The 63,189-nt window shown below is 47.0% G+C and overlaps 17 protein-coding genes across 17 annotated transcripts; 8 read left to right on the top strand and 9 right to left on the bottom strand.

Moving 5' to 3' along the window:
* Positions 1 to 10,617: 10,617 nt before the first annotated feature.
* Positions 10,618 to 10,931, bottom strand: MYCFIDRAFT_210799 (uncharacterized protein). Its single transcript, XM_007926594.1, has one exon. The coding sequence runs from the start codon at positions 10,838 to 10,840 to the stop codon at positions 10,679 to 10,681; it is 162 nt and encodes a 53-aa protein (XP_007924785.1). The 5' UTR covers positions 10,841 to 10,931; the 3' UTR covers positions 10,618 to 10,678.
* On the top strand, positions 10,903 to 12,139 carry MYCFIDRAFT_163004 (uncharacterized protein). The gene has a single exon (XM_007926593.1). It carries the CDS (start codon positions 10,975 to 10,977, stop codon positions 11,923 to 11,925), a length of 951 nt encoding a protein of 316 aa, XP_007924784.1. The 5' UTR covers positions 10,903 to 10,974; the 3' UTR covers positions 11,926 to 12,139.
* Positions 12,140 to 13,736: 1,597 nt separating this feature from the next.
* On the bottom strand, positions 13,737 to 14,323 carry MYCFIDRAFT_122652 (uncharacterized protein; the record flags this gene model as incomplete). The annotated part of the gene is made up of 2 exons (XM_007926592.1): positions 13,737 to 14,186; positions 14,237 to 14,323. Coding segments are annotated over 2 exons (537 nt in total), but the record flags the coding sequence as incomplete, so codon positions are not given.
* A 5,550-nt stretch (positions 14,324 to 19,873) lies between these two features.
* Positions 19,874 to 21,493, bottom strand: MYCFIDRAFT_135089 (uncharacterized protein; the record flags this gene model as incomplete). The annotated part of the gene is made up of 1 exon (XM_007926591.1): positions 19,874 to 21,493. The coding sequence occupies one exon, from the start codon at positions 21,491 to 21,493 to the stop codon at positions 19,874 to 19,876; it is 1,620 nt and encodes a 539-aa protein (XP_007924782.1).
* Positions 21,494 to 23,325: 1,832 nt separating this feature from the next.
* MYCFIDRAFT_187282 (carbohydrate-binding module family 21 protein) lies at positions 23,326 to 25,209 on the bottom strand (the record flags this gene model as incomplete). Its single annotated transcript, XM_007926590.1, has 1 exon — positions 23,326 to 25,209. One exon carries the CDS (start codon positions 25,207 to 25,209, stop codon positions 23,326 to 23,328), a length of 1,884 nt encoding a protein of 627 aa, XP_007924781.1.
* Positions 25,210 to 25,517: 308 nt separating this feature from the next.
* On the top strand, positions 25,518 to 26,384 carry MYCFIDRAFT_195288 (uncharacterized protein; the record flags this gene model as incomplete). The annotated part of the gene is made up of 2 exons (XM_007926589.1): positions 25,518 to 25,769; positions 26,043 to 26,384. The coding sequence occupies 2 exons, from the start codon at positions 25,518 to 25,520 to the stop codon at positions 26,382 to 26,384; spliced, it is 594 nt and encodes a 197-aa protein (XP_007924780.1).
* A 1,976-nt stretch (positions 26,385 to 28,360) lies between these two features.
* On the top strand, positions 28,361 to 31,464 carry MYCFIDRAFT_173197 (uncharacterized protein; the record flags this gene model as incomplete). The annotated part of the gene is made up of 21 exons (XM_007926588.1): positions 28,361 to 28,531; positions 28,563 to 28,791; positions 28,817 to 28,879; positions 28,981 to 29,165; positions 29,191 to 29,280; positions 29,332 to 29,628; positions 29,662 to 29,831; positions 29,885 to 29,985; positions 30,015 to 30,170; positions 30,200 to 30,223; positions 30,251 to 30,265; positions 30,294 to 30,371; positions 30,397 to 30,619; positions 30,649 to 30,715; positions 30,746 to 30,803; positions 30,853 to 30,894; positions 30,921 to 30,931; positions 30,972 to 31,176; positions 31,204 to 31,220; positions 31,246 to 31,375; positions 31,412 to 31,464. The coding sequence occupies 21 exons, from the start codon at positions 28,361 to 28,363 to the stop codon at positions 31,462 to 31,464; spliced, it is 2,385 nt and encodes a 794-aa protein (XP_007924779.1).
* Positions 31,465 to 31,571: 107 nt separating this feature from the next.
* MYCFIDRAFT_210798 (uncharacterized protein) lies at positions 31,572 to 32,552 on the top strand. The gene has a single exon (XM_007926587.1). The coding sequence runs from the start codon at positions 31,663 to 31,665 to the stop codon at positions 32,062 to 32,064; it is 402 nt and encodes a 133-aa protein (XP_007924778.1). The 5' UTR covers positions 31,572 to 31,662; the 3' UTR covers positions 32,065 to 32,552.
* Positions 32,553 to 32,678: 126 nt separating this feature from the next.
* Positions 32,679 to 34,690, bottom strand: MYCFIDRAFT_133543 (uncharacterized protein; the record flags this gene model as incomplete). The annotated part of the gene is made up of 3 exons (XM_007926586.1): positions 32,679 to 32,774; positions 32,823 to 34,537; positions 34,606 to 34,690. The coding sequence occupies 3 exons, from the start codon at positions 34,688 to 34,690 to the stop codon at positions 32,679 to 32,681; spliced, it is 1,896 nt and encodes a 631-aa protein (XP_007924777.1).
* A 670-nt stretch (positions 34,691 to 35,360) lies between these two features.
* On the top strand, positions 35,361 to 36,008 carry MYCFIDRAFT_195285 (uncharacterized protein; the record flags this gene model as incomplete). Its single annotated transcript, XM_007926585.1, has 2 exons — positions 35,361 to 35,767; positions 35,822 to 36,008. The coding sequence occupies 2 exons, from the start codon at positions 35,361 to 35,363 to the stop codon at positions 36,006 to 36,008; spliced, it is 594 nt and encodes a 197-aa protein (XP_007924776.1).
* A 428-nt stretch (positions 36,009 to 36,436) lies between these two features.
* On the bottom strand, positions 36,437 to 37,912 carry MYCFIDRAFT_135024 (uncharacterized protein; the record flags this gene model as incomplete). The annotated part of the gene is made up of 1 exon (XM_007926584.1): positions 36,437 to 37,912. The coding sequence occupies one exon, from the start codon at positions 37,910 to 37,912 to the stop codon at positions 36,437 to 36,439; it is 1,476 nt and encodes a 491-aa protein (XP_007924775.1).
* Positions 37,913 to 38,703: 791 nt separating this feature from the next.
* Positions 38,704 to 41,553, bottom strand: MYCFIDRAFT_214631 (uncharacterized protein; the record flags this gene model as incomplete). Its single annotated transcript, XM_007926583.1, has 1 exon — positions 38,704 to 41,553. One exon carries the CDS (start codon positions 41,551 to 41,553, stop codon positions 38,899 to 38,901), a length of 2,655 nt encoding a protein of 884 aa, XP_007924774.1. The 3' UTR covers positions 38,704 to 38,898.
* A 3,227-nt stretch (positions 41,554 to 44,780) lies between these two features.
* Positions 44,781 to 52,661, top strand: MYCFIDRAFT_173192 (uncharacterized protein; the record flags this gene model as incomplete). Its single annotated transcript, XM_007926582.1, has 2 exons — positions 44,781 to 44,805; positions 52,459 to 52,661. The coding sequence occupies 2 exons, from the start codon at positions 44,781 to 44,783 to the stop codon at positions 52,659 to 52,661; spliced, it is 228 nt and encodes a 75-aa protein (XP_007924773.1).
* A 361-nt stretch (positions 52,662 to 53,022) lies between these two features.
* MYCFIDRAFT_214630 (uncharacterized protein) lies at positions 53,023 to 55,185 on the bottom strand. The gene is made up of 2 exons (XM_007926581.1): positions 54,676 to 55,185; positions 53,023 to 54,408 (listed from the first exon to the last, which is right to left on the bottom strand). Exons 1-2 carry the CDS (start codon positions 55,168 to 55,170, stop codon positions 53,077 to 53,079), a joined length of 1,827 nt encoding a protein of 608 aa, XP_007924772.1. The 5' UTR covers positions 55,171 to 55,185; the 3' UTR covers positions 53,023 to 53,076.
* A 2,635-nt stretch (positions 55,186 to 57,820) lies between these two features.
* MYCFIDRAFT_173190 (uncharacterized protein) lies at positions 57,821 to 59,502 on the top strand (the record flags this gene model as incomplete). Its single annotated transcript, XM_007926580.1, has 16 exons — positions 57,821 to 57,874; positions 57,901 to 57,969; positions 57,999 to 58,104; positions 58,142 to 58,301; positions 58,329 to 58,421; positions 58,452 to 58,527; positions 58,559 to 58,646; positions 58,681 to 58,700; positions 58,738 to 58,756; positions 58,795 to 58,860; positions 58,888 to 58,978; positions 59,012 to 59,045; positions 59,075 to 59,085; positions 59,121 to 59,191; positions 59,228 to 59,448; positions 59,482 to 59,502. 16 exons carry the CDS (start codon positions 57,821 to 57,823, stop codon positions 59,500 to 59,502), a joined length of 1,200 nt encoding a protein of 399 aa, XP_007924771.1.
* Positions 59,503 to 59,873: 371 nt separating this feature from the next.
* Positions 59,874 to 61,217, bottom strand: MYCFIDRAFT_96657 (uncharacterized protein; the record flags this gene model as incomplete). Its single annotated transcript, XM_007926579.1, has 2 exons — positions 59,874 to 60,871; positions 60,908 to 61,217. Coding segments are annotated over 2 exons (1,308 nt in total), but the record flags the coding sequence as incomplete, so codon positions are not given.
* Positions 61,218 to 61,275: 58 nt separating this feature from the next.
* Positions 61,276 to 61,608, top strand: MYCFIDRAFT_173188 (uncharacterized protein; the record flags this gene model as incomplete). The annotated part of the gene is made up of 3 exons (XM_007926578.1): positions 61,276 to 61,330; positions 61,369 to 61,517; positions 61,558 to 61,608. 3 exons carry the CDS (start codon positions 61,276 to 61,278, stop codon positions 61,606 to 61,608), a joined length of 255 nt encoding a protein of 84 aa, XP_007924769.1.
* Positions 61,609 to 63,189: the final 1,581 nt, after the last annotated feature.

The following is a 63,189-nucleotide window of genomic DNA, read 5'->3' as shown; positions in this document are numbered from 1 at the left end:
AGGAGGAAGTTAGTGCCTCTATAGACCCTCTACCGTCCTTAGATGCCTATCGGGAGGAGGATCCTACCGCTATTATAGATCCTGTTCTGCCTAAGAACTATGCCTATCCCTAGGTTCGTCTTAGTAAGCTATTAGGAATAACTTAAGAACAGAGGGAGGGTTATATACGGATTAACTATATATAGAGCGTTTCCGATATTAATTCCGATTCTAATAGTAAACTAGACTTTTAGCTATCTAACTCTAACTCCGAGGAACCTAACTAGTCTAGCGACGAAGACCGCCTAGAATTATAGCTAGATCCCGAGACTAAATAATTGCTTGCTCTTCCGTACCTCTGCCTACCTCTACTACGTTGCTTCCTTACTCTTATCGATCGTTCTCCGCGCTATTAATATAGTGCCGCCCTATACCTTTAGTCCTTACCTATTGTCTGTTCCTACTAATGTTTATACTCTCGTTTATTGCTTTTGGTTTATCCTATTATTGTCTTTTGCTTTGCCTTTACTTTCGATTAATGTTGCTATAACTTTATTCCTTTACTCTTGTTTCCTTAGATAGAACTATACGAGGCGTGTTTTCCTAATAATACCCCGGAGGTAGTATTAGGAAAATAGCCGAACCTAACCCTCTACCCTTCTAGGACCACTTCCCTCTAGGTTCCTAGACTCTAGCAACTACCCTTAAGTAGCAACGACAACAAGGTACTCTACTAGAGATTGTTCCTGCCCTAATTAGCATTAGTTACGTAGGACACTAAGAAAGGGAGGATTCCTCTCCCTTCCTAGCTCTTAGATAGACGCAGCAACCTAGGCCTATAGCCTCTAAGAATAGGGACCTTAGGCCGCTAAGCTTAGTGTCTAGAAGAAAGAAGAACGTACGGGCTACGTTTACATGCCTGCTACTATAAAAGGTAATGCTGCATCTATAACGACAGTGCTATAGGCTAATACAAGCTGCGCTAGGCCTAGGCGATTTGCTCCTAGTTGCCGAGCATCTCTAGAGAAAAGCTAATACTACCCCGGGGGTGTTATTAGTCCCGCTAGCCTTACTACTATAGATTGCTACTAGGTACTCGAACTAACTAGTTACATTTCGAGTGCGCGGGAATCTACGAAAGCTAGAGGTTAACAAAGGCGCGTAGTCGCTACTAGCAATTAGCTAGATCGATTGTTAAACTTTAGCCGCTCTACTAATAAAAGAGTCTCGTATATAGCTTTACTTTTTAGGGTCTATATGTAATCGTTATCTGTTTGCTTTACCGGAACATACGGACTACGCTACCTTCGTACCCTATTTAAGGCGAGCCTTCTAAGCTCTTTCTTCTACTCGAGCACTAACTAACTTACTACCGCCTACCCCCCCTCCCTTTTCTATCTAAACCCTTTAATTATTATTAACAAGCTACGAACGTTTTTACAAGCTTGTTACTAACTCCTTTCCGCTCCGGTCGACTAAGATGTCTTCCGGCGCCCTAAATCCGCTAGGCGCTAGTAGTAGTAGCAACCTACTAGCCCTAAACCTAGGCGTACTAGTCCCGATCGAAGCCCCCTCCGATAGCGCCTTAGCTGCTGCAACTAGCCTCGAGCACTGCTTCTAGATCGTTACCGCCCTTAAAGACCCTTAAGAGAAGATCTAGAACGCTCGCACCCTACTACGCGTTATTAATAGGAACATTAAGAAGGCTACTATCTTAGTTACGTACGGTATAAACAACTTGCGTTAGTCTATCGGTAAGCGTGTCTTTAAGCGTAAGGTCCTTAACGATATAGATATCGAACAAGCCTTTCCTATCGTCTATAGCCTCGAGACGGCCGGCACCTAGATTCGCTTGCGCTTTAAGACCCTCGACTAGGCCTTCGAATATTAGGGAGGACTAAGTAGTCTTCCTAAGAGCCTTGTTAACTTCGCCTACGGTAGATAAGAGCGTATAAAGCAGGTCTCTTCGTTCGTTAATAAGTATAAGGTCCGTCGTTAAGGCGCTAAGCACCTTTCCCGCACTATAATCTATCGTATGTCTACCGCTAGTAAGAAGGTAGGCAAGCAGTTACTTAACTTGTCCTTTACGCTTAACGACTTTACGATATCCTACTAGAAGTAGTACTACGATGCAATTGTCTAGATCGATCTTAATATATAGACAACTAAGGATCTACTAAAAGAGAAGGGCTGTCGTATTAATAGTATAGGTTTTATTATTAAAGGTTAAGAGGCTCCTATCGTTAATGTCCTTAAACGTAAGGCTCTTCGCCTAGAAACAGAGGCCGATACGGCTGCTAGTCTCGCGCTCGCTACAGAGATATAGGCTTAAGACCGTCGCTCGACCCGTAACCGTAAAGTCCCTTAGGAAGTTAAGGACGAGCGCGCTAAGGCCGAAGCAGCGCGTAAGAAGGCATTGCATGCTCGCTAGGCCCTCCGTAAGGCTACTAAGAAGTATAGCGCCCCTTCTAGGACTAACTATAGTACTAACTATAGTAACTCGGATATTAATATACTAGATGCACTATTAGAAGATGTCTCCTCCGAAGGCTCCTTTAGCGAGCGTAGAGATAGAGGGCTCTCGCCGATCCTATTAACTAAGAATATCTGTAGTTCTTATAAGGGCGACTCTATTGCGCACCTTATTACTAAGATCGATATAGTTCCTAAAGCCGATATAGGCAAAGCTCCTACTGCCCTATCTATCTATTAACAGCTCGACGACCTTAGCAAGCTAGGAGAAGAGCCGTTCTCTATATATACTAACTATATTAAGAAGGCCGCTAAGGTCTGTAGTCTCTATGCTAGTACTAAGGCAATTGTCCTCGTCGGCCGCCTATTAAAGATTAGTCGCAAGGTTCCTAATTAAGACGCCTTCGCTGCCCTTAAGGCTAATTAGGCCTATACTAACTGGTTTCCTAGACGCCCTGTTACCGCCCCGACATCTCTAGAACTCTATACGTTCAACCCTACTAGTACTATTACTCGCGCCCTTACGCTAACGGATCGCTAGAGCAAGTTCGTTACTAGCATCCTTAGCTAAGGCACTTCCTTCGACCGCTTTCGCTAGACTAGCAATGCTATCTTCCCTTAAGTCTTTAGCTAGTTATAAGAGCCTCGTAGAGCATATCTTCCTTTCCTTATCGACCTAATATAGGAGGAGTTTAAAATGTACCTTTAGTATATACGTACGATGCCTAAGTCTAAGTAGGAAGGCCGTAATGCCTTTTAAACTTATAGTGTAAGCAACTAAATCGTCCGCTAGCACCCTGCCCTATAGCTCTTAGCTATCGCCCTTCGACCTAATTACGTATACGAGCTTATCTCTATCCCTAAGCCTACTAAGTTCTTTAAGGTTGGCGGTACTTATAAAAACTATCCTTCTAAGGAGTCTGCTCGTCTCGGACAAGATATAGTTAAGCTCGCAGCTAGCGAGGGTGCTAGTTACCTACGCATTAAGGTCTATCTTATATCTAAGGATAAGACTAGCTACTCTACTATTGTCGAAGGCATGCATTAGCCCGAGGTCTTTGCGAACTAGGTTAAGAAGCTTAAGGCTCGTAGCCTAGTCCCGCTAAGCAAGATCGGTAAGCTTACTAATAAGTACCTTACCGACGACGACCTCGACTATATATTCGATAGTTAGCCTAATAGTAAGGGGCGTAAGGCAGAGTAGATCCTCAACCCTCTAAAGGAGTACAAAGTCTCTATTTAGATGCTATACCTACTATATAGTAATCTAAAGACTAAGAGCAACCGTATGTTAATTAACCTAGGCTACTCTCGCGTTATCGACGGCACTAAGATTAAGGGTTACGATAACTTGACCGTCGCCGAGGTTGCTAAGGGCGGCGCACCGCAATCTAACCGCCCTTCTAGGTTCGAACACCTTCGTACCGTTCCCCTTCCCTACCGCTATCTTAGTCGAAGGCCTTAGTTGCATCTCCGACGCCCTAGTTAGTAGGATTCCTTAGTTAAGTTACGTTATTTAGAACGAAGTTAAACAGATCCTCTAGCTTAATAACGAGGGACTTAAGGAATATCTATACGATTAGGAGAATGCTACAAAGGAAAAGGCTACTAACCTCCTCGTTAATCAAGCTTTCTACGAGGGACAGTACTTCGGTACTAATAGCTTTAACGCATACGGAGGAGATTTCGAGAACCGACTAGTAGATAAGGTTATTGCTAGTAAGGATTACGGCGCGTTAAAGCAATAGTAGGTCTATATAGTATTGCTTAGGAAGTTGTTTTTACATAATTATAGTATCTAGGATTAATGCTACCCCGGGGGTGTTATTACGGAGTTCTAAAAATAGCCTTAGCTAAGAACGCTAAGGATGCATATATGTTTGTTTTAAGCGCGCAATATAAAGCGTATCTAGTTAGATACGAAGAAAGGGAGGGATATTGGCTAGTAACCGGCCCTATACCTATAGGCTAGTTTTAAGCCTATATAAGAGGCCTCCTTCTGCAAAGTAGACAGATTATTAACCTCGTATAGCACATTGTTTATATTACACTTCTACAATGCCTATGTTGCAGGGCTCTAGTTATTAGCCTAAGCGACAGTCTCGTTATCCTATCTTACTAAACATAGCTGCCTATATTGCTATAGGTTATGTTACCCTCGGTAGCCTATACTATTGCTACAAGTAGTAGTAGTAGTATTAGTTTCCGTCCTTTACTAAATAGGACTTATAGGAGGCTAAAGACTCGTTTAAGGATATAACTAAGTTATTAGATAAATATTAGACTAGCGTAAAGAACACGAAGAAGGCTAAGAGCTTATAATGCCTATAATATTACTACTAAGCCTAGGATTAATGCTACCCCCGGGGTGCTATTAGCTAACTAATTAGAGGCAAGCAATTGTCGGCAATAAAGGACAATAAGACTATACTACTATAGTAGATGCGTACCGAGCGTTAATAAACGCGCTATAACTATTAACTAATCGCCTACTCTTTTAAGAAACCTACCTCTTTACTAGCGTACCCTATAAGACCCTCCTTTTAACGCCCCCTCTTGTTCCTTCCTTCTATCGAGGCCTCGAGGCCTAGGCGATCGGCGAGGGCGGTACGTGTGCGCGTGGAATAGTAATAATAATAATAACGACAGCGTCTCGCCTATACTAAAGGGCGGTACGGCCGGCGCGGCTATATTAGTAACAGTATTACGGAGTGTGTTATTAGTAGAAGGAGGAGATTAGAAGCGAGGTAAAGTTAGCGCTAAGACGACTAGCGCCGCTATTGTTAACATTACTTGCTATTGTCGCTACGCCTATAGACATAACCTTACCTATACTACGAGCCTAAGGTACCTTTAATTAAAACTTTAATTAAAGCTTTAAGCCTGTTAAAGGTTTAATCAAAACTTTAAGGCCGAGTTAAAACTTTAAGCCGCTTAAAAGATTGAGTAGACTAATAGACTAACTAACTAAGGGCAAAACTATAGAGCTAAGCTAGCTAGGGTCGATCTTGCGGACAATAGGTTACTCCTCGATCTATCTAACCCTTCAAGCGAGGCGAACCTCTACTACTGCACTTATAATAGCCTTTACCTATAGAAACTAGACGAGCTATGTTTTTTGAAAAGATAAGATAAGATTAACACTTAAAGGCTGCTAAACCTAGCTAATTAGGGCTAGCGAAACTATAAATAATAAGAACAATAACCCTCGGAAACGGACAAACCCTCGGAAGCGGATATTGCTAGGTTTTTTAAGAGTAGACGCAAAGAACTCGATACGATATTACTTAGAACGGAGGCAGTACTACAATACCTCGTACGTCTACCTATTACAATAGGGAAGACGCGCTCGTATTATAATTAGTCGAAGGCCTTCAATTCTTATAGATATATATTACTTTATAGTTTATTATATATAGAGATAGCGCAGTTAGAGTTGTATATTGTATTATTAGAGGTGAGGTTTAACATAGTTACATAATTAGGTAGTTAAGTATTTAATTTAGCGCGGGCTAAGTAGCTTATTAGACCTACTAAGTTAGCAGCAATAGAGGTTAAGACTAAGATAAAGACCGGCTACGAGGGCGCGGCCTTTAGAAGGGAAGCGTGTGTTAGGGCTAAAGAGGCTATACGTAATTAGTATATAACTAGGCCGAGTAAAGCTAGGGTCTTAATGCCTTAGGTAGGGCTTAGCGCTTAGCGTTAGGCTAACTCTCCTGCCTTCCTCCCTCTCCTCCTAGCTCCTTATCGAATACTACTTGTACCTACTACTACCCTATCTACCTGCTAACATACCCTTCTTACTTCCTCTCTCTCCTCCTAGCTCCTTATCGAATACTACTTGTACCTACTACTACCCTATCTACCTGCTAATATACCCTTAGCTAATTAGGGCTAGCGAAACTATAAATAACAAGAACAATAACCCTCGGAAACGGACAAACCCTCGGAAGCGGATATTGCTAGGTTTTTTAAAAGTAGACGCAAAGAACTCGATACGATATTACTTAGAACGGAGGCAGTACTGCAATACCTCGTACGTCTACCTATTATAGTAGGGAAGACGCGCTCGTATTATAATTAGTCGAAGGCCTTCAATTCTTGTAGATATATATTACTTTATAGTTTATTATATATAGAGATAGCGCAGTTAGAGTTGTATATTGTATTGTTAGAGGTGAGGTTTAACATAGTTATATAAAAATGTACTCCTAGGCGGCTAGCGCGTGCCTAGAGGAGTGCGAGCGAAGCTTTCGCCTTATATATACTAAGCTAATTCGGTTCTTTAGACCTCGAAGCTAGACCTTGAAGCTATTACTATTATTATACGATTTAGTTCTATTAGAATAGTTTATTAGGAATAAGTATTTTTATATTTTTATATTACTATTTTTCTTTTCTAGTATTTTAGATACTACTTTATTATTTTTAACTTTATATATATTACTTACTTTTATTCTAGTTTTCTCTAATTTTTTATATCTATTACTACTTTTTATATTATTAAAAAAACTATTTTTAATTTTTTTCTTTAATGTTTTACAGTTTTTCTATTTAGTATCTTACTTGTTTTACTTACCTATTTTATATTTTCTTATTTATTTTTATTATATGTTTTCTTTTTTCTAATACGTCTAAGTCCTCTTATTTATATCCTTATTTATTACTTGTTTTCTATCTTACTACTTAGTTTAGTACTAGCTTATTATTTAGTCTATTAATTAGCTTATTATTTAGTTTATTATTTACTTTGTTCTCTAGTTTTTTATTTAATCTATTATTTGCTTTATTATTTAGTTTCTTCTCTAGTTTATTATTTACCTTCTTTTTAACTTTATTATAAGTTATTTATTTACTAGAACATAATTTATTTTATTAATTGTTTAACTAATTGTTTAACTAATTGCTTTACTAATTGTTTAATTAATTATTTAATTAATTGCCTTACTAATTGTTCTACTATTGTTTTATTCTGAATTCATTGTTTTATTAATTGTTTTGTTAATTGTTTTGTTAATTGTTCTGTTAATTGTTTTATTTATCGTTTTATTAATTGGTTTATTAATTGTTTTGTTAATTGTTTTATTAATTGTTTTGTTAATTATTCTATTAATTGTTTTATTAGTTGTTTTATTAGTTGTTTTATTAGTTGTTTTATTAGTTGTTTTGTTTGTTGTTTTGTTAAATGTTTTACTAACCAGGATAGTACCCGTACGTAAGTACTTCTACTCCTTCTACTTACGTAGTAATAGCGGTAGCGCCCGCGAGTTTTTAAATTTTATATATACCTAGTATAGCGGAGCCGCGAATTTTAGGGTTCCTCGCTCTTATTCTCGCTCTTGTTCCTTTAATATTTTTCGGTAATTTTATAAATTTAAATCGTATGTTTTCTATAATTAAAATTAATTTTTCTATAGGTTCTTTTATTAAAAGTTGTTTTATAAATTCTTTTATTAATGTTTTAGTTAATTTTCTTATTAATTTTCTTATTAATTGTTTGTATATTTTACTATATATTTTACTATATATTTGAAGTATTAGAAGGAAGGCAAAAGGCTTTACTAGCGGTTGTTCGGGAAGTCGGCGCTTGTTCGGGAAGTCGGCGCTTATTCGGGAAGTCGGCGCTTGTTCGGGAAGTCGGCGCTTGTTCGGAGATACCGGCGCTAGCTCCGAAAGTCTCTACTTGTAGAAATTAACCAATTAGGTATATAGGATTCTGAAATCCGGGGTCGGCTTGGCGTCACGTGTAGCTAAGTGCGCATTCTAGCAACTAGATTAGTACCTACGTTGCTATTGTAAGGCGAGCTTCGCTCGCAATAATAGGGCTATTGCTATCGGCGTATAGTACTGTTAGCGCATTGTTATAAAGTCGAAAGTAACGTAATCTTCGGAAGGCGAGTTCTGCCATTCTACCGTCCTAGCAGTTCTTATAGAATTCAGCCAATTAGAGCTTTAGCTTCTAGAATCCGGGGAATTGCGTAGTAGCTAAAGAGGGGATTTGACACCCTTAGAGCCCTTATTATTATAAGGCGAGCTTCGCTTACAATTAGGTAGTTAAGTATTTAATTTAGCGCGGGCTAAGTAGCTTATTAGACCTACTAAGTTAGCAGCAATAGAGGTTAAGACTAAGATAAAGACCGGCTACGAGGGCGCGGCCTTTAGAAGGGAAGCGTATATTAGGACTAAAGAGGTTATACGTAATTAGTATATAACTAGGCTCGAGTAAAGCTAGGGTCTTAATGCCTTAGGCAGGGCTTAGCGCTTAGTAGTAGGCTAACTAGCCTACCTTCCTCCTTCTCCTCCTAGTTCTCTATCGAATACTATACTAATTTACTACTACCCTATCTACCTGCTAATATAACCCTTCTTACAAAGTTCTCGGGGTTAAACTTACTTATTTACGCTTATACCTACGCCTACAACTCCTGCCTCTGCTTCTATACTATCTATCCTATTATTATAGTAAGATCTCCTTATATCTTTTGTATTCCTTTATTTAACTTAGTAATAGCTATCGTAGTTGCTATATCCTACTATACGCTACTATCCGTACGAGAAGCTATATAACTTATTAACTTCTTTAAATCCGGCCGCAAGTTAGTCGACTCGTCGTTAACTAGCTTCTTACGCTTCTTCTGTCTATACGCTAACTATATACTCGTAGACCTATCTCTTCTACCTAATAGAGTTAGAGTCGGAGTTACACTTAATAAAGACCTACGATTAAAGTTTAGTCGTACTAGCGGCGGCATTGTTAAGCGAGAGTCGTCTTCGTCGGTAGCGTTATTAAAGTCGCTTATATCTTCGTCCGGATAATCTATAGTTAGGTCTTAATCTTCTACAACCTCGTTATTATCTAATAGCGTATCTACTGTCTTCTTATCTCCTTATCTAACTATTATCTTCGTACGCTTAATCTGCGACTTTGCTACTTCTATAGTTGCTACCTATACTATCTTCTTATAGTCGACTTCTTCCTATTTCTTCCTATCCTTAAACGCTATCTAATCCTTTATTGCTATACTTATATTAGTCTCGTTCTTAGTACTAGTCTCGGACAGATTAGCGAAGTAGGTACGCTACTATGTCTTATAGGTCTTTATTACATAGTCGAGACTATTATAAATAGGTCTGCTATTCGACTAGAAAAGAGCTATTATAACGTTCTAGAAGCCGTCTCTAAATTAATGCTAATTATCGTTATAGGTACGTACTAATAGTAATAACGCCTCGTCGTCTAATCTGCCTCTTCTACTAGTATATAGTATTAGTACTAGAAGTCTACTATTCGCTATATTACGGCTGTCTCTACCTATATCTCTAGTTACTATTCTACTCTCTTCTTTAAGCGTAGCGATAGTAGTCTTCCGCCGCTAAGAAGCGCTTTTCTTTTTTAATCGACCGGCCGCTTAACTCGCTATATCGCTAGGCGTAGGTGTCTTACTCGGTACTAGTATACGCGGTTGCGGAGTATCCGAAGGTACTAATAGACGCTCGATCGACGGCTTCGCTACTATCTCTTCTTATACCTTAAACTAAGCCGCTCTCGCTATAGCGGCTCTTTAGGCGGCGGCAATATTATTAGTATAGTTAATAGCTACTCGTTATACCTTAACTTTAGTACGAGATAAGGTATTAATAGCTAGTAAGTCGTTACGATAGAAGTCGCTCGGTACTATAGAGGGCTCTCGAGAGGCCGTTACTAGAGCCGGAGTTATACTAGCGCGAATAGTAGAATCTAAACGGAACGTTATCTAAGATATTATGCTTTAATTTGTTAAGGAATGCTAATAAAGTAGAGCAGTTCTAGTAGTACGCGATTCTATACGAGTTCTACGCGTTGCAGGTACGAGATATAGTCTCTACTAAGCGGCCTCTTCCGCCCTATCTAACTATTCTCGATACTTAGTATCTAAATAAGGGTATAAGACCTACCTATAGAGGCCGCTTTATAACTAGAGCGGCCTCTATAGGTCCGCTTTAACTATTGCCTAATAGAGCCGCTAAGAGTGTCCGGATCCAGTATGTCCGAAGGTGTTAGTGTAGGCGTAACAAGTGGCTAAAACGCTCTAATGCCAAGCGAGCCAAGGCATATTCTACAGACTAGGACTGGCATTGCCTCGGTCCCGGATGACCTAATGATTGTGTGGTTAACGTTGTCTTTTTGAAGCCGCGACCACACGAGAGAAGTATGTGGAATACTGTTCAAAGGGTCTTGACGCCCATCTCATCTCATTCCAGGCCTGTGAAGAGAGACGCTCGCGCAGCGGGCATCGATACCATACGTGTTGAAGCCCTCGGTGGCCGGATTAGTAGGACTCGGATGTTGTTCCATTACCGAGTTGACTAGCAGGAGTGCAGTCAGGTACGGCCGTAGAAGACGAGACATCTTTAGATTGACCTCAGCTCCCACCTTCGTTGAGCAGACCTTAATCAAGCACTCTGTAGTACCTCACGCGGACAAAGCGACCGACCTCGAACCTAATTGCACATCTCCTCACATCTCGTCGAAGCAACGACAATATGCCTGTTCCCCGGGAAGAATATCTATCAGATGTTTGGCGGGATGGCATCTTTAACAACAAAGTACTCTTCTGCACCGGCGGCGCAGGCACAATCTGCTCGATACAAGTCCGCGCCTTCGTAGCGCTCGGCGGCAACGCGTACATCATCGGACGAAACGTGGAGAAGACGGAGAGCATGGCCAAAGATCTCATGACTGCGCGACGGGGCTCCAGAGTCATCGGCCAAGGCAATGTAGATGTGCGGAATGCTGTCGCGCTGAAGGAAGCTGCAGACCGCTGCGCGAAAGAGCTAGGAGGGATAGACTATGCGATTGCAGGAGCCGCAGGAAACTTTCTGGCGCCCATGAGCCAATTGAGCCCGAATGCGTTCCGCACAGTCATTGAGATCGATACTCTGGGATCTTATCACACGGCGAAGGCTGTGTTGCCGTATCTGATCGAGTCGGCCAAGAAGTACCCCAATACCGGAAAGAGCACGAACGGGCGTGGCACTGGCGGCCGTTTGGTCTTCATATCAGCCACTTTCCACTTCAAAGGATTCCCTTTGCAAGCACACGCTATGGCTGCAAAAGCTGCGGTAGACCAAATCAGCAATAGTGTGGCCATCGAATACGGACCTTACGGCATTACGAGCAATGTCATCACACCTGGACCAATTGCTAACACTGAAGGCATGACACGACTATCAAGACTCGACGAGGCATCAGCCAAGGCATCCGCAAAGGCCATTCCAGTGGGAAGATGGGGAGAAGTCAAGGAGATTGCTGATGCTACGGTCTACCTGTTCTCCGAGGCTGGAAGCTATGTGAACGGAAATATTTTGGTTGTGGACGGTGGGCAGTGGAGAACTTCGGGAGTAGGAGAAGGCAAGTCATGGCAGTATCCAGACTTTCTGCTTTCTGGAAACAATGTGGAAGGCGTAAAGAGTGGAAGGAGAGCAAAGCTGTAGATGCCAAATTGATCTCTCGGCCTTGAGGATGAGGGATGCAATATACCATGTGCACGAACAAGGCACTCAGACTTGCCGGAAGATGTTCAGCAAGCTTCCGCGCGATCCAGTCCGGAGCATTGAGCTCAAAGTCTCATCCATGCTGTTGTTTACCATCCCAGAATCTTCATTGTATTTGAGTGATTTCCAAAGCGTAAAAAAAAACCGCTTGTTGCGCACCTTTCCCATTTTCAGCATCAGGACTGCGAATTCGCTTACCATGCATAACGAGTCCACAAATTGTTCATGAGCGCACCAAAAAAGAATCTGCCGCTTCTCCCTATCTCAAACCATCACAATGAAATCTCCCCAGCATCACTGCAGACACCCATCTTCCCACTTCTGCCTACTAATTACCACCCAAAAGCACTGTCTCAAAGTGATCGGCGCTCATATGTCTTCACTATATCTCATCACCCCAAACACGGTCTTTTTCATCTTCACTCTGCCAAGACAATCACATGTCAATTCCTTTCCTTTCCTTTCCACATACATATACGTATTATGCATAACCCGTGTTCTGAAACTTGCATATGCTTGGGACATAGTTGCGGCCGGCCTTTCGGTCCCCGCAGCTCGATGGACTGGGCACCTTAACCACAGTTCTATACGATGAACAAGGCAATCGCATAGTGGGTTGAGTGGCTTCAGGTTCGAGTCTTGTTTTGGCTCATGCGTCTCAATCTCTGGGGTCTGCAAGACGTGAGCACAATATTCGTGATTGGCATATGTACCGCCTCCAGATCACTACCACTCAGTCAGCTGAGCTCCATTCCAGCATTTGTATTCACAAATCTTTTCTCAGAGCGAACAGTAGTAAAGGGTAAGATAAGAGTAACGAGCCTTTCGGATTCGCAAACCTTTTTCACATGTCTGATACAAGACAGGTGATTTCCCACCATCAGCACGCGTCTATAAAGTTATTTGCCTTCTGCAAACCCAAATGCTACCGTCACTGCCAAATGACTCGTTGCTCGCTACAATCCATACAAAGATTTCCGCCTTGCTTGTCCAGCCGGCCGCTCTGCTTTTTGCTGGTGATACAGATTTTGTTCGATCCAAGAGAGTGCGCAAAGCGAGAACGCGTGCCGCTGCAAGTGCTTTCATCCGTCCCATGAAGATATGTTCGGGTATCCCATTTTTTCATGTGCCTGCCTCAAATATCGAATGCTTCCGGCACATGTCATTCCCTTGTCGTAGTGGTCTGTCTCATGGTATTGTTGTCGAAACAAAAGAAAGTCAGGTAAACAACATTCGTGATGTTGTGTATGCAACAGCCAGCCATGCAGTATCATGCAACGCAAAACGCAGATCTCGATGTCAGTAGCCATTCGCTTGCTCCAGGCGCCCATGCCTGATTCCCGTGGTTCTGTACGCGAGTGAAGAGGAAAGGAGATGATGTTCTGTTGTTGGTGTTTATGTCGTCAATTGATGTGTCTCGTCGGTTCGTGGCGCACGTCGGCTGCCGACCTGGACGAGTTGAGCTATGCTGCTGTACATTTTGGGGGTATTCTTGGTTGGTTCTTCCGGAGAGCCACACATCTGTATCGTGCCGAGCGGAAGTTTGCTGGCCGCAACCTAGAATTGATCCGGAAATAAATGTCTAGATGAACATTCTAGGTCGTGTCGTTTACAGAAGCGAAAAGGGTATCTCAGTTGGCCGTTCTAAGAAACAAGCGAAATTCGAGCCTCAAGTGGCCATCCTACAAACCCCGGATTGTGATTCGGAGTTTTAGTGTATGACGTTGTTCCGGCGGTCATCATAGCGCTACGTCCAGTACAAGACTGACGTCTGATACGTGTGAGCTGGCAAGATCTTCCAACACTGGTATGAGATCGAGAAGCTCGTTGTCGTGTGCGTCGCTGAACCAGCTGCTAATGGGAACCGCATGCTGTGGGTGGAAGATGTAGCTCGTGGGCGAGTTATCAATGATGATTGTCTCCTTGAGGTCTCGTCCAACTTGGCTAAGGTCCTTGACGTAGTTGCCTTGGTGGTTGTAGCAACTTTCACGGAAGAGGCGGTGGTGCACGACATTGTGGATGTCGAGTTGGTCCAGGAGAGGGTCGCCGTACTTCGCTACGGACGCGGTGAAGACGACAACCTCGTACAGCTCTCCGACGCGCTTCAAGAATTGGTCGACTCCGGGGCGTTTAATTACGTAAACATTATGGTATTGACCTTCGATCTCGACGGGAATCGTGAAGTCGGCTTGATGCAGGATCTGAAAAGTGGGTCAGTGATGCCAAAATTGTATGCTTGAGTAATACCCACTTTGAAGCTGCTGTGCACCAGCGTTTCATCAAGATCCAGAACTAGGCATTTTCGTCCTTTGAACCTTTCTTGGATTGGACCCAGCAGCCATTTTTGCGCTTGTTCCGGTGGCGCTGTCTGAGATTCTGGTGCACTTACTGCGCCATCATTGCTGGTCTTTGGAAGTGGAGGTGGCGGTGGGAATGTGTCAGATGCTGATTGGGGTTGGTCGGCGTGGCTTTTCTCAATTTCCCTGTCGACTTCGTGTGCTTCCTCCTCGGTCATTGGCACCTTTTCGCCTTGCTCCAAATCCTCATCAAGTGCTCTCTGCTCCGGCGTGCGATCTGAAATCGGATTGTCTTCTTGTTGCGGGACTGTTGGCGTTGGTGCTTGCACACCGACTGCTGGGATAGGAGCAAGACTTGAAGATGTGTCTAACGGTGGCGGAACAGTTGCTGGGGCTTCTGCTCCTCGTTGCGCAGTTGAAGAGGTCATATCGGCATGGTCGGCAGAGGTGTCTTCAGCAGGTAAGACAGGTGCTAGCTTCTCCGGATCGCGTCCTGTCTCTGATATGGGCTTTGATTCTGGCTTGACACCATTGGCGGAGGACTGCCCAGCCTTCTCATCGATCATCTCCTTCGACTCTTCGGCACTGGTCGCTGTCGCGCTGACATCCTCCGCACGGCCCCGGCTCTGCTGCGGTCCCTGAGCTCTCGAAGGCTGTGGTTTCGTTAATGGTTTCGGAGGTTGTTCTGCGTCTTGGGGTTGCTCTGGGGCAGTGTCTCCAGAAGCACAGCACAAGAAAGCAAGGATTCCATTCCTCTTCTTGGGTTTATCCTCGGTAGTCTCCCGTCTCCGCCGCGTCAGACTTCTCTTCGAATGGCGGCCTGTGCTATTGGAGCGTATCGCAGGGTCGGTAGAGACAGGCGGTTCTTGTGAGGGAACGGCGCGTGTGTCTGTGTGCATGGCGTGAGTATGCGCTCCAATGTCCATGCGCGTGACTCTGCATCGGACTTACCTTGCGCTGGCTCAGCCGTGGAGGCCATTGGAGAGTGTTTCTTGTCACCGGCAGCGCATCCACGGGGTGGGTAGAATCAGCGCCGCTCCGAGCGACAGAGGGAGCGGTGGAGTGGGTGCAGGAGTCTGGCGCGGCGCTGCGCTGCGCTGGGTTGTTGACGGCCACTCGGCGTGGGAGGAGGTGCGGTCTGTCGATGGACGAGGCGGTGCTCTCAGATTCGGCGGGCGCGGTCCGGTGGCAGTTGCCCTGTCGAATGGTGGCGGCAGGCGCGTATCTCACAACTCAATGTGAAGCCGAGGATGTCGCGGCGCTGGATGGTGTTGCGGAGGCAGCGCAGGCGTGCGATGCGATGCCGATGCGATGCCGATGCGCGAGTCACTGCGAGGTGGACTTGGACGAGCTGCTGTATGGTATGGGCGCCAGATGAGGTCTCTCGAGGAACGAAGGGCAGGGCAGCTCAGCGGGTAAAGCTCGAGCCATCTCAATCTTAAGACGAAAGCTGAGTGGCCAGAGGCTGGACCAATAGTCGCGGTGGTCGGCAGTCTAGCGCGCATCGGCCCTTGCTTGCATCACACGGCCGCTTGCTGCCAGCCGCAGCGCGACACCATCTCCAGCACGGCGGAGGGGAGTGGCGGCCAGCATTATTTGAGTGTCGATGTGTCCGCCATGTCCGCGCTGTCCGGCCTTGCTCGCTGCTGCTGCTGCTGCTGCTGCTGCATCCCTCGATCAGCCATTCCGGCATTCCGGCGTCGCATCCGCGCAACCACCTGAATCAAGGTTCCAGCCGGGCGCCTGCTGCACAAATCTGGGAGAGCGAGAGCGGCCAGCCGAATGCGCTTCCATCAATTTGTCGTGGTTGTCCCTAGAATTTAGTTGCCGCTGGCGTACCCACTTCTGAGCAAGGTTTGCCTTATAATGCGAATTACCGTATCTGAAAAGCACCCATTTCAGCAGCTAAAACAGGCAAACCGTAGATGCCTCGGTTCTCTACCTTATGTGTTAATATAGTGCTAGAGGGAACTATTATTTCTACCCTTCTTCTTATTTATCGACTCTTCTACGACTTCCACGGCTCTTGTTAACGATATATCGATATCTACGCTTATTACGGTCAATATAGCTTATCTAATCCTATCCTTCTTTACGGTTAAACTACGGTATTCGTTATTTAGTCTATCGACTATAGGCTCCTTAATATATAGGGACAGATTCGAGAAGATATAGCCCTTCGTATCTAATTTCTAGGAGAAGAAAAATAAGGCGCTGCGCAATAAGGACGGGTTAACGTAGCGAACGCTTTACTATTATCGTTGTCGGCGTAACGCGAGCCGTCGCTATAAAGAAGGAGATAGTATTCGTAAAGTCGAGTTTAATAAGGATACGTATAACGCGTCGATTGCGATAGTTACGCTATTTAATCGCGCGATAGATAAACAGCCGTATAGCTATAAGATTTATCGTATATACGCCGACTTATCGGCGGAAGGCGATAATATCTACTAGCATTCGATAGATTATATAGTAAGTAATAATATAGTAGATTGAGTTACTTGTTAGTTGTTAGCAGTTAAGATACTAAATTGATGCCTTAGGACTCTAGAGCTATTAGTAATAGGCTTCGGGTTATTATCGAATATATAATAGAATAGTACTAAAACAAGATAGCAGCCGTAATCTATATACTACAGCAAGGGCCTAATAAGAAGCGTCTTGCTAATATAGGCGCGAAGTATACGAGTAAAGGTGTTATAAGGGCGCCGTATACGGTTAATCCGAAACGAGTTACTCTAGCTAAGAAGGGCAATCCCTAGCTATAGCTTAATAACCTTAACCGTTAACTAGCTTCAATTAAGGACGACTAACACGACTTACCTATCCTTTATAAGGCTATCTCGGTTCGTATAGACGGACATATATATAAGGGAATCGTTTAGTATACGGAGTAGCAGCGTATACTGCTTAAATACGAGATTGCTAGAGATGTAAGTTGCTACAGTTTCAGATGCCTAAGGCATTAGCTTTCCGGCTTTCTTCCTAACTTCAAATTTCTATAACAACCGCTAATAACTACCTTCTTAGCTATTTCTCTTTAATGCGACACACGGTACTAGCGACTATCGTTTCCACCTCTTTATAATATACGTCCGTAACGCTTTTAAGTCCTAGATGCCGGCTAGACACTTATTACTGCAGTCTTAGCGTATAAAGCTAATTGAAGCCGGGCTTCGAATCATTAAGAAGTAGGCACCTATATAGAACCCCCTATTCGCTATTATAGACAACTCTGTATAAGAACAGCGTGCGGTAAGGCTTGCATTTAACGACTATTCGATTACTATATACCTCTATTAAAGGCATGCGAAGGAGACCTTCCTACGGCACTTCCCTAAAAGCAAACATCTATAGGCGTAGCGGCTGTTTTCTTACGCTATATATTACGCTCGCAGTAATTAAGAGGTTGTAGATACAATCGACGCTATAGCAGTATCCCTATAGGCCTCTAGCGCGTTAGACAAGCAGATTGAATACCTTAATAACAACTAGCGTAAGAAGTCCTATTTATAGGCAACCTAGGCGAGGCTAAGTAACCTACTTCTAATATAAATACGGACGACTTCGCCCCTAGAAGGCTATTACAACGCTATTAAATATAACGACAAGAAGAACCTCGTCTAGCTTTCTATATATAGCACTATAGTAACGCTAATTACTATTAACGGCCGTTAATAGCAGAAGGCGCAACAATAGCTTAAACGGGTCGGCAAGTCTACGTAGTACTAGAAGATTAAATAGATAGCCCTCTTCGAGAAGCTACAGCCTCTAGCGGCATAGGATTACGTTAGAAGGCAACTAGCTATTATAGATAAATGTAAGGCAAAGGGATTGCCTACACACCCTAGAATAGTAATATATAATAATAGACAACCTGCCTATTGTAATTGCCTTCCGTAGTTCTAATACTACCTCCCCTACTATTATATACTTAGGTTCTACCTATTTGTTACGCCCTTTACGGTTTACTAGTAACAGGCGTATATCAACCTATATATAGGCTACAATTCTATAAAGGTTGCATAATACTAGACAGACAAAGACGGTAATCAATTATAGCTAGAAGGCTACGAAGACACGCGGAAGCCGTAGACTATAGGAGACCTATATCTTCGTAATTTAAGGTCGCACTATAACGAGGCCGCCGAAGGCCTTTCTTAGCACTTCTATCGTATTCGCGACGATAAGACAGTTAATCTAGCAGTACGTAACGGCTATATACGTAGCTTCCTTCGCAAAGTTAAGGATACGCTATATAGCCTTGCTAACTACTCGATTACTAATTACTACGAGAGCGGCGCCCCTAAGGTCACCTTTATAGGTAAGCGGCCGCGGCAATAGACCTTATATCTTCTAGCGTAGCCGACGACTCTAACTCGATCGACAACCTTCTAATCTATTAATATAGCGGCGCCTAACATAGTACCGAATAGGCGCGCAGCGGCATTACCTTTACGCGTTCTAGCGGCCTCATTTTTATTACCCGCGTAGTTAATGCCCTTCCGACTATTACCTTCGAAGAAGCGCGTTAATCGCGGCTACGACACGTAGTTAAATACATAGTCGGCTTAGCCTCTCGATATAGGCTCTATTAAAGAGGTGGATTTAATAGACGACATACCGGTTATCGACCTTGTAACGCCCTAGCGGCCGTTACGTGTTATAGACCTTAGATCAGAGGCATTAGCAGCCTCTTAATTTAACTAGATAGATAACGACGACGCTATACGTAAGATATAGGGTAAGAGAAGGACTTCTGATTAATATTAAGGCAGTAAGAAGAGACTAGTATAGGACGATAGCGATAGCGGCAGCGAGACAGCGATAGCGGCAGCGGTAGCGACTATATATAGGCCTATAGTGCTAGTAATACAATACTTATTAATATTGCAGTTAACCCCTGTCTATTTAGTCGACTAATTAGGCAGTCCGTGGCGCTAAGAACACCCTCCTTCTTAACCCCAATCGTCACCTCAGCCAAGGCCGTAATTACCCAGAATCGGTTATACCCACCATCGGGCGTACGCCTGCAAGGTTTGGTGGCGCTAGCCCATGGAGTGGTACGCTAAAATCTAGGGACAATCACGGATAGCTCTTCCATCCGCTCCGCTCCGCTCCGCCAACTCTGTTCCATATACGCCAAGATCCCGCTGCATTCTGAAAGCCCATATGGCCTTGGCCAGCAGTGATTAAGCTGCAGAAGCGACGAACGTGAACCGTGTGTCGATGAAGTCATTCGTGCCCCTTGATTGACTTCGAGCTTGGGATCGTGAAGGAAGATTTGGCATGGGATGCTTGCCACTGTTAGCCCCCTGCGCGACACGCATGTCTTCCAGAAGCACATCGCACGACACCTTCACATGACAGACACATTCATTCCACTTGGAGCCATCGCTGCAACCGCGAATTTCACAACACGCACGAGCTCCGTGCGCCGTGCGGCAACAATGCATTCATGCATGTTCTAGCATCTCCTTAATATATCCAATGCTGTACCACACATGCACGCTGTCTGTCAGCTTCCGCAGAGCATCGCACTGCTTGCACGCGGTGGCAATGCCTCACGCAATGCATTGCATTGAACCTGTTCACGCACTGTGTAGTTCTAAGCTACGCGCCTGTTTCGCCCTCGTCGCCGCCGCTCGGCCAGCCCTTCTGCCAAACACGCCACCCGCTGTCAACCCAGAGCCCCCAGGATAGTTGCCGTAAAACAAACCGCCGACCATTTCGCCACAACAGTGCAGGCCTTCGATCTCGGACCCGTCTTCACGTAGCACAGCAGCATTTTCGGGATTGATGGACAATCCTCCGAATGTGAAGGTGATGCCGGTGGTGACTTTGACAGCCACGAATGGGGGTTTGGTGATGAGTAATGCCCAGTTCGATTTTGCTAACGAAAGCCGCGTCGAAGAAGACTGTGTCGAGAGACCATCCTTCACCGCCGGGTTGAATTTGATATCAGGATGCTCCTTGCGATGTGCAGCGACTGCGCTGTTGTACTCGTTGACTGTCTGCACAAACTCGCCAGGATTTCGAAGTCCATCGTCCGAAAGCTTTCTTGCTAGCTCCTCGATGCTGTCGGCTTTGACCTTTCGCACAATTTCGTCTCGATATTCCTCTGTTCGAAGAAGCTGCTGGCCATCATCGTCCCATATCTGGAATGCGATGCCTTCCGCTTCTTCCAAGATAGCTCGTCCGAATTTTGCATAGGTATAATTCCTCAGATCAATGCCTTCATCCACGAATCTTCTCCCCTCTGCATTCAGCATCAACCCGAGAGGATACCCAGACTTGGTGAATTCATTCGTCTTCTCGCGATCTCCACCACTCTTCGGCGAATCCGCATCCCAAGCCACACTATGACACCCAGTCGCACTAAAGTCACCCACCCTCTTCGCCCCAAGATCCATCGCACTCTGCAACATTTCTCCAGTATTATACGGCGTGCCTCTCGTGTGCGCCAATTCCCACCCAGGGCCCATCCAACTCTTCCTCAACTCCGGACTCGCCTCAAACCCACCAGCAGCAAGAATCAAACTCCTCGTCCTCAACTGAAAAAGCTTCCCACTCCTCTCAATTTCCAACCCCTCAACTTTCCCATCGTTGCCCACTAAAATCTTCTTCGCACTGGTCTCAAAAGAAACCGTACACCCCACATCCCTCACACTCTTCACCAAAGCTTTAATAAGACCTTTCCCACCTTCAGGACAAGTCAAATGCAAACCACCCCAAAACACCCATCTCCCATCAACCCGATACGCCTGTCTCCGAAAACTCAACCACCAATCCACCCCTCCAACTTCCTTCAACCATTTCACAGTCTCCAAACTCTCACCAACCAAATACCTCCCAAGCCTCTCATCACTCCTCCCACCCGTCACCCTCTGTAAATCTTCCGTGAAATTTTGCGCAGTATACGGTGGAAGATCAATTTTCTCCCGTATTGAGTCGTCGACATTGCTGACCAGAGGTAATAAGTCGATGAGACCATTATGTTGCGTTCGATACGCTGCTGCGGTGAAGTATCCATTGCCACCAGCCCAGGCTTCGGGGGCTTTGTCTATGAGGAGAATTCTTGGAGATGGAGATGGAGACGGAGACGTTGATTCTGCGGCGGAAAGAGCTGCTGTCAAACCCGCTGCTCCTGTTCCGACGATTATGATGTCCCATTCCAGGACGTCTGTGCAGGAGGAGGAGGAGCAGGACATGGTGGTGAAGAAGATACCGTATCGTGGAGGGTGGGTGTGCAGAAGAGAAGAATTTTGATGGAGTTGAGGAGTGGAAAAGATGATGGTAGAGATTGGAAGAATGATATTGTAAAACTTACTCTCAGGCACAACAATCTTCCATGCTCCACGACTTCCCTCCGTGTTCGTTGTGCCGGATTTCCGTGTCGTCGCAGTCGTTACAATAATGTTCGAATACACCTTGCCTCCTCAAATTTCCCGCCGAGATCGGAAGGCAGACAGACACCGCGATCTTTACTCTACAAGAGTTAAAAAGTTCAAACTTCGAAGCAGCGTAATAACAATCTCCAGGCCTCGTGATAATCGTCAAAAATTTCTTTCATCGATCTTGCGATTCTAGACAATGTTTGACATTGTCATTTCGTCGTCTTGTAGTGGAAAGATTCAGCCGAGGTCGGAAGCAGAGATGACGAAGCTGAAAGTCGAATGGAAACTTGCCAAAAACACAACGCACTTGTCTCAAGATCCAATAGCCGCAATACCGGAACACATTCCCCCACAGCGGAGCCTCCACGTGTGATCCGCCACACAGAAAAAGATTTAAGAACTACGCCTTTGCGCAAGGGAGGCTGGAACTGAGCTGCTCTAAGCAAGGGGGCATGACCATACTACTGTAAGGACCGCGGAAGCTAAGTCCAACCTCACTTCGATCTCTCCGATCCACGCATCACAAACTGGTCATAATGGAAAGACGAGTGGGCGTAAATTTTGGTAGAAGGTATTTCTTGCTTTGTCCCCTGTATCGCGTAGCAACCAACACTATACCGCCGCACAGCGAACGGTTCATCCGGCGCAAAGTAAAAAGGTTATGATCACACCTGCCCATAAAGACGCCGCCGACCTCCCCTCCACCAAACAAGTCACAAACTTTCCTTCCATGCCTTGCTGCCCCAGGCCCCAACGTGTTCGCATCCACATCAATAAAGAGTATGGGTCTTGCCAATTCGGTTCGACTGAAGATGAGAGTTCATCGCCCTTCGCGCGCGCTAGAGAAACAACTTTTGGTGATGCAAACTCCACTCCAAGAGGTGCTGCACATCAGCAATGCCCCGATACAATCAAAAACCAACCCAAGTCGCTCATCATATCCAGTAGGATGATGAAGAACATGATCTATCCGGAACGCCATGCAGTGAAAACGAAGATCAAAATCCGCTAGAAGTGCAACATTAAAACACATTCACCCTTCCTAGCCACCAAGACCACACCGGCAACATCATGTGGGAGTTTCCTCCAAAATATTGCCCGTGGTCGTGATCACCAGTAATGAGCGAGCGAAACCAATTTCGCTAAATCGTATATCGTCAAAATCGTCATCGAAGCAACGTCGCTGCGTCGTTTCGTTCGACAAGGTGGGTGCAGGGTGACGGCCGAGACGATCAACTCACGGCGTTTCAGCCATGGATTGCGGTAGGTGTAGGAGTATCCGAGAGGTAACCATCACGGTGAGAGTGATAAGGATAGCCGAAGGATGCGGGGGAGGCGGCGCGTGCACCGAATCCTTGGCCGGTCATGGGCGCTGGTGACTGTGAGCGCGCCTTGAATGGACCAAGAGCAGGTGAGGGAGATACTGCTTCAATAATGCAATCGCGGTGGACGGGCGAGCAGGTACCAGACGACACTGTTGAGGCAGTGGCAGAGTCGAGCTCGTTGGTGCCGTCGGTCTGTGTGGCGGCCGCAGCATCTGGATGAGACTGTGACGGTGCAGGCTTCGGCGGGTTTACAGGCGGGGAGGTTCCGCCCTTGCCAGAACCAGAAGTAAACTGAAATGTCGGTCAGCTCTTTCGGGTGTCCTAGACCTGGGCGGTTGTGCTGGCTCGGGGGTTGGAACCTACGTAGCAGAACTTCTGGACGAGATCCTTGTATTGGTCGGAACCCATAGCAGGCCTGTCGGTGGTGATGGCATCAGGCCGTTCGGTAGTCTTCACGTCAGCTTTGGCCGGCTCAGTCCTGTCGAGCGGGCCAAAGTAGCTACCATTCGCGCCTTGCTTGGAAGCACCACTGACCAAGCCGCTTTGACGGCCGAGTGTGGTTTGTGCACTAGACAGAGCAGCAGAGAGGGATGATCCAAAGTCATAGCGACTGCCAAGTCCATTCGTCGGTGAGGTCGGGGTGGCAGCCAAGAAGGCAGATGATCTCTTGGGCTTCTGCTTTAATTTGATGGAGCCGGCCGGGTCGCCGAGGAGGCTCTCGGCTTTACCAAACGAATATGCAGATGAGGTGTCGACGCGCGTGGCAAAGTCATCGTCAAGAGTGTCTGGCTTGGCACGAGGTGCCACTGATGACGATGCATTGTGTCGGCTGCGAGGGATGGCATTGAGCGGACGCTGACCCAGAGGACTATTCTGAGACTGCTTCTTGGATTGCCTCTTGGGTTGTTCTGCACGAGCAAAGTCGATCTGGTAGTTGGTGTTATTATTGTTGTCCCAGAACTCCTTGCCACCGACGTGATAACGGACGCAGAGCAACAACGTCTTGTTCTCAATGTTGGCTTGATCTGAAAGCTTAATTTGGAAGTTGAAACGATCACACCCGTCGGTTGGCGGGCTGCGAGGATCGTTGTTGAAATCAGCCACCACTTCAGACGTCGTCTTCCAGTAATCAAGAGTGAAGCGGGCAACAACCTGCTTGTGGAAGGCGATGTTCTGGACAGCACAGACACCGACAAGAGTAGTCTTGTCTGAGGAGAGAAAGATGCGCTCCACCCGAATAGGCTTCATGCTTCGCTCAAATGTATCCTCTGGGAAGTTGGAGAGCTTGATCTGAAGTTCGGGTGGTGTAGCGGGTTCCTCCTCATTGAAAGGGAATTCGGCCTCGCTGTCGTAGGTCTCGACGGGGGAGGAGCCAGCACTGACGGCAATTGGCTTGTCAACCTGCAGGAAATGCCTGGTCTGGTTATCGCTATCGTTAAAGTGGACCGATTTGGAGTACGTCGGCGTGCCAGGCATGCTCGAATAACGCCGCCTGGACGACGGCCGCAATGCGGGTTTGACCAGTTCACCGGACTTCTTCCGTACAAGAGCCGGTTTGCACACTGCACCTTCATCGTCGCTATCATCTGAGGTGTGCGATGACGATTCTGCAAATGTCGGCAGCATCACCTTCGATTCTGTGGCAGATCGCGAGTGGGAAATCTTGCGAGCTGTGTGAGACAATGCTGTCGGCGAAGACGTCTCGGATGTAGGCAGGGAAGCGGAGTGCAGCTGCACGCCCACTTTGTCTGGCGAACCTTCCCTTTGCACATTGATGGACCGCACAGCCTGCTGCAACTGATGCCAATTCTTCTCCAACTCGCGACCTCGCTCTGCGTTCGACGTCTCATCGCCATCTGAGTTCTCTGACGAGTCCGGAGGTGACATGACGGCGCCTGTGGGGATTCGAAGGTTGTTGACGGGTGGTGGGGACTGCCTCAAGCTGCCCATTGCTGCAAAATCGTGGGATTCGACATTGGAATGTTGGCCGTTGGTCGGGGTCTGCGGCGCGCCATCCGACTTTGTTATCGAAGGTGTGCGTCGATGCTTGTGCAGGTAAGAAGCCGAGGACAGAGATCGCGGCGGTTGTGGTCTTGCGGGAGATCGTGGGAGATCATCTTGGTGATATGATGAACTGCGGCTGATGGCAGGACTGCTGTGTTTCGACGACGCAGGGGATTGCTGCGACGGCGGGGTGTAAGGCATCTCTAGAGCAGTATAGGTAGGATGCCCTCGTTCAAGGTCCAATGGACATTAAAGGCGTAAGACAAGTATCAACACACTGCCACGCACATTGGCGAATATGTCAGCGAGAAGGTTCTTTGGCGAGTGCGGCGAGGCGGCGAAGTGGGCACGGGCGAGGCAACTCACAGAATGGTAGACAAGGCGGCGAGTGTATGGTGACGACGCCGGGGGTCGAAGAGGCAGGCTGTAGGGTCGAAGGCGAGTCGGACTCGACCAATGCGCACAGCTAGTCAAAGCCGGCGTGCCGCGTGCACGGCAGCAATGGAGAGATGCGAGAGAAAGGTGCAGACGGCGAGTCGCACACTTTCCGTCGATATGCTGATGCTGGAGCTCTTCGAGAAGAGGAGAGCGGACGGGAGGAGGAGGAGGAGGGACGGCGGGGCGTGGCAATTGTGTGCTCGGCGGTGCCAAACAACCGCAGCAGATCAACTTGCAGCGCGCAGGGCAGGGCAGGGCAGGGCAGGGCAGGCAGGCGGCAGGCCAGGCGTTGCTCAACCAGACCGGGCAGCGCCTGCTCGTCGGTGTGTGGGGTGGGGTGGGGTGGCTTGTGGCAAGCGGCGGTTGGGAACTTGAAATCAGCACCGAAGCAGCGGAGACAAAGAAGCAATTCGCTCCGCTCGCAGCAGAGCCCGGGGGTGCGCGAGTATATCAAAGAGGTGCAAATTGCGGTCGGGGCCTAGAATAACGCGATGGTCCAAGAGCGGAGACGGTGCAGCACAAGTGTTGAGGCACGGAAAGTTGAACCAAAGAGTCTCTTGCATGCACATGCTGAACCCGCTGAACTCACCTGGCAGTGGAGTGCGCTGCGCATCGCTGCACTCGCATGCCGCATGCGCGAAGGTGCAGGGATCGCTCGGACGCCCGCTTCGAGCCTGGTGTGGCATCGTCGAGGTACGGAGTCGGCCTACGGCTATCTCATCGTACAGCGTCCGCTCCAGCTTCAGCTTCCCACACCTTGCAGCTATCATATGTTGGGACATGCAGCCTCGCCAAGCCCGCGATACAAGAGCGGATGCACCGGCACCGGCATCGGCACTCGTGGTGGGCGGCGCGCCAAGAGCAGCAGTGACTTGCGAGCTACAGTCCCTCTGCCGCCCGTCAATGTCCAACCGTCCAACGGCATTCTTCTGTGCTGAACAACACCGTGTCTCGTCACAACCACCGCGTCAGCCCGTGCCAATGTCCCAGCGTCGATCTGACGTCCGCTTGCAGCCAATATGACCAATATGACACACGGTGCACTGATGCTCGTCAACGCTCTCCAATATACCCAATGTGCTTGGCCCAGGCATGCTCCTTGAGAATCGCTACGCTACGGTACGTATCGACACATGTGGCGCATACCGTGGTCCTCTCTGACGACGCCTTGCCTGTTGCCGCTAAGCGCTCCCAATTTAAGCTTTCAACCGAACTGCCTGTCCGGAGCCGTGAGCGACGGACTGTCCGTTCTTCTCACAGGATCGGATGGACCTTCGTGAAAACGGGCTCCGAAGCTCTTGTGGCAAGCTCGCTGGCCTGACCGCCTACCTTCGTGCTGCTCCCTATCCCTCCCTATACACAACGTCTTGCATCTCACTCATCCCACTTGATGTGCCACGACCGCACAGCCACTGCGACTCCCGCTTTCGCTTTCGGCAGCTCGGACCAGTATTGTGGGGCGCAATAAGCAAAGCGAGAACCCGTGCTTCTGATTGGACGCCTTCTCGCCGCGCGGCTCGCGTCAATCTGCAATCAGAAATCTCTGCTCCACCGCTCATCAATCTCATGCTTGATGCTTCCACCTCCACCAGCGACAATGATGGACCATACTTCGCTGTTCGCCGCGGAGTGCAGCCTCTCACAGTGGAGCAAATTCAACGACGACGGAGGATGCCCAGATATCAAGTGCTGCACTTTGCTTCCAACATAGGCGCCTCTTCCGGTGCTTGCGTTATCCTCACGCCATGTCACTCATGAACCTGGCAGCTGCGCACACATCTCAAGCCAAGGATATCTAGCACACATACGCCTCTGTGGGATGTTGCTGCTCTCACATAAGCAGGTCCGAACTATCGTCACTTTCCTTGGACCGCACCGTCTGCAGCTTGGCCTCCGCGGCCGTCTGCTGGCCATATTCTTCCAGCATTACTGACGGCAGCAGCTCGGGTTCTTGATGAGACATACCGCCTTCTCCTTGTTCGCTGGTATCATGAGTCGTTATTACGGGCAACCCTTCGGATACATCGTCGATCACCTCTGAGAGCAATGTGCCCTTCGCCGTGCTTTGCCAACGCTGCCAGTGTGCTGGTGTTCTTTGCACTATCCTATCCCATCTTAGAGCCGGACTGCACTACTACACGTGGTCGACTGCGGCACTTACTCGCACATCGAGGTGCTCCAAATCCGACATGGGTTCACGATATCATCGACTACAGCAGTCACTCCCGAGAAGAAGCCTCTCTGTGTCTCGCCACTGCTCACGCAGTCATCATCATGCTCGTAATCACCTCGGAGTCGTGCAACTGTCACCACACGTCTTTGATCATGAGACACGTGCAATCAATGCTCGTTTGCTATAGCCTCAACTTCGTCGACCGTAGCTCAATCACACCGTAATCCCCGCTGTCCGAAGGGACAACGTGACAAAATTTCAAGACCGTCCGCAAATTAGCAACTCGGATGGCACCACCACTGCGCTCCGAGTTGAGGTTAACATGCGGCCGAAGATGATTTCGCCACACTCGTCAACACCAGATCTCCAACACTGGAAACCTGCAGGGATGCACTGCATAAGCGTGGTCTTCACCGCTTCACCGCTAATCTGAGTGAACTCTAATCCATATTAAGCAGACAATCATCTCCTCGAGCAGGAGTAGTAGAGAGGCATGCTCATCACGAAAGCCAAACGCAGCCATTTTGCGGGGTGCTCCAGAAACTCGCAGCTTTCTGCCACAGGATCGTCAGGTCCATTCATCTCACACCCAGAAGCAGTCGAGCTCCCGATACCATTAATACCGATGCTGACTTTGGTCCGAATCATCCTCATGGATTTCCAAGCTGATGATATCGATATCCCGAAGTAAGCGCGAATCAATCAAACGAGGAGATCCCGCAATATCAAAAGGTCTCAAATATGATATTGCTTATCTTCAACCATCCGCAGAAGCTGCAAGCACCTAGAAAAAAAAACGTGCTCTACCAAAGAATCGCGAACCATGATTTCACAAGTTTGGTAGGCGCGAGACTCGGCAACCCGCGAACCATTATGCAATATGCAATATACAATTATGCATCCTGTCAGACCGTTGAATCTACCGATGAATCTCACAGTACAGCTCCTCCCACTACGAGAAGACGAAGATCTTTGCAGTTGCAAATCTCACGTCTCATACCACAGGACATCTACTGAGTCAGAGACAGTGTCTCCCAGCCCCATTCTCACCGTTTCAACAAACAGCCATATTGGGAAAGCAGGGGCAGAATGTCAAACACGTAAAATAACGCGCACGGCACCGGAAATATCGCATGAATCCGAAACCCAAAGCGAGGAAACTTATCTGCAGCGTCATCATCACCACAGGTTGTTTAGTCAAATGTCTTATCAACATCCCAGATGTGTACAGTACAGTACAGTACCATGCGAGCCGCAGAAGTACCATTCGGGTACCTCTCAACGCGGCAACCTGACTTCTCCTCGCTCGCTAGCTGGCTAGATCCAAGACCCCCCTTAATAATCAAAAGCCTCGACTCCAGTTGCACAGGATATCGGGCTCCACAACATCATCCTACATAAGATCGTGCGCCGTGCCATGGGGTACATGGCCAAAACCTCTCAACCTACAGTACAGTACGGTGGGTATGGGGAAACAAGACAGTCAGGATCAGATCAGAACGGACGCAATAACATCGATGACTACTATCATGATGATATGGAATTTGTGAATTGCGATTGCGAGCAATGAGTATGATTGTTGTCTTGTTGTTGGTCCCCTCAATCTCCACACGCCATGTCCTTTCCAAGAAAAGAAACACTTTTCCCAACCGATAAGAAAGGTGGGTTTGAGATCGTAGAGCATTGCGGAGAACGCTGTCTCTTGCTTGCAGCTAATTGATATGGGTGGTCTCGATCATCATCAAAAGGGAGGGGACTGTCGACCTGCATCTTCACATGCGATTGATATTATAGAGAGGATTTACGGTATAGATTCTCCTCACCTATACCTTGCAATCGCATTATTCGAAGCTCATATCATCATGGTTGCAGTCCGGAGTCGGGCATCGTCCTGTCTGTCTGACGAGAGATTGATTGCTTCATTGTCACACAACCTCCTGCACTCCGCATTCTTCACATTTCTAAGGTTCGAGGCGAGAACACGAATGTTGCAGATAGATGTCGTGCTCGTGCAGCTCGGTGCTTGGTCAAACATGTTACAGGCGCCTCATTTTGTGAAGTCCTTGGCTACCATTGCCGCCGCCGCCGTGACATTCAGAATCGTCTCACGTTTATCAAATTCGTCATTTGATCCCGACAGTTGCATCTGTCTACAACCAATGATTGATCTCCACTTGCTCATCTCACAGACTCACACCTTGTTAGACGCGTTGTGAGCGAACGCTCAATCACCTGTTTTCGGGCCGAATGCAAGATACCGTGAAGGTTGAGTCGTGGCAAAGCGGATAGGACGGACGCCAACAAGGATTCCCGTTCATCAGACCCTTGCCTTGATCATGAGAGATTGTACTGTATACAGTATCAAAGTCCACTCTCATGCCTCGCTACTATTGAGATCCGCGAAGGATTACTCGGAATGCAGACGTATCACGATATTTTAGGCAGATCCATGTTGGAGAATGCAACCAGACTGAGGGTATGCTCGGCATAAACGAGCGGTCGGCGATCAATGACAGCAAACCAAGCAACAATTTCCTTGGAAAAGAGCCCGGTGTTTATTATTATTGTAATGCACCCCAGATTGCCACTGCGTAGACGCGCCGCGTGCGCACACATGAAAACGCCAGGCAGAGTCCTGGCAGACCAGTCGTAAGCTGAGGTGGCTTTTGTTGAGAACGCGAGCTCATGCTTGAGCTGCAGGGATTCTTGCGCCATGGATATCTAAAATGCCGGCTTCGGGACCTTGAAGGTTGTGGCCTGACAAAGCTTCGAAAGAGGTAAGTGTATAGCATTGTCTCCTATGCAGGAGGTTGATGGAAAAGGGCATCATGTCCTGGATCCACTCCCAGAGCTGATGTCCTTGTGTGGTCTGGAGCGCATATACAAATTTCGTGGGGTCGGCAGGATTGCGGGTCTTCATGGAGACTTCGGCCCATCAAACTTGACCGATTCAGACCGAGACCAGGTCATTTCTCCCGGAGCTGTTGATCAATACGGCTTGTTAGCCCCTCACCACGCAATTGATCAAGTGTCAACAGTACAGAGCACACGATGATGCAGCAGGATCAGAGCGGCTATGGCTGGTCCCTCTCCGCAGTGGCTGACATCTATCGCGCCATGGCGTAGAAAGTAGGGCAGCTTGACGTCCTTCCATGCATATTGAATTGTTGGATGGGAGTGCGGGGTGCGAATGCGATGTTGTTGTCTCCTCGCCGAGAAGAGGTGCACTGTAGCAAACAAGGAGGCTGATCATGGGCTGGCCCTGCGATTAGCATGTGAAACGCAGGGTAGCTCTTAGCAGATGCTCCTTCAGTGCTAGTAAATTAGCAGTGAGGGGATGCTTTCCTCCTAGCTTAAGCGACAGGCATATTGGGGATCAGAAAGTGCTGATGCCTCAACGCAGGGTCTCGAGCCGCCGACGGGCAGCCGCAGAGAGACCGTCGAAGGCAGAGATGAACGTACCCCAGGACCGAGGAGATACGTACCTTTCCAGACACAACGACTTTTGATGAGAGGCTGGGCGTTGGGCAGATGCTTTGCAACGCAACACATGATGAGTTGCGGGGCATTGATGGCGGGGCCAGGGTCGACGTGGTGGAGGGTACAAAGATGCATGCTGCGCTCAGCGGCGGACATTGAGGTGGCGTCTGCAAGACACAAGTCCAGACTTCGACCCACGGCGAAGGAAGGCGAAGGGCGACGGCAAGAAGTCCTTGACCTTTGTCAGCCGTCGTACTGTACAAGCCGATGTGAGGTGTGAAGCGTAAGAAGTGTGAGGTGAGGTCATCACAGTGCTTGTTGGCTTGGACCTGCTGAATTCCTTGGCTGCGAGCTCTGACACGTGACGTGTCAGAGATGAGGCTCTGCGGTCATCGCCGCCGAGACCGTGCTTACTAAAACCTCGATGCCGCACCGGCCGAGGTGATGTCGAGAAATGTTTTGTCAAGCCAGGCCATTGATGGAGTAGCAGTAACCACTACTGAATATCATCTTGGAACTAGCTAAAAAATACCGATAATACCTCTGCACATCACTTCCAGGCGATGATGAATCCCAAGAATACCACACTGAAAGTCGCAATGGCATCACGAACCTTCCTCCAACAACTCTCACGAACACGAGCACCTGTGCGATTCGCCTCTCCACCATCCATCCTTTCACCCAGCAGGAATCTCCGCTTCTACAGCTCCTCTGCAGTCGAAGCCCCTGACTATCTCAACGCCAACGAACGCCGCGTCTTCAACCTCGTGAAAGAAGGTCTATCCCCCTCAAAACTCGAAGTTGAAGACATCTCAGGAGGCTGCGGAAGCATGTACGCCCTGGACATCGTTTCCGAGAAATTCACAGGACTACCTGTAATAAAACAACATCGACTGGTAAATCAGGTTTTAGGGGAAGAGATCAAGAAGTGGCATGGGGTGCAGCTGAACACCAAGGCGCCGTGATTAGAGCGGTGTGAAGCGGAGCGGGAAATGTGGCTGGTGAATAGGCATGGCAGAGACTTAAGAGGAACAGATATTGCTTGCCGCCATGCATATGCAAGTTCGCAGTCCGCGATCAGATGGCGGTGAAGGACGTGGCTTGTTAGATGAGCTACACCGGACCCTAGGCCGAGCTTGTCTGATACAACGTGCAGGATTGAAGGGGTCTCAGAAGGGAACCGGGAAACTCGCAAACGCGGCATCCCCATCAATGGCCCTAGGGCTCACTTTCACCTGGACGGCGCATTAGGAGCTTTCGAAACCAGGCTGCCGGCTGACCGCTTCGAATTCGAAGGAGCCGAACAGTCCAGACTCCACTTCAAAGCATAACTCTCCACGCCCCGCGGCTATTGCGATACGCGTTAAGAGACAACGTTAAGGATTGTAGCATACCCAGCAGGTATTATTATTCAGCTGCCGCCGAGCGCGTCTGGCGCTTGATTCTGTTCGTCATGCATCATGAGTATCATCTGCCCCTATGTCTCTGAACTGGTCGGACGTCTACCCAGCGTCAGTATTCGATGTGACGCCCTCAGCTATGCTCCTTGCACGGAGCGATCGATCCAATCTTGTGACATTCACCGGACCTCGATCTTATTAATCTCTTGCTTGGCCTTTCCCCACTCGTCCAAACTCTTCTTCGACCATTCAATATGCGATTTTGCAAAGCTCATCTTTTTCAAGTCAGCATTTGACAAAAGGCTTATTTAGACTTCACTCACCATATACATGCGCAAGTCCTCCTCCTTCTGACCCTGGAATCTTCGCAGATCTTGCAAGACTCCCGAGCTGGCGTCCTTCACATCTCGTTGCGACACTTCAAGGGCCTGCTCGAGCTGCACAAGGCTCTCCTTCGTCTTGCCTAGATCATCTCTTCTTGCGCGCTCCGGATCTTGGTCGGTGACTCCCTGAATGGCATGTGTCAAGCGACCGAAAAGCTTGTTGGCGACGCCGCTGGGCCCTCTTCTGTGGCCACCATTCGGTGGTGACTGTGGCGGGACAGAGTACGAATTATCTTGAGGGCCGCCTTGTTCCGCACTCGGAACATTATGTCCTTGACCTGGAGGGAAATCGCTGTCCACGGACGCGTTGTCGCCATCGCTCGATCCTGGTCGATTTCTGTTACCGCCGCGGCTCGTACTCCTCTGCGGCGTGTACTGTGCCGTGTTGATTCCAGAAGAGGTCATGTACTGCTCTATTCGTTTGGCCTCGAGTTCGCTGCGCTCAAGTTGCTCAAGTCTTGACTTCTTCTTCTCAAGCTCATCTCTAGTCATTTCCTCCTGCACCCGCTTCATGACACGATATTTGAGCACGCTTCGCACAACACTTGCGAATTGTGCGCTTTCGCGCATCGGCTCGGCGAAGCCTGCACTCAGCGCGTGAGAAAGATCGCGCGACTGGATATATGTAAAGTCGCATGCTTGACCTGCCTTCTCTATCGCCATAGCCACGCTTTGTGATTGTTCTGACAAGGAGAAGGCGTTATAGCGGGCGCCAAGATCCATCAAGTCCTCTCCGAGACTGGCCATATGCCGTAGCAGTCGCGCATTGACTTTCTCCATAGATCCAGTGAGAAGTGTCTCCAGCTCTTTTGAGCTGTTCTCAAAAGATGAGAAGTAGGGGTCAAGCTCGCTCTCGCTCAAAGTCTGATTGAGTGGTGGAAAACGCGCAAATTGAACATCGGGCGTGCTATGTGCAGCTGCCGATGGGAATGCTGATGCTCGCGGAGGTGATGTAGGTGTGCCGGAAGCCGAGGAGCCAGATGCTGATCGCAGCTTTGCATTTGAAGCTGGAATTGGAAGCCATTGGTGTGCTTGAGTTGGATTCGCCGGGTCGAGCGGCGGTGCCTTCAAGTTGTTCTTGGGCACACTGGCAGCTGGGTGAGAGTGAAGCACCTCGTTCCAGCTCACGTTGGGATCCAAGAACCTCCACCATACACCGTCCTCTCGCACCGCTTTCATGCGCCTGCAGCGATTCAAAAAGGTCGTCAGCATGCGTTGCCGCAGCTCTATTATGCCCGCATCTTCCTTTGCTTTCGTAGGCTTCGCAGCGTAGTCGGCTATGCTGTGCTTCTCTGGTATTGGGGGGATGACCAATGTCGGATGCAGACTGACCAAAGTCTGTCGCAGAGACGCGAACTCTGAGTACCGTCGCCGCACTTCGATCTCTCCTGTGCGAATCGTATACGTAATGAATCCCCCTCCACCTTCGGTATTCTTGCCAGCATGGACAATCTGGATGTCTAGGTCGGGGTGCTCGTAGAGAATCTGCTCTATCCTGCTATCGTAGCCGCCCTCCTTCGGTTGTACCTTCGCACCTGTAGGCCGGTCATCGTCAAGCTCTTCGTCGCTCAGGTCGCTTGGCCGCGATATAAAGGCTGGAGCTAAGGCTGGCGAGGAGTGTCCAGATGGTGGGGTTGATGGGCGGTTAAATCCTCCTTAAGCATAGTGTTAGTTGTATACTGGAGCTGTGAGCTGTCTGTAGGTATGAACAAGGTAGACAAACGCTCTGTGGGCGACTGAATGTCGCTGTTCTCCGAGTCGCGACGGTGGAATGATCCATATGGGTTGTTGTCCTCGTCGTCCCACATCTTCTCTGCGCCGAGTATGTAAGGCTCAACGTCCACAAAAGACTCAACTGAGTCAGTCGGCGATGCTGGTCGTGAGGGCTGCTCAGTCGATCGAGTCGCAAGTGGTATCACTACTGCTGTTAGAAGTCCGAGCCTTCTCGTGTTTGAGCTCGAGCTGATCATCGCTCCCTGCCGCCTGCCTCATGACATAATGCGCCAAGCCATAGCCAGTACCCAGTGAACCTACCATCATTGTTGTTCTGTTCGACATCGACATTGACATCGACAGCGACAACGCTTGCCCATACCTCGCAACCCTCCATTGGCGAGGCGCTGTTTGCCAAAAGGTACACCGTAACGTTGAGATCCCAAGGTAGGTCTGGAAGTAAGTCGAGTTGAAAGATTCGCGTGGAAACCTCACTCGGCCATCACTACAAATCTCGAGGCACATGGAAAAGCCCAAGCTCGGACGTTGGCGAGCAGTGAATGAGACTGACAATTGCTGTCAGAGCTCATTCACTTTTGCGGAATTCATTGATGCATCGCCGTTTGCTATGCACTGGCGTTTTCCCGTCTCTTCATCCTCAACTGTCCTCTCCTTCCTCATCACAAACGTTCAGACGTACCCATCCAACATTTCGGTCGACCTGTCTCATCAAAGACCTCACTCTCCATACACCTCAGCTCCAACATGACGAGCGACACCACGCCCTCTATTGTCCGCTTCTACGGTCCAGAGAAGGCAAAAGACTCAGAAGGCCGCACACTTGATAACATCCTCCAATTCAACGATCGCGCCCTGGAATACCACCACGATTACATCCAAGTCCTGTTTCCCCTACCCGAACGCTCTCCGATCAACCCACATGCTCCAATCATCACCAAAGCTGTCCGGGATGCCTTCGCCCAAGATGAAGATCTGAGAGAACAGCTCTTTACTGCCTTCAAGCGGATGGCCGATTTCTACGCCTTCGACCTGACCGGCACGAAAGATGTCCCCAAAATCTCTCCAAAGGCAGATAACTTCAAGAAGTTGGCGAGCAATAGCTGGTTGACTAGTATGGATCACAACCACCTACGCATCACACGTATCATCAGGTAAGCATTGTTTTATGCATCGAGTTTCTGCTTTTCTAACTCCACATGCCATAGGTGTCTGCGCGTCCTGGGTCTTGAACCCGTCGCTAGAGGCTTCTACGAGGCACTGAAGAAATACGAGGAGGGTCGGGTCAGTCGCAGAAGTCTGATGTACTGGCAACGTGCTGCTGAGAGACCACTCCATCTGCCGCCTGATGAGTCGAATGATGACGCGGCTGGTGTTGCGTGGCTTAGGGATTAGCGACTCCATTGTGCGTTTCCAGCGGTGCTTGATGAGTCCAGCCTCGAGCACCTTGCGTGGACCGGGCATATCAATTACAGGTGAAGACATGACCTGGTATTGACTTACTGGGTAAACAGGTCAAAGATTGCTGATGCCACGACTTCAATGAATTCTACGTGCGACTACTTAAAGCACATCCAAACGGAATCAATTAAATGCAGTATTTCCCAATTCTCAATTCTCATAACTCGTGATCTGTTCATTACATTCCATGCACCATAAGCGGCGTCTTCTAATCTATACAGTCTGTCCCGACGCCTCGCTCGCTCGCTCAAACGCAGTCACAAAGTCATCCCACCATAGACCAGTATCTTACATTTCCCCCTCCTCTTTATCATCCCATTCAATTCCCATAACTTACACGTCCTCTGTCTCTTCATCTTCAATCAGATATCATGTCTCGCAAACTTACTCGCCATCCTCAACCTCTCACCATACTTATAAATCAAAATCGGCATCGGAATGAAAGCAATCGCCAAAAATCCCAACATCGAACACCCCCAATCAATACCCATATTCTTATACATTTGCGTCGCGAATATCGGGAACGCTCCTCCAAATGCCGCTCTCATGAAATCGTTTCCAGCCAAAACCGATCCGACGACCTTAGGATATGCATCAGATTGGTAAGATAATAGAGCGTTGAAGAGCAGACCGGCACCGACAGAGAAGAATACACTTCCAATAATCGGCATGATCCAATGGATGGATTGCCTGGAGCTCCAGCCAAACCAGAACAAGCAGACAGGTAAGAACAAAGATCCCACGATCGCGGCCGGGAGACGTTTCTCAGGTTTGATCGTTCCGTCATCGTTGGTGTGAGGGTTGATGTATTTGTGAATCCAGTAGAAGTACGGTGGAGTGAAGAGCACACATCCGACCAAGAGACCCAGATACGCAAGGCCTTGGGATCCGAGATCGAAACCATATATTCCTCCGAAGACTAAAGGAAATGCTTCGAACCAGCAGTAGAGGAGTGCGTAGATGAGACCGAGATAGGTGTTTTGTGCCAGTAGGATAGGTTCTGAGAAGAGTAGCTGGAAAGGTCGGACGAGAGACATGACGACCAGATCCTTAGGATTCAATTTCTCGGCTTCGATTTCTGCTGAGCAGCGATATTTCGCTTCACCAGTCATTTTGCGGATTCGTGCTGCACGGCGGAGGAGGATGTTATCTCCGGAAGTTTCGGGTAGGCCAAAGATGAGGAGGACCGCGCAGAAAGCGTTCAACCAGATGAGTTCCCAAATCGACCATTTCCATCCTTTGGCCTGGACTGCGAAACCTGCTACCAAAGGACCTATGACTGGACCTAAGATTGCGAAATTCCCCCAAATTCCGATCGCGTAGGTGACCTTCTTTGGTGACCAGACGTCAGCGAGAGTGGAGCCACCAAGGGCTAGGACTGGGGATCCGAAGAAGCCTGTAAGGAAGCGGAAGGCGAGAAGCATTCCGATGTTTTTCGCATAGACGACGCCGAAGTTGAGGAAGAGGAAGGCCAGATGTGTGATGATGTAGACTGGCATTCGACCTATGGGCGGTGCTTCGGCGAAAGGTGCGAGGATCATGGGACCGAGACCGTAGCCGAAGACGAACATTGAGAGACCTAGGGTCGCGACTGTGTGGGAGACATTGAATTTTTCTGAAATGCCGATGATGCCTGTTGCGTAAATTGCGGAGCCGATATAGATGGAGAAGGTCAGGATGCATATAAGGGCCGTGATGAAGACTCTGGTTACTAGAGACCAGTTGTGGGGGTTGTCTGGGTCATCGGGACCGTTCCAGTCGACTAGTTCTGCTGTTGCGCCTTTCTCTGCGATTTCTGCTAGTGTGGAGATGTCTGAGTTCACTGAACGCCGACTCATAGTCCTGTTGATTGTTGGCCTGCGTTCGAGAACGTCTTTGGTTGGAATCTGTGGTGCGGGTGGTGCGAATAACTTGGCGCCGGGGAGGAGTTGCAATGTCCTCCCAGCGAACGTTTCCGCGAACAAGGCTCTTGGTGTAGCCATTGTGAATGGTGGCAAAGCCGCTCGTGCTCAAGTCCTGGATTCAATATTGTCTCTCGATCTGTGCGGCTGATCTGGAAGGGTCTCTAGACGAAGAAGAACCTGGTAAGTAGACAAAGGATATGCTTGATGGATCTCGCGTCCACGACTGAGGCAGAGAACATCATACTTATACATACGGAAGCCAGCAGGACCTGGCTGCTGGAATACTTGCCCGTCATCCGACGCCGTATAAGGGGGTTTGCTGACATCACCATGTTCCACGTCGAGGCTATGCAAGATGGACCACGGGTTCGGATTCTCTGAAATCATAGTCATCTTGTCTGTAGCAGACTTGCTGCGGTGGTGATGGACTCTTCGGTGGCTCGGGAGAACGACGCGCAGCACTGCTCTGATGAAACTCTAAACTTTCTGGCTGACTGAGCGGAAGCCGGGACTTCAAATCCATGCTACCCGGCCCGGCTGAAGGAGACCCTGCGTCAGATTTGATGAAGAGATCTCCAGCTGTTCCGGAGCCGCGGCAACTGCATGACGTAGCCAACTCTTCACCTGAGCATGAGGAGCCAAGTACTATGTAGCTGGATCTTGTTAGCCACGTGTGTTCAGAAGATTGTGCGTGAAGTGGCACGTTTGGTGAGACTCTTGTTCCTGCAAATGTGAAGTGATCTGGATTAGTCCAACCTGTACTTGAACCTAATAAAGAACCCATATGGGTATCATGCGTACTCCAGAATGAACGCCGTGCCATGCCAATGCATCCATCCTGGTCGTAATGCCCATCATTCATACATACAAAAGTTGTGAGGAGCTGATTTCAAAAAGCACAAAACGTCACGCGGCAAGCATTATTGCCCGCGGTTGATGTTCTGCCTGGCCTTCATCATTTCGATCCTGGCCTTCAGATTTTGCGTGACTTCAGCTGCTCTTCGCCAGCTCTCTTGCCCATCGCCTTGGCTCCCTCGAAGACTGCTGCTGCCATTGATGGTACCGCCATCCTCGCCCAATGCGGGAGTTGCGCGACCGCCAGAAGAGCCATTGCTCATGGGTCTGCTATCGCTCCGCTCGCCTAGTCCGCCTCTTAGCTTTCCCTCGGATGCGGTGCGAGGATGATTCTCCTTACCTTCGATTCCATCGATGCTGCCGTAATTTCGGGCCGGTGGAAGATGATATGATCTACTAGATGCGTACACCGGACGGGGTGATGTACTTCCTCCATTCCATGCTGACTCGATCGGGCTGTCTCTACCAGCCTGGGTTCGGCTCAATCTCGATATCTCACGCTTCAGACGATCAATCTCTCGACTAAGCGTGTTCGCTCGGTCTTCTGCAGACTCTGCGTCGGACCGAGCACGGACAAGCTGGGTTTCCTTGGCTTTGATTTGAAGCACATCGCGAGTGTGATCCTCAATAAGCTGAGCATTCTGCACCTGCAGCTCTGCGATCTGTGAACTCATCTTAAGTTTCTCGTTTCGCAGGTCGGAGGCTTGCTGTCGGACGAGGTCGACTTCTGCACGGAGTGCGTCCAGCTCTTGACGCTCTACACTCGAGAGTCCACTCGAAACGTGATCCAATGACCGTTGTGGTTGTGGAGGTGATGTGGCCGCTGCTGAAGGCTTCGCGAGTGGTCGACCAGCCAAGCCTCTTCCTAATCCCGCCTTAGGCGTGGCAGGAGCTGGTGGAGGCTCATCGTAGACCACACCAGCACGTTTCGGCGAGGCGGCCCCAGCGGCCGATGAGGCTTTGAGACCGGGCTTTGCCAACCCACTACCTGGCGCCTTCAGACCTGTGCCAGGAGGTCGCAGTCCACCAGCAGGCTTACCAACAGGTCTGCTCGTAGGACGTGGTTGCAGAGGAGCATCTTCTGCCGGAGGAGATGTCACTCTTGGGGGTGCTGGCTTCTTTGCTCCAGCTGGGGCAGGCCTCTTCGAACCTAGTGCAGGCTTCTTGGCACCTGGACCACCTGCAGCTCTTGCTGGGGGTGCTGCTGTCTTCGGCTTCCACTTGGCTTTCACTTCAGCTGCATCTGAAAACTCCTTGACTTTGTTCTTCTTGATATCGTCGAGTCCGTCGAGATGAGCAAGCATGTTGCGATCGCCCATTATCTTCCAGAGAACGCCAAGGATTTCGCATCCAGCATCTCGGAGAGGGGCTGCGCTTTCTGTGAGCAATTTCTTGGCCCCCTCTGCCAATTCTTTTGTCTGCTCAGGCGTTGGTGCTTCCCGCGTCGTCTTCAGACACCGTGCAAGGAATTTGGCGCTGTTCTCCTTGACTTGAGGGTTCTTGTTCTTAAGACCTTCCAGGACATCAGCCTGCACATCGCCGAGACCTGTAGCCATGAACACGGCATCGCAAGCAGCGCCGATAGCATCTGTTACTGACGCCTTCTTCTCCTTGAAGCGTTCCAGCATTGGCGCGAGAATCTGACTGCGGTACTTGCCAAATGACTTTCGCAAGCCCTTTGCCAGGCACTCAACGACGTTTGCTGCGACCGTAACTACCGCAATGTTTGCATCCTTCATGCTCTTGGCACACGCTCGAATAATGTCGTCGAACGAACCTTCCTGGATGGCAGGGACGTTGACAGCCGCAAAAGTTTCGTCCAAAGCCTCTTTCCTGTCTTTCCATTTGGTGCTTGCGAGCCGGTCGTTGAAATCCTTGGGCACTTTGGCGAGCACGTCTACTGCTTCAAATTCAGGCTCAAGGTCGATCTCGCCACCATCTTCAGCCTCCTCCTCTCCCCCTGCTGCGGCTTCTTCGACCTCTCGTTCTTTTGCAGCCTGTTGTGATCGAAGCAAGCGCTCTTGTCTGGGAGCTGGTTCGGATTTTACAGGCTCAAATAGCTTGTCTAGATCCTTCTGCTGTACCTCCTTGAGCTCGTTCCAGAAGAGAGGCTTCATAGGTTCTTTCAGCCATCTGTAGAGCTCGACAGTGAGAGCTTGTGCTTGCGCTCGCACATTCTTGTCTGCGTGGCCGAACACCTTTGGTAGCAATTTTATCACCGGCTTTGGCTCGACCGTCTTGCAACCGTAGGCATGATAGACCTCTCTTAGCGCATCCAATGCTGCGACGATCATTTTGGGCGTCTTATGAGACAAATACGGCAGTACCTCGTCTATCACGGGATCCGGCTTATCCAGTTCGATCAGCAGCAATATCGACTCCAGCGCTGAAGCCTTGGCGGCCGGTCTTCCAGTCAGACCCTTCTCCACCGCTGGACCTACGGTTACGCCTCTTGTCTTTCGCGCTCCATCTGTGCCTGCCGCATCGAGGAAGGCATTGTATGCGTTGAGCGCTTCCTGCTGTGCTGCTGCGTTTGCGTCGCCTACCGCGCCTTTCCACAAGCCGCTGTCTAGCGTGAACTCGCGCACGATCGGGTCTGAAGGCTGTGCGGTCTTGAACTCTTTTGTTGCTGTTTCGTAGCCGCCCTTTCGCGCCTTCCAGTTCTTGTGTTGAAATTGGTCGGTGAGCGGCAGTTGCGCCCACTCCTCTTCTTCGCCCATGACGGCGGTCGTGGGGTTTTGGTAGTGTGTCGCGCGGTAGAGGTTTGTCGGGAGTGAAGGTCTGAGTCGTTGCAAAAATAATAGTAGATGAACCTTCTGCGGCTTCGCGCTTGCTGTTCAGGGGAGAAATGTCGCGAGTCGTGCAAGTGCGAGCAGTTGCATTAGCAGGCGCTGTTTACGCTGTCGTGCGTAGCTAGTAGCAACCACGGTACTAGGCAGGTGCGGGACGGTCGCGGCAGGAAGCGAGCAGGGGTCCATGGGCCGCGACGGGGGCACGTATAAAGTCCCATACCACCGTCCGAGCGTCGCTTGTACTAAGAATAAGCTCGGCCTGCCGCAGCGGACTCGGTAAGATATAGAAGTCCGCTCCGTAGTATGCGTAACTATAGAAAACGTAATCTCGTCGTCGCTACGCGTCGTAGTTACTAGGTCGACGGTAGTAGTAGTAGTAGTAGTAGTAGTACGATTTCCGCTAGTATACTAAATATTGCGAATAAGAGGTCGTATAGTCGCAATTTAATAGATTTCGTACTATTTTAATAGATTTTAACGACCTCTATATCTCTACTAATAGATACTAAGTATATTACTAAAAATAAAGCTAAAGTTTATTAGTAAAATAGCGGTATAGCAAAAAGTAAGGTATTATTAGCGATTATTAACAAATTAATAGCAGTAATATATATTAGAAAGCAGCGGTATATAAGGTATACTACTATAGACCTATATCGTACTCGGATCGTTACTCTACTACTTATTTTAGTAAGGAAAGTAGCTATATAGCGCTAGTAGAGTTAACGAAGGCATTTAATAGCTATAAGTTACCTCCGCGGCGGCTTATAAAGGAAAACGCGTAGAGAACGCGTCGGTACTACCTAGAACTACTAACGCCGCTTCTTTACTAAGATTTAGTAGAACTAGCGCCGCTAGTATTTAGTTAGGTATATATAACTTCTCTACCTATTTCTTCGACCTCTTCTTACTCGTAGTATCTACGCTCTTATCTACGCTCTTACTCTTCCGCTTCTTTAGCGATAGCGCTATATCGTTAGTCGCTTTCGGATAGTAATAGCTCGATATAATATCGCTTAGTAATAGCGCTTATAATAGCTTCGGCGGCGCTTTTATTAGTACGAAAATAGCGTCTAGATATATAGTCTTAAAGTAAGTAAGGACTAGCTTAGTAAAGCCCTTCCTAATGTTATTACCGCTCTCGTAGAAGACTATTAGTATCTTCGAGATAATAACTTTACGTTGCTTATCGCTCTCGTCTATGCCTTATTAGTCGTATAAGCGCTTAAGTTAGAAGATTAACTCGTACGCGTTAGTAAGTACCTCGCGGACGTTTAATCGATAGGTAGGCGTATACGCTGCCGCCGCCTTAGTAGTAGCGTCTTCTTATACCGCTATTAACTTAGAAGCGTCTTCTTTGTAGACCTCGAGAGCGCGTCTAGCGAATATATTAATCTATTATTACTAGTAATAATCCTTAATAATAACGCGTTTAAGTATAAGGTAATAATACTAGAGGTTAGCGTAAAGGGTATAGTATTAGCGGAAGAATTTGTAGTTATAGGTAAGCGCGCCTGCCTCCTTAGTTAATAATAGCTTCGGGTTTTAGTATACGAACTTGTCGAGAACGCGATTAATCTTAGTACTAATCTTGCGCTAAATAGGCTATAGAAGGCATAGAAGCTAGGTCTAGAGCTCGTCGTCGTCGCTACGTATAAGTAGGTATACGTTTAATACCTAACGCTTGCTAGTAATGTCCGACCGAAGGTCTCTAAGCTCGCCCTCTTATATTATATATATCGCTACGCTCTTTAGTATAAAGTTAGCTACTTGTTACGGTTACTCGCGACAGATCGTTAGGTAACTTCTTATTACGTGCAAGCCGAGGCTTCTTTAGAGAGGCTAATACAAGCGGGAGGCAGAGACAGAATAATTAGTATAAAGGTAATTCTAATTAGTAAGTAGGTAATATAAGTTAAACGCCTCGAGCTATAAGGGCATTCCGGCGTTCCTAAATATAAAGGAGACATCTTGTCTGTAGTCGTAAGCGACGTAAGCGACGCTATCGCTCTCGACCGCTCCTATCGCTCCTAGTAAGATAGAGCGATAGCTTAGCCTACTAGTCTTAGCGTCGCTCTAAGATTATATAAGGACTCTAACTAATTAGATCCGTAATACTATCCCCCTCCTTAAGCGGGATAGTCCCTTATTCCGGAACTTTCTAATTCTAACTTCTTTGCTATACTAAAGTTATTAAAGGACTTGTCTTCTCGTTAGCGTAAGGAAAATATCGCAAATAATATCCTTACCGACTGCTTCGAAATGCCGATCCGCTGCTTTTATTACGAATAGGCCGATAAATCCTACAAAGTCGATCTCCGTTCTAGCCGCTGCTCCGAGTGCGCCCTATACGGCTAGTCCTGTAATATACAAGTTACTCGTATAGAATATAAAAAAATCCGGAAGGCGCGCCTAAAGATAGCTAAAGATCTCGAAGCGGCCGAAGAGGAGGAAGACCTCCTTACGCGGAAGCTTTTCGAGCATCGCGTAAAGGTCCGTCGCTTACGTAAGTCGCTGCGTATAAAGGAAGATCGGGAGGTATAAGCTCTTAAGGTAGAGGAAGCCTCTATTTAATAGGCGGAGGAGCTCGAAAGAAAGCTAGGCTCTTCGCCTATAGAGCCGATAATATTCTCGTTGCCTACTAACGAGCCGTTTCCCCTAGATAGCCGATTATAGATGTCGCCTTATAACTAGAGTCGTCTAGATAGGACGTCCTAGCCTATCTCTGAAATTCCTAGTAGGAGTGCCGAGAGTCTAGTGTCTTAAAGGTATATATTTTTAATATTTCCTATCTATTTCATCTTCTAGCTAGTTAGTCTAGTAGTATAATTCTTAGCTATAAAAGACATAGTTACTAGGTACGCTATTAGAGTCCCCGCTCCTCGAGCTATACTGCCCTAGGTCGTTAAGAACTCTAAGGCGCTATAATCGATAGGGTCTAAGAGGTCGTAGGTTTAATTCCTATACTAGTTATTTCTTTTTTGTCCGGTTTTGATATTTTTTAATTATCTGCTAATAGTTCTATAGGTTTTCTTTTAGTTCCTAGGTGTTTTCTAAATGTAGGTATCCTTTCCATTTAATAAGGTATTTCTAACCTTGCTAATCTAGGATTTCCTCGACTTCAAACTCGTTTTCTTCCTTAGGTTAGAAGTGAAATGTTTCTTAATACGGTGTTTCGGCGTCTGTAGGTTCTAGTATAGAGATATAGAATACTAGGTGGATTTTCGCGTCGTCCGGTAGTTTGAGTCGGTAGTTAACTAGTCCTTTAGGCTCATTAATTAGAAATAGCCCGACTTTAACGTAGTCTAGTTTCTTAGTCGATCTCCGGGTTTTTAGATTCTTTGTTAGGAGGTAGACCTTATCCCCCTTCTTTAGCTAAGGTGCTATTTTTCGTTTAGTATTATATAGCCCCGTAATCTTTTCTTAAGACTCGGCAATTGCCCTTTGCAATTCCTTATATACCTGCTTCAAGTGTTCTAAAGCGACTATCGCTTTATCCGCGTATAGATACTATAAATACTATTCCCCGAATAGCTACGGATGTTTCCTAAAATTAGCGAAGAATAGTGTCTCTTTCGTAGTCTTAGATTGTTGGTTGTTTAGTGTAAGTTGTGCTATAGGCAATAGCGATGCCTAATTGTTTTATACGTAATTAACGTAGTGCCGTAAGTATACCTCTAAGGCCTAATTCTTAACTTCCGTTTAGCCGTCTATCTATAGATAGTATGCCGTTAATAGCTTGTACTTAATTCTAAGCGTCGCTATAAGCGTCTTCTAGTAGTTTAACGTAAAGAGCTTGTCTCTGTCCGTAATATAGGTCTTTAGAAATCCGTAGTATCGTACAAGTCTATCTAGTACGAGGTATCCGAGTTGCTCTGCCGTACTTGCTTCGTTAGTAGGAATAAAGTGTGCGTATTTCGTAAGCCTATCGACTATAACAAGTATTATATCGTAGCTATGTCCTATAACCGGATCCTTAGACTTTGGTAGTTTCGTAATAAAGTCTATTGTAACTTCGTCCTATAGTTTATCTAGTAGCGTCCTAAATTGGATATGTCTATATTTAGCGTATCTATCAGCCTTGTTACGCTAACATTGTAGACATTTCTTAATATATTCTAGAACTCGTTATCGTATGTATAGGAATCCGAAGCTTCGCTTAACTAGTTCTATTGTTTTTAAAACTCTAGGGTGTCTATTTTCTAGTCCGTTATAGTATTGTTATATACACTCCGTAACTCGTTCCTTAGGTACTTAGTATTTCCTATATTCGATTAGGAACTGTTCTTCTATATCCTAAAGAACTCGTATAATATAGTTAAATTCTTTTGTATTAGTACTAAGGCTTCCGTCTTAGTTTGCTTTTAATATCTGCTGCTATACTAGTTCGTAACCTTCTATATAGTCGCTACGGCGGCTTAGTGCGTCGGCTCGTCCGTTCTCGCGTCCTAGGGTATAGCGGATTTCGAACTTGTACTGCCCTAGTAGTTCCGACTAGCGGGCCTATCTTCGGGTTAGTACTTTAGTCGTAGTAAAGTAAGTTAGATTCTTATAATTAGAAAGAATCGTAAGACTCGGTACTCCTTCCGCGTATACTCGCTAGTATTGTAGTAATGCAACTATTGTAAGTAGCTCCTTATTATAGATATCGTAGTTCTGTTCCGCGGGTAATATCTTTCTCGAGTAATAGGCTACCGGGTATCGTTTCCCGTTATGCTCCTATATAAGGCATGCTCCTATAGCCCTATCCGACGCGTCTGTTTCTATCTAGACCGCCTTACTCCTATCGAATAATCGTAGCGTTAGCGCAGAAACGCATTACTTCTTTAGCTGCCTAAACGCTTCGTCTTCCTTCGTGCTCTAGTTCTATTTCTTGTCTTTCTTTATAAGCTCTGTAAGGGGTGCCGCTGTCTTAGAGTAGCCCTCGATAAATTTTCTATTATAGTTAGCTAATTCTAGGAATAATTGTACGTCTTTAACGTATATAGGCGCTAGCTATTCCTATATTAACTTGGTTTTTTCTAGATCGATCCTAATTCCTATAGTACTAATAATAAATCCTAGGAATTTAACTTCCTTCTTATAGAATTCGCATTTCTTAGGTGCAGTCTTAAATCCTACTTGAGTAAATCGTTTAAAGACGTCCTACACTATTCGTATATAGTCCGCGAGAGCTCCTTTAGTATAGACTAAGATATCGTCTATATATGCGATAACGCATATATCTAGAAGGTCTCGGAGGACTTCGTTTACAAGGTCTTAATATAACGCTAGGGCATTTGTAAGTCCTATAGGTATAACTAAGAATTCGTAAAGCCTATATCTTGTTCGGAATGCTGTTATCTATTCGTATCTAGCTACTATACGTATTGCGTAAAACGTATCGCGTAGGTTAATCTTCGTATACTAGTCTAATCTAGTTAATCGGTCTTGCATTTCTTCGATGTTCGGTAGTAGGTACCGATTCTTAATTGTAATGTCGTTAAGTCGTCTAAAATCGACTACTAGCCGTCCTTCGTCTGATCCGGCTTTCGGAACGAACATTACTAGTAAGGCTGCCGAGGATATCGACTTCCGTATCTAGCCTTTTTCTAATTTCTCTTTTAGCTACTTGTCTAGGGTTTTGAGCTCTTTCTTAGACATTGCGTATAAGGGTCCCTATAGAGGCTCTTTCCTAGGCTGTAAGTGTATTTTATAATCCTATAGTTGGTGTTTAGGTAAGGCTGCCTTGCCTCTCTCCTCTTTAAAGAGTCGCTTCTACTTAGTATACTCTTTAGGAATATCTAGGTCCGAGATTCTAGCTTTATTCTTCGATAGCGTATAACTTCTATCCTTCCCGTAATTATTATTATAACCCTCCTAACCTAACGGTAGTATCGATCCGGGTTAAATACGGTTCTCCGTAATTCCTATCGACGTAAACGTCTTACGAATCGCCCTACGTTTATCAATCTTATCTGCCTGCGAACGCTGCCGCTATATAGGTTGAATACCGATTATATAGTCGCATTCCTTAAATGTAAGTACTCCTTTTCTCTAGTCTACGACTAGGTTATACTTTCTTAACTAAGGTATACCTAATACAATGTTATAACTGGCTATATTAGTAATATCTAAGACAATCTCCTCGTAGTACTGTTAGATAGCTAGTAGTAACGGTATCGTTTCTCGTTCTATACTAGGTAGCGGTAACCTATCTACTACTATAAGTTTATACGCTCCTTCTCTTCTGCTTCGGGTTGCGATCCCTCGGCTTTTAACGAATAATTCGGAGGCAAAGTTCCCGCTCGCTCCGGAATCTATTAATGCACTCGTTAGGTGCCCGTTAACGATAACTTTTATACGGAAGACTACTATTAATGCTTAAGCGCTTTCGGTATTAAGGAACTCTCTTAGAACGCTCTAATCTAGAGAGTTAGTCCGTTTCCCGACTAATTAGTAGCCTAACGTTGTTCTAACTAGTTACGGATCCGTAGTCCTACCGTTCGTGCTTCTTCGGTATATAATTTTTCCTCGAGGGTATCGTTATATATATCCCGTCCCTACGCTACTATAGCCTTTCGGTATTACTAATTTAATCGCTAGACCGTCTAACGCATTTCTTAAGTAATAATCGTCCTTTCGTCGGGTAGGACGTATCTATAGGGCGTAATTGTGCTTCCTATCGGTACTCGCTCCGTAATGAAGTTATAGTACGTATAGTTTATAGGTATCCGGGGGTGATTCTAGAATTTTGCCCGTAAGCTTATCTAGAAATAATTAAATTAGATAGGATCGACCCTCCGTTGTCCGTTAACCTTTAGAAACATTTCCTCGTATTTGCGTACTAGATATAAGGCGATTGTTCGCGCTGCTATAGGTACATCTATTGTAAACGTAAGGATCGTATCGTCGTTAATCCCGAATTCGTCTTTACTTTCTTTATTCGTAGTTTCTTCCTCGGTATCTAGACTTCCTTCTAAATCTTCTTGCTGTTCCTCCTCTTACTAAGGGGACTCCGGTACTTCTAGGATAGCTCCTAACTCCTCCCCGGGAGGGAATAAAGCTTCCGGATCTCGGTTTTCTTTATCGTTAGTATCTAAGCAAGATTTATTAATCGTTTCTTCTTCTAACTAGGATTTCGCATCTTCTCGTACGAGTCGCCTAATCTAAGGGAAGAATCCTGCTTCTACTTTAGTAGAATAATGAATTTGGTATTAGTCGTCGTAATAGAATCTCTAGTAAAGGGCTCTATATATAGGTTCTTGTCGTCGTGCTATTATACAGATTTGTCGTAGCTCTTTCTTTACGACCTTTGCGTAGGTCCTCGGCGCGTTATTAATAGAGTATAGCTCTACTACTATTCGGTAGCCTTCTCTGCCCGAGTCCTTTCGTTATATTATATTAAACTGTTCGCGTTGCACTATATTCTTACCGCGGCAGTTCCGTACTATATAGCCTTCCTTGCTATACGTATAGTAAGTTAATCTTCCTGCTTTCTTAGGCGAACTCTTGCCTTTTCTTCCTTTAATTGCTCGACCCTTCTAGGTAGCGTCTAGCTCTATTAGTTACGCACCGTAGTAGTTGTTCCCCTTTAGTTTATCGTAGGTACTATAGTTTCGTCTATTATCGTATCTAGGAGTATAACTAGCTTTTCTAGAAGTTTTAGAATCGTAACGTCGTTCTAAAGCTCGTTCGTAGAGCCTATCGTCGAGATCGATCGTAACCTTAACTAATGTTCCTATATTATCCATTTTTCTACCGTCGCGTATAAGCTCGTCTTTAACGTTATCCTTAAGACCTCGCCGGTATATTGTTATAAGAGCTTCATCGTCCTAATCCGTAAGTTAGGCGTATTCCTGAAATTTAGCGGCGTAATCGGTATATAACCCCTTCTAAGTTAAATGTTAGATAACCCTAACTACGGTAGCAACTTCGTTAGAAGATCTAAAGACCTTCTTTATCGTACGCTTGAGATTTTCGTAGCTTGCGAAGATTCTATCCGAATTGTCGGTCCCGTTACTATCTAGATAGGTCCTAAGAAACGGTTTAACCTAATGCTAAGCCCTACCTCGTATAAACGTCGTTGCGAAGACTAGCTTTAAGTTATCTTAAACCTAGTTAAATATAAAATATATATCCATCTAGCTAACCTAGGTATCGAACTTGTCTCGGTCGCCGTAATAAAAGTCTAGCTTTCCGATCTTAAGAGAATCGTTTCCGGTATAGGTTCCGAGTATATTGCTAGCACTAGAGGTAGTACGTCGAGTACTACCTATCTCGCTAGGGGCGGGAGTTCCCCTTCCGACTTGTAATAAGGCACTTATCCTAAGGGCGTTTAAAGTATTATAGTTACTCGCGACAGATCGTTAGGTGACTTCTTATTACGTATAAGCCGAGGCTTCTTTAGAGAGGCTAATACAAGCGGGAGGCAGAGACAGAATAATTAGTACAAAGGTAATTCTAATTAGTAAGTAGGTAATATAAGTTGAACGCCTCGAGCTATAAGGGTATTCCGGCGTTCCTAAATACAAAGGAGACATCTTGTCTATAGTCGTAAGCGACGTAAGCGACGCTGTCGCTCTCGACCGCTCCTATCGCTCCTAGTAAGATAGAGCGACAGCTTAGCCTACTAGTCTTAGCGTCGCTCTAAGATTATGTAAGGACTCTAACTAATTAGATCCGTAACACTACTATTAGCGACTTATTACTATCTATTTTAAAATACGCGTAAAAGCTCTTATTTATATTAGTATCCTTATATTATCTAACGATAGTAGGCACGTTACAAACGCGATAGTAGTTTACCTATAGGCGAATATCGCTATCGAAGTTTTATACTAAATAGATATAGTTTAACTCGTAATCGCTATTTCGAGGGAGGTTATCGATAGCAGCTTAGAGCGACTCTTTCGCGCCTTCGAGTAAGTAGCGATAAACAACGGCGGCGCGAAGGTATTTATATGTCTCTTAGTAGATTTTCGCGCTAAAGCGTCTATCGATAGTGCGCTAAACGTAGATATAGTATAGAAGGTATATTGTCGTCGGAAATGCTATATAAACAGCGCGTTGCTCGGCCGCCGAGTCGTCTATAAGGAGGAATTTAGGTACCTAAATACCGCCTATCTACCTACTTATAGTACGTAAAAACTCCGCTATAATATCGCCGTCGTTAGTAGGTAAAAGTATATATACCGCTATACGAGAAATGCTATATTTGTCCTTTACTATAATAGTATAAAGGAACTAACTAAGGTAATTAGTCTTATACGTCGCGTCTATAAACGCAATTATACGATAGGCTTTTAGTAGTTCTATACTAGTTTTACTAGTATATACGACGCCGTAGGTAGTCTCTTTATTAATTTAGCGTATAGCCTCTATATTCTCGCAAAATAGCCCTTCTATAATAATGTATTAGCAGTTATTATAATAAAAAACTAGAATTAAAACAAATAAGAATCCTAAGATTTAGGGTTCGGGCTTGCTAAGGCGCGCTAGAAGCCGGACCGAGCTTATACCGTAGCTCCTAAATTATCTTATTAGCTCGAAGCTAAGGCTCTACGGCGCTACCGCTTTAAGCGAAGAACTTTAAAGATTTCGAGAATCTTTAAAATTCTAGCTTTTATATCGAGAATTCGCTAGCAATCGAGTCTAATAGCTTCCTCGAGGGACTAAATAAGCTAAGCGGGGTTATACGTTAATCTATTAGTTAATCGGAGTCCGGATACGCGGATGCGACGGTCCGTATAGCTATTCTATCGACTTTACGTCTAACTTTAATAATAATAATAAGATTAACTAACCTTATTAATACTACTCGAATATATCTTCTTTCTATGTTTACTATACTAGCGACGCGCCGCCGAGCCTTCTATCCTTATATACCTTCCGGAAGGCGCGACTAGAATTTAGTACGTCGTATTTTATTATAAAATTGCCGCCGGCGGCCTTAAATAGCGCGTTCGCTACTAGGTCGTACTAAGCCTTTAGTATCTTCTATACCGTACTCGGCTTATATCTATAGTATACCTCGTACCTTGTAGTAGTTAATAAAGTACTATACCGGCGGAAGAGGTTAAAGTTGTCGAGCTAGCAGCAATTCGAGTAATTCTCGCGGCTTGTCCGCTAAACTCGATATACGACAATCTCCGGCTTACTAGACTCCTTATATTCTTTACTATATATAGTGTATATCTTTATAGTTATAGGATAACCTTACGCGCGTTTAATCTTCTTATTAAAGCGCCGCGTGCTGTGTCCTTTGGTCCTATCCGACTTCTAGTACGGTTGTTTACGAAAGTAGCAAATATAACGCGTCGTTTCTAACCTACTCTTCTTAATATAGTCCTTATTCTTCGTCTATATATTATTAATATATAGCAATAACGCGTACTATTGCTTCGCTAGTACCTTAAACGAGTCGTCGAAGCCGTATAGAATAGCTTATTCGCGCTACTTATAAAGGTTATCGATATATAGTAAGGACGCGTAGTACGAGTCTAGCTTTACTAGAACTCGAGACTTTCGAGGGCGGCGATAGTCTAAGGAAACTAACGCGTTTTTATTACTAGAATTAACTGAATCGTCCCTTTTTTCCTTTTTTAATAAAAAGTTGGTATTCCGACCGCGCTCTACTCTCGTCGTAATCTTATACCTAGCGCGAAGTTACCTTATACCTGCGACGCTAGTATACTATCCCTACCTCCTCCGAGGTAGTTAGCAATTAATATAGTATTAGAAGAGATTAAAGGTATAATTTAAATAATAGAAGAGATAGAAACAATAGTAGAATAGTTAAAACAGCGATAGTAAGGTACGATAGCGAGGTAGAAAACAATAACCCAAACAAAGACCGGCGCGTAGACGCGCCGGAGCGGAAGCGCATACAATCTACACCGACCGCCGCTCTGCAAGGTCTACGGCCCTGGCTTACAGTGGGTCAGGCGCTCGGACGCTGGTATGGGACTTTATACGCCTCCTGCCAAGAGGTATCGACCACTATAGCTATTCAGGGAGCCGCAGTGACTACCTTAGTCCACTGGTTTTATGTATAATATGGTTTGTATGTCTACATCTCTATGCCCTTCGCCAGTTGAGTCTCGACCGACCCGTTCTGGATACTAGTCTCACTCTTTACCACTGCTCATAGACTTGACGATTTTGAAGATGGTTTCCTACATGGCCACTTGCACTGACGGCGAGTCTTATTCCGTTCGAGTCTGCTTATTGACCACTTCAAATTCATGAAACACTGGGTACGGTGGCCGACGCCCAGATAAAGTCCGTTCTCGAAAATGTTGCGACCGTCCAGATGGCCATCCTTCCAAGAACTCGGCAGCCACAAAGTAGTAGATGCGGTCACGGAGCTCGCGTGGCAGCTGAAGTAGCAGAGAAAGCCTTCCGGCCGAGGAGTGTCGCTACAGAGCAGAATTGAATGTATGCTAGTGTCTCTGGCATACAATCTGGTGATTAGGGCCCGAATTCACTGGCACCCTTCCATCGCTCATCTATCAAGGTCGGTACCCTGTGTCCACTTTTCGGCTGACAAGCACGCCATGTCTCTGAAGGACTGCGTTGCACGCACAGCTTCATATTTGCAACTTGATCGTACATCGCCAGCCCTACGACGTCTTGACTCTCGAACGTCATAGGTGTCACCATCCCATTCTTCTTGTCCGCAGCTGTCCATGCACCAAAGAATACCGGATCGGGATGAGTATCAAGGATCTCCGTGAGGGCGATAGACATAACCGCATTCTCAACGCCTGCATAGATATAGGGCGAAGGTGGCGAGGAAGAGGCGAGATTGTAAATACTGCTCTCGATCGATCGATTGCGTGTCCAGCCATTGCCACGTGAAGTAAACCCAGCTTGAGAACTGTTGGGTTGAAGGAAGATGTTGTAGTCACTAGAGGGATCCATAGGCGCCTCTTTGGCTGACGATTGATTTGCAGCGTCAAGATGGCTGTAGCACTTGGCGCCCAGGCGCAAATCGAATACCTTGAGCAAGTTGTGTCGGCTTGTACCTGCGACTAGACGCTCGCGTCCTTGAGGCAAGATACTGTAGATGGCACTGTCATCCGCAATATCGACGTAGACTTGCTCAACCTCGCGATTTGATCTCAGATCGTGTAGTCGAACAATGCCATCATAGGCGCCAGAAAGGAAGACAGTGCCGTCGCCCGCCGACCCATTGCTCGAAGGAAGTGGCACAATCGAGTAGACGGACGAGTAAGGCTTCTTTGTCTCATCGACCCTGCTTAAGTCACTTCTCAAACCAAGCTTTCGCGAAGCCTCTCGCGAAAGTCCTGCCTCAGTGATGGAATAGATGTGAATGGGCTCGTCAGATGGTCCGGCCCCAACAGCCAGGGAGGACGGTGAAAGGAACGTCGTGGCCCAAGCTCTGTGGTTCGGCGAAGGATGCCCATCTGGACGGAGACCAGGCTTTATATCCAGCTGAGTCGACGGGCAGATTTTGGGCTTTTCGGGATCAACTCCGTAGAGAACGATGCTAGAATCACCTAGATTTGCTGCCAGCAGATCTTGTTGGCCCTCTCTCGGTAGAAGGCTACTAGAACGTACTGCTAGTCCCTGAGTGGCGAAGTATGTCATACGGACATCCTGGTCGTATTCGTCGTCGGGATCTGGTAGACTCACCAATTGCAGATCACCATTCGCAGTGCCACTGATGAGCTTCTGCTTGCCGTCGTCATCATTTTGGTCTGGCCTTAGTAGGTGAAGTGCAGTAACGTCGTCACGTCCTTCGTTGGCAGAGAGTGGCCTGTATGTAGTCCATCTTACCTGTCTGCGGTCAGCATAAGTTTCTCACATTGAAATCATATTCCGCTGTTTCGTTTCAAATCAAGTGCAGCGTCTCCAGCGCAGGATTGAAGTTTGATGTGCACCAGTGCACAATTCCGCCATATGGCAGGTGTTCCGACGCGTCCAAGGTGCCGTTTTTTGCAGACACGACAGAATCGCACGGCCGACCAAAGTGCTAGAAGGTTGATCACTCAAGGTTGTATTGCGGGAGCATGTCTACGATGCTCCATCCATTTCTAGACTCACATCATCTCTGCCATGTGCGCGATTTGTATGCCGCACACAGATCTCTGCACCAGCACTAAACGCCAGCGTCTCTTGACGGTCTTGCCACCTTGGCCCAATCTCTTCGTAGACATCGAGCTGAGGTGTAAAGCCTATTGTCTGGCCTCTGGGCCGCCTCCAGCTGTCGCTATGCTTGCGTCCCGGGAAGGCTGTGATACTGCCTCGGGGCTCCACGTATCGGGCGACAAATGCACGTTTGTCCCATGCCTTGGATAGTGTACTCAAGGAACGCGCTGTGTCCCTGAACGAAGGCGACTCAAGCGGGCATATCGAAGGGAAACGATTGCGTGCGAACGATTTCCAGGCGTCTTTGGCGACGAATGCGTGCAAGCTCTTGTTGCAGCGCGCTAGGGATGCAACGGACGATGCGGTTTGAAGATAGTGTCCGATATGGTCCCAGAGCTCAGGTGGCAGGTCAGTCAGTGTTGTACGACGCTTCGTCTCGGAAGCGTTCATGATAGAACTAAGGAACAATAGCGGTCGTGATGCTACAGCAGTCAGCCAACGCGGACGTGGGCTCGCATGAGCTTTTGAGCCGCGGCAACACCACGGGACGGGTATTCTACGGGGTTTTCGAGCCGCGGGCCAGTCCCACAGTATGCACTAGTATGATACAGTATGTATTCTACAATCCTCTTCCCCCTCCTTCCGTTTCACGATAAAGGAAGCGACGGTGAAGGAAGCGACATTCAAGACGCTCAGGCTGTTCTACTGTATGAGAATGCACGTGGCAACGAGTGTATTCTCAATTTGCTCCTCAGATACTCCGTCTATTCTTCCCAAAATCGAATGAAATCTAGTCTCTATCCATGTAGCTTGTCGCCGATCCAACCAACGAGGGTTTTCCCGGCGTTGTAAATTTTCTTGATATCAGTGCCCGTCAGTTGTCCTCGCTTCTCCAACCCTTCTGCAAGTGGTCAACACACCTAACGGAAAACCTGGGAGAATTTATTGGACATTACCGACCAGTCTCAAGATCGCGCTTGCGGACTATGCTGATGGGCTCGGTAACAGGGCCAATGAATGCGCCTGCTTCTGCATCGCGTGCGGCGAGAGCAAGGGCGCGAGCTTGGCGACGGGTGAGCTTTGCAGTGGAGGCGTCGGTGGTGGCCTCCTTTGCGGTATCCTCAGCATCGGCAACTGTATCGGCTTCTACCTTCATCATGTTCGCCATCTCCTAGAGAGCGATTGGTGAAAAATTTCAAGGTACCGCCTACAGTATAGGTACTAGCTATAGGTACCTTGAGAGGGGCCATGGTGGCCTCGAGGTCATCCATCAGTTTGGCAGAAGCCTTCTGCTCGGCTTTGATCATTGGAGCAAACTGGTTGCTCTCGGCTTCGAGAGCAGGCCCAATCTTCTTCACCTCGTCTGCGACTTTGGCATCCGTAGCAGCATCGCCTGTGAATTCGGTCTCGACAACTACTGGGCTACGCTTGATCGGTTCCGAGTCTTGGAATAGTTGAATCCTGAGGCATGTGCCTAGGTCCGTGCACACACGCGGCACCCTATTTAGCGACTTCTCGCTTCTTCCGCAGATACTCAATCAACTATCGAACACACACTTCAAGTAGTTATAAGCCCTCGACTGCTACCGCAGACCTAATTAAGACTAAACACCCTCCTACGCAAAGCAGGGGGTACGAACAAGACCTAACTAAAACCGATAACTAAATAGCTAAGATAGCTATTTCCGACTCGACCGCGACTATCGCGACTAGCGGCATTCGCAAACTAACACCTACTAACTATCCCCTCTAGAGCGTCGATATTAAAGCTCTTCTACGCCGCTCTAAGCTACTAAGATATACGACAACTAATAGAGCTACTATATTAAAAGAAGGCCTAGACGACTACGACGACAAAGTAGCGGATACGGCAGACCTAATTACCCTTATATTAAGCGACTCGATTAAGAGCCGCTTATCTATAGATAACTTTAATAATAGCTATAAGCTAATAGCTAAGATTAAGGCTATATACTAGCTAGATACAGAAACTAAGTACTTCTTATTATAGAAAGAGCTCTTTAAGCTAAAGTACGACGGCAAGGATATTAAGGTCTATATTGCAAAGATCCGGACACTTAGCGACCGCATTAAGTTATTTAATACTAAGCTAACTGCTAATAAGCGTAACCTGCTTATTCTACTAATAACAGTTAGCCCCTATTACGATACACTTACTAACTACTAGACTGTTAATTTAAAGGATATAACATTCGATAAGGCCTATACTAATCTACGCGACGATTGCCGTAGATAGCTTGCTTTAGACCTAATAATCTAGGCTAATATAGCTAAGAAGGACGACAACAAGAATACCGACAAGTAGTACTATAACTACTATAAGAAGAAGCATAGTCTAACCTGCTTTAAGAAGAACCCTAAACTAGCGCCTAACTAGTATAAGAATCTTAACTAACAAGCCGCTAATTTAGCTATTACTATACTAGAGAATAACCCTCGACCTAGTTTAGAGCTAGCAACTAGTAAGAACTAGGCCTTCTAAACCGACTAAACCTAACCGACTAAACCTAAACGACTAAACGGCTGCTTTAAGCACCTACCTACAAGAAGCAGGGGGTATCGTAGCTACTAACTTAACCGCAATTAATACTAACCTACTAGAAGTAGGGGGTGCGGCGGCTAACTAACTAAACTAAACAACTATTATAAGGGTAAGATGCCTAGGTTACTAAATTAACTAAACAACTAATAAAAGGCATAATGCCTAGGTTGCTAACTAAATTGACTGAACAACTAATAAAGGGTATAATACCTAGGTTGCTAACTAAACTAAATAGCTATTATAAGGGCAAGAAGCCTAGGCTATTAACTAACTAAATAGCTATTGTAAGGGCAAGAAGCCTAGGCTATTGACTGATACCTCTTTGTTTGATTTGAGCGACTTTATATTTACCAACGTGCCTTGCATATACACGAGGGGGTAAGTTGAATCCTGAGGCATATGCCTAGGTCCGTATACACACGCGGCACCCTATTTAGCGACTTCTCGCTTCTTCCGTAGACACTCAATCAACCATCGAACACACACTTCAAGTGGAATACCTTCATTCCCTTTGGTGGTCTAATGACGGAGCGCTTTATGAAAGATAAGCATGTGAGACTTAGGCGGGCTGACAACGTACCTCAACTACTGGTGTAGCAAGGCATTGCGTAGCACAGAGGGCCAAGAAGGCCATAACAGCAAAGGAATGCATGGTGTTGAAAGAGAGTCTGTCGACGAATCCGCTGGTCCTTCTGGTCTTGTTGCAAGTTGCAAGTTGCTGATGATCTTGTTATTGACCGTCTCAAAGGCACCTTATATGCTGCCTCAGAATTCTCTAGCCGTCAAGTTCTCTCTGGCTGCTCACGTCCCTTCCTCTCTTGGTGTGGTCGCACTTCTTCGACATGGTGGCACTAAGAGGGTCTCCAATCGTGCCTGGTTCCACCGCACACCGAGTCCATCCAGGAATTTACATCAGGAAAGCACCGAAGAGAATCTGCCAACGCCGTCTCTCTGCTTCAAGATCCGGGAAATGGGACCTGTTGACCAAACTGGCTAGCACCGCAGTAACTCGGAAGCTGTCATGACATTAAGACTCAGGATGCAGAGGCGATGGAAAGAAACCGGAGGTTGTTTATTTGACAGCTGAGAGGTATCCAAATTCATGGAAATCTGCCTTCATCATCAGTAGAAGGAGATCGTGGAGATCGTCACTGGGTTGTGCTTAAAGTGGCTGTACCTGGGTTTTCAAACCTTCCGGGCTTCCCTGCGAAGAGAAAATGCTATTCTATGTCAGCCGCACCAAAGTCGATTTGTCCATGTATCAATAGAGATGAGAGGCTTTGGATGATTCGGGATCTGCAGTGGAATATTTCATATTCAGGTGATCTACAACTCAGAAGTCGCCTGATAATTTATTCGTCTTGTGAAGCCAAGATTTGACAATGGTGGTTCCAAAGACCGCATTGCGCCGAAAGGTGTGCCACCTTCTGAAACGATGGAATACATGCTTCTAGTATCAGCGGGATGAAGAACGTCAAGGCAGAGCTTGAAGGCCTTATGTGAAGCTTGAGTAGTTGGCAGCAAGTATACTTTGATCATGGCTTACCGCGCCGTAACAGACTGTCACTCGACAAAGCGTGCTGAGTCTGTATTGCAATCAATAGACTATTCAAGCATTCGGCTCGTATCAATCTTCGTCCCACGCCGCACACCCGGAGGAGCGATGACAGATGCATCCCAGATCATCCGATCAGAGTAGAGTCTATAGCAGGCGCATGGTCCGGTAAGCGTGCAAGTTTTGGAAGTTCTCCTCGATGTCCACGTGCGAGTTAGTTCGGAGGCTCGGTACAGGGTAGCCACCAGTAAGAGACGGAAGTTGTTTGCGACACTCTTCAAGGAGAACCAGGAAGTCGACCCCAAAGCTCTGGCAAATCAAGCAGAACCCCGAACAAGACGCCGTAGAATGTCGTGAGCGGAATTGATAGCCTTTGCAAGGATCACAAGTACCTTTACATAAGCCAAGTGCAAGCAGCGAAGTGGATGACAGAAGGGAGCCCTGCATGGTTTTGAGGCCTCAAAATGGTTCACTCGCTGGCGTTGCATGCTTCAGCACATCATGGCATCCTCATGTAGTGAAAGCGCAGCATAGCAAGGCTGGGATCGCGCTGATGTATAGTGCCTCAACGACCAAATTTTATCAAGCGCATGGCTCTGTTCAGCGCAGTGTGAATATCTATACAACCATCAACCTCGTCGAGAACGGATCAGAAGACCTCTAATCTCCCTTTCGCCTCGCCGGACTCCCAGACCTATTTGCAGGAGTCAAGTCGGGCACATCATTCCAGTACGACGTACTGCCCATCGTTCTGAGAATCTGCTGCTGTGGTCGCCGCGGTTCCTCCTCATCAGTGTTATAATCCACATATCCATCTTTCCTCCTATCTAGAGGCTGCATCTGTACACACGAACCGGGAGGCGGAGCATTGGTCGCTGTGCCGTTCATGTGTGGCGGTGCGATATTCCTGGCTTGATTCACGAATCCTTGGCCGGGCTGCCATTTTAGGTCGTTTCGTGGTGGTGGTCCAGGTAGAGGTTGCATATATGTTGGATGGCCGGCCTGATTATTCCAGTATGCTTCTTCTCGCATTCTTTGCTCGCGCTCGCGAGCGATGCGGTCTTTCGCTTCGTGGAACTTGGGACTCGTCTCCCACTGCCAGCCATCGCCCGTCGTATTGCAGATTGGTAGGAACCAATACTTTGGGTCGGGACCCATGACATGGACGACATTTCGCTTCCACCCGAGGTCAAAAGCGTTTGGCAGCTTTTCGCTGTCTACTTCATCGAGATAGTTCTGATATCGCTCCTGCTCCCGCTGAGCTTCCATGGAAGCATATGAGCGCTGCAAACTCTGATGTGCAGGTGACGAGCTTGCTGCGGCCGGAGGCGGGACTGGTGATGTGTTCCGAGAGTTATGCAAAGACACATCTCCCTCCTCTGGTCTGAGCACTCCGGGCAGCGCATTCGCATGAATCTCCTTCAGCCGATCCGTCACTGATTGAGTGTTCGGCGAAGCTGCTCCAGAACTGCTGCCCTCAGCTGTCAGGCCATGTCGATTGGGGTCATTCAGCTGATTCTCCATACTTTTCTTCAGTGGACTCAGATATCTTGTCTTCTCCAGACTCTCGATCGTGGTCTGTCCACTCAGCAACAAGTAGATATGCCATCCAGTAAAACCAGAAAGGACTAGTCCTATTATTCCTCCGAGAACGGAAAGCAAGATGGTATTAACGACCAACATGCCTTGCATAGTTTGCACACGATCATTGAACTCCTGCCAGACCCACCATGCACTGACCAAGAAATCCGTCCAGCAGAACAGGCTCGTGTAAACCAAGAATAGTATAAAGGCCTTGTAATTGCGCAAGCCAACACAGGTCGCAAGCCAAGGACAATGATGGTCCATTTTCAGAACACATTTCCGACAAGTCGAACAGTGATGTGCTCGATCTGGTTTCACGCTGTTGCATTTCTTGCAGTATCTCGGCTTTCCCGTGCTCTTCGCAGTAACAGATCCATTCATCCATTCACGAGGAACGGTCGCAGCTTCCTGAACATCCTCATCTTCATACTGCGGAAGTCCTTCGTAGTCTCCTCTTCTCCCACTGCCTCCATGTCTCATGCCACTCCCTTTTGGACCATCAATCGGAGAGCCTGGATCGGTGAAGACTGCGATCGTGTAGCTGACATTCGCTAGTGAGTAGAGGAGTATGCCGATACCTGCGCGTATGTATGGTGCCCAGTCACTGTATGTCGCGCCTATGAAGCTGACATTCACTTCAACGTATACTGCCCAAGAAGTGAGACCATACACGAAGACTAGCGGGAAGTATGCGAAGGTCGTACAGCAACATCGTTCAATATTTCGTGCCCAGGACTTCCTACGTCGGTGGAAAGGCGGAGATCGTGTTGTCGTGGGAGCTGCAAGCGTTGGCATCGAATCGAAAGAGGATGCCATAACGGAGGACTATCGCGGACACGCTGAAGGAAGGAGCATGTTGGGCCACTTTCCAGCGTGTGTATATGGTCTTGATTCCGTGAATGTGGATAGTGGATGCCTGTTGTCGTCGTTCAAGAAATGTCGTAAGCAAGTCCAAGAAAAGCGTTTGAATCTTGCTTGAAGCTGCACCACGAGGAGACGCACAGCCGCGCCTGGCTACTAAACCGAGCCCCAGCTACCCGCCCGAGCCCCAGCATATCCCGAGATTACGAGATCGGCTGTTCTATACATAATCGCGTGTAGAAGCGGATAATCGCGTCGCTGCATGCCCCGCCAGCCGGGCAACCACTGCAATACTGCTGCTAGCTATAAAGCCAAAGTTTGTTAGCAAATTAGTAGTATAGCAAAATTAAAGGTATTGTTAGTTATTAGCTATCTACTTAGGCCTAAGCGGATTACGACCTGCCGCCTTGTAACTACGCGAGGCTATATATACTAGCTTATACTAGTCTCTTAGTTACTAACTAGTATACTACTGCTACTAAGTAAACTAATAGTACTATTACTATAGTACCTAGTAATAGAGCAGCCTTCCTACTAGCTATATAAGCGACTACTAGTACTATTACTAAGCAGCCTATCGTTATTGTTGCTTATATAATGCCGCCTACTAGCGGCTATAGTCTGCTTATTACCTCGCTCGCTCTTCTTCGGCCTATACTCGAGCGTTTTTACGAGCTCGGAGGTCTTTAATCTCTCGGCGAAGTGAATCTAGCTTAGAAGGAGGTTCGTTATAGAAACTTTTTTACCGATCGCGACGATCCTATTAATAGGATCGCTTAGGATCCTTAGGATCCTTAGGATTATACGTTAAAGATCTTGTCTAATAGGATTGTTGCGATCTAGAAATTCTAGCAAATCTATTCGTAGTAAGAATTTTATTCTTTACCGTCCGACTCGTATATCGAGTCGGGCTCGAGTCGTCGTATATGCTAGTACTAGCATTTAAATTATATTTTCTATCGGATCTGTATATTATACAATTATTGCTTCTACTAATATCTAACGTTTATACGTATACTCGGGTAACTACTAGCATTTGCATACGTCTACTACGTATACTAAGTTAGTACTAACTTAGCAACCGACTTGTATAGTATTAATAGATTTCGTTATATTATATAGGGCATCTATTTATTATAGTTAATAAGAATGTATTCTATTCGTCCTCTACGGCTATATTAAAGCGATATACCTCTACCTTCTTTCGTTTGTTTCCTTTCGACTTCTTCTTCTTTTTTACTATATATCTCCTAATTCTTCGATCCTATATCTCCTCGTTAAATACTATCTCCTTAACTTTGCCGCCGTCCGCCTCTATATCCGCCTACTATATCTACTCCCCCTCTTCTAGCCCTAATATATCCCTAACGCGATTACTTACCGCTGCGAATAAAGTCTTGTCTATTATATAAGACTAGTCGGAATACCTACTATTCTTATAGTAATTAGCGCGCAATCCTTCCCTATTGCTATTACCGCGGTATATCTATACCTTTAGTATTAATTGTCTTTAGTTCTATTATATTCTATTGTCTCGGTTGTACTTGTACCGTTGCCTCCTTATACCGAAGCAAACGGATTAGTAGCCCCCGTCGGCTCCTAATCTGTCGCTTAGAAACTGCTCTATAGTATAGGCAGTCTAATATCGTTTTTCTTAGGTAGGGCCTCCGCCTCCGCTAACCTATCTATCGCATTGTCGCCGGCTTTAAGTTGTTTACTTAATTATTGCCCGGCAGACGCTTTAGGACCTGTCGATTATATTAGCAGGTAAGAGAAATACGGCGCTCGTAGACTACTCTTACTATAGCGCTTAATCGATCCGCCTTTATCGTCGGAATCTAAAATAACGTCGATTGCTATAAGTGCATCGATGTCGTTACGTACGCTCTCGAAGTTATTTATTAAT

This window comes from Pseudocercospora fijiensis (assembly GCF_000340215.1).
Source record: "Pseudocercospora fijiensis CIRAD86 unplaced genomic scaffold MYCFIscaffold_3, whole genome shotgun sequence".
Lineage (NCBI taxonomy): Eukaryota > Fungi > Ascomycota > Dothideomycetes > Mycosphaerellales > Mycosphaerellaceae > Pseudocercospora > Pseudocercospora fijiensis.
This window is presented reverse-complemented; position numbering and strand designations above follow the sequence as displayed.

Bases quoted from the DNA above. Each gene is read 5' to 3' on its own strand.
- MYCFIDRAFT_210799 (XM_007926594.1), bottom strand. From the start codon at position 10,840: ATGTCTCGTCTTCTACGGCCGTACCTGACTGCACTCCTGCTAGTCAAC.
- MYCFIDRAFT_163004 (XM_007926593.1), top strand. From the start codon at position 10,975: ATGCCTGTTCCCCGGGAAGAATATCTATCAGATGTTTGGCGGGATGGC.
- MYCFIDRAFT_210798 (XM_007926587.1), top strand. From the start codon at position 31,663: ATGATGAATCCCAAGAATACCACACTGAAAGTCGCAATGGCATCACGA.
- MYCFIDRAFT_214630 (XM_007926581.1), bottom strand. From the start codon at position 55,170: ATGAACGCTTCCGAGACGAAGCGTCGTACAACACTGACTGACCTGCCA. The intron at 54,409-54,675 runs GTGAGTCTAGAA...GACCGCAGACAG, and splicing joins GCGCACATGGCAGAGATGAT to GTAAGATGGACTACATACAG.